This window comes from Zalophus californianus, chromosome 4 (genome assembly GCF_009762305.2).
Source record: "Zalophus californianus isolate mZalCal1 chromosome 4, mZalCal1.pri.v2, whole genome shotgun sequence".
Taxonomy (NCBI): domain Eukaryota; kingdom Metazoa; phylum Chordata; class Mammalia; order Carnivora; family Otariidae; genus Zalophus; species Zalophus californianus.
In genome coordinates this window covers 14,626,568-14,697,107 of record NC_045598.1, presented here as the reverse complement: position 1 = coordinate 14,697,107, position 70,540 = coordinate 14,626,568, and the positions used below count along the sequence as shown (strand labels likewise).

Sequence of the window (70,540 nt, the reverse complement as noted above, 5' to 3'; positions counted from 1 at the left end):
TCGCTGTGAGATTTAAGCAGGGTGGTTGATGTAAGGCCAGTGCCCTGGCGTATAATAAATCCTTCGTCAGGAGTAGCTATTGCCCTGGAGAGTTTGAACTTGGCCAGGTCGCTTGACTTATCTAAGGTTGTACACCTAACAAGTGATAGAACTGAGCTATGTATCCAAATCTTTATAATCTGTTTCCTTTTCTCCCTCTCCTCCTTTATTAAAAGGCTGCTGTGTCCATGCCCAGGCACCGCGAAAAAGCAACTGGGGCTCCTGGATACGTTGGCAGTGAGCTGTGCAATTAAATACCAAGGCTAATAATAAAAAAAAATTACAATACGATAGCTGGCATCTATGGAGTACCCACCATACGGGGGGGGGGGGGGCGTGTGCTAGGCAATTGGCAGCATCCTCTAATCTCTTCAACAGTGTTCTCCAAAATTTAGTCATTTGTGTTCTGTCTTCATGATTTTTACCATGTTCTGTATACCACCTATACCACGGTCTTACTTAACTGTCCTTAAAATCGATTCACATTATCACTTAAATCAGTGATTTTTTTTTTTAAATTGTTGCCACCGTCGTAAATAGAAAGCCAACATCATTTACCATAAATAGAAGGTGACCAGGACCATAAATACAATGAAAACAAAGCATTATTGTCAAGGTCTGTCCAGCCAGATGATGCTCTGGACCTGAGGCCCGTTCTCTGTTCAAAAGGGAGATAGCAGGGGTTAGAGAAGCAGTAAAGACATACTGGAGCCAAACAGGTGGTTCTTCTGGCCTCAAACAGAACAGCCGGGAGAGAACAACATCCTCACGTGTGATGCCATGTTCTTCGACGCCCTGCCAGGATGCCACCTGCTATTTCAGGGTCTCCGTCCCCTGCTGAGGGACACACTGGCTCGCAGGGAGCTGTTGTTGCCTCATGCTATACCTGGTGGCCGAAGCTCAGAGAGGTCACGTCATTTACTCAAGATCACACATCTGATAGATGGTCTAGGATAGAGTTAGAACCAAAGTCTTTTCTCAACAAAAGATGAGAGAAATGTGTCAGACTTCAACAAGCTTGATGATGGGGTCCGCCCAGGGGCGCCAGAAGTGCTTGCTTGAGTTTTCCATTACAAGTTCATGGTCATGGAGCTCTTTGAGTTGCCAAGGACCTTAGCAGGCAGGGAAACCCTGACACCTTTGGGGAATCAGGTAGGTGGTCCAGGTGCCTGGAATTGGGCAGGAGGGGGATCCGTGCAGTTGGCAGTCAAGTGCCACTGGATGCTGAGCTGTGGCAGTGGACGCCACCGCCTCCCTGCTGGGAGCAGGACTGGCTGGGTCTGCAGTGGGATGTGGGGGAGGTAAGAAGGTGGCGGGACCCAAGGCTGTCCTAGGCATGTCAAGGTCAGTGACTGGAGGCACCGGAGTGGTGGAAAGAGGAGAAGCCCCAGTTCAAATCCCAATCATTCCAGTAAATCACTTACCATGGTAAACTTGGGAAAATGCTTGCCTTTTGCCCCTCAGTTTCCTAATCTGAGAAACAGGGATGATGCCAATACCCGCTCCCAGGGTTCTCTTGAAGATGAAATGAGCGAAAGCTTGAGTATCTAGCAACATACTGACCGCTCATCAAATAATTTTCTCTTGTCCCTCCTCCTTCCCAGACTGGCCCTATCTGCTTCCCTAAATCCTCCTTCCCCTCTCAGCCCCACCTTCCTAAAAATGGATCTAATCTTGAGGACATGGGTTGAACCCTTTGCGTCTCCGGCTAGGTGATGGGAATATAATGTCTCTCACAGATCAGGAGTGCCTTTACCAACTGGGGTTGCTTATAGTCTCCAACAAATCGTGGATCACAGCCCGGTGAAGGGTTTTTGTTTTTTTCGTTAAGAAACCTTTGGGCTTTCTGCCTGTTGCCATTCCCACCAGAGAAAACATCATGGCGTCTGACATTTGCTGAGGTCACTATTCTCCCCTGGGTGGCCTCTTCCGTCTCTCTCTAGCCGTGTTGGTCAGACCAGCTTTCCTGTGCTTGGGAATGTAGAAGTGGGTTGACCCTAGGAACTGCCAGGCCCCACCCCCCACTCTGGATTCTGCCTGACAATGCAGGAAGGGACGGACAGCCGAGAGAAAGCAGTTGTCTTCGGTAACACAAACCTCCAAAGGATAAGGTTGTGTGGTCAAGACCTGGTGTTTCCCTAAGGGCCTCTGGCAAGTTTGTCCTATGTGAATTCACGGCAGCCCCGGCAGCTTCACCTTGTTTGTTCCTTCTCAATGGAGTATTGGGTTTCTACAAACTGGAGAGGAAACCTTTATTTAGTAGCCTTCAGTCTTCCCCCCGCTCCCCAGGTGTGGTCTGGAGCGTCCTCTCCAGTAAACGTTCTTGTACAAATCTCTGTCTCTGGATCTGCTTCCCAGGGAATCCAGCTGTCAGCGGAGATATATTCCGTGGAAATGTCCACACTCTGGTGCCCCAGCATCGGGAGCATAAGCCTGCACCCAGCTAATGGGAGACAGAGAATGGCTAGCGAGCTGTGTGGTCTGGACTAGAATCTGAGCTTCCGCCACCCACTGTGGTGGGCTCTTGCAGATTGATCAGCCTTCCCACAAGCCCGTCTTCATTATCTGTAATAGGAACATAATAAGATTCTCGATCTCATCAGCTGCGGCAAGCGAGGTAGCGGATGCATTAGAATAGAGCCCAACACATGGCAGAAAATGCTGGGCCTCACTAGTGGCAGATGCTGTCGAAAGCTCCTTCATTTTCCCCAATTCCTTGGTCTCCTTGAAATCATACTCTTCCGGTTCACCTGCTTTTCCCGCCATTTGCCCTCCGTTTGCTTTGCTGGTTCCTATTCTTCTTCCTGCCCTCTAAATTCAGGTGTTCTGGTCCTGGCCCTTTTCCTGCTCCCTTATTCCTCCTTTCCCCTTATTCTCTCTCTCCGGTCTCTCCCGCTGTGCTGGAAGTGGCCTGTAAGCCCTCCGGTACTGTGAACAGCCCTCCAAGTCGGCTGCGTGTATTTTTTTTAAACGCTATGGTTTTTAGGGAGGATGGGCAGACCTGTCATTTGCATGAATAAACCAGAGCATCTCCCATTTTGGCTCCAAAAGTCAGTCTCTCAAAGCTTGTGAATTGTATTAGTAATTTTGTTTTCAGCTTATGCCCTTGAGTAAGGGCACCCACCCATCTTGTAATAGGTGCTATTGTCAAGGCCGATAATGCACTGAAGGCAAGAGGACGCAGACAGAAAGGTAACTACCATTTGACGTTCTATGACAAGAGACCGGATAAAGAGATTCTGTGAAAGTCCTAGAATAATGAGGACAATGAGCCATTATTCTCAGGGGTTCATTTTTAGACTGTCGTGGTACGCACCCTAAATCTCAATTGTTTACATATGAATTATGAGACTTCCAGGAAAGCCTAAAGCCCATGAAAATTGTTCACAAGAAATTGTACTGATGGCCTTGCGTTTCGGGTTCAATTGATCTCAGTTAAATCGATGAAAATATATTTTCTGACTTCAGAGGTTAAAGAATGTGTTTATTTCTAGGAGGAGAAGAGGAAGAGAGGATCTGAGCAGAAAAGGGGGCGGAGCAGAAGAGACAGGAACTCACATCTGCATGCTCAGCGTTTGACAAATGTCTTCTCAGCTATCAGCCAGAAAACCTTTGTAAGGAGAGAGTCCGTTACTCCCATTTTACAGGTAAGGAAACAGGGACTCAGAACAGAGAAAGACCCTCCGTAAGGCCACAAACAAGGTGGTCTGCACACCCTGCCCGCCGGCAGGGCTGACCTGACCGCCTCAGGAGCAAGGCACTGTGACGGCATCGTAACTTCAAGATGACCTTTAGTCAACTTCAGTTCTGTCATCACCCTTGTGACATGGAGGGACAGTGCTGCAAGGGCATGACCAAACAAGACGTTCTCACGTAGCAACCTTGATTTATTGACAACACAAACCAAGGCCAGTTTTGTGACAGATGCATACCTCTCTCCCCCTGCCCCCACCCTCCCCTGAATTCACACATGTCTTTCGGAAGGCTTCAGTTCTGTACCTTCTCACATTATCTACGGTACCATCCAGTGTAGCCAAATGGATTGAACCTGCTTTCGATCTACTTTCGGAGCCTAGAAAATTCCAGATGCGGGGTAGGGTTATAACATCTGCACTCCCCGTGCCAGCCGGCCAGTGAGATCCTTCCGTCACATTGCTCAGGCTACAACTGCATTAGGTGACTGATGGTGGCCCCCTATGACCGTCTCAAGTGACCTCAAGGAGAAACCCAAAACAAGAAGGATGGGGAAAACAGTGGAGGCATGCCAGCAATGTTTTTGAACGACCCTACGTGATCGAAACATGATGTACGGAGATCACTAAGTGCATTTTACGTGTCTATGTGGAGATCAGCAAGCCTTAATTTTTGCAGCCAAACACATTATACCTTGAGACGTGCAATCGCAGGACTGCTCCCAAGCATGTATGCCCCTCCCCCTTCTTGCATATAATATCCTGCCAACTGACAAGTTTTGGAGCAGTTCCTTCAGAGCAATCTGAAATACCATCTCCCCAGTAAGACAACGAATTAAACATTTACTAACCTAATTTCAGGTTGGCTTTTTTTTTTTCCAGCTGACACGTGTGTGGAAAATTCTTGCTTATATGAGGAACCTTACCAAATCATTTCTTTGATGCCCTTTTACGACTGCCGCCGGGAAGAGAAAGCAAAATTATTTTGAAGGAGCGGGTTTAGGAAATAAATAAAGATGTTTTCTTTCCTCTGTGCTTGATTTTTTTTTTTTTTTAATCTTAGCGGTTGAAATTTGGTGCTTGTGGTTTTGAAGACTACAATTCCCAAACCTTTATGTTGGACTTCCATGGGGCACTGAGCTGGCTGCTATCCACAGTCTGTTCAGCTGAACATGACCAGAACACTTCATATTGGTGGCTTGAAAGGAACATATTAGCTGGTGAGCACCTGCCCCCAGCTCACAGCAAACAGCTCAAAGTAAAATACTTCTAAAGTAGACTATGTGCTCAGGTCTGTGCTTGCCTCATGGCGGTGTTGCAAAGCATGGCCCTGGGTTTCCATGAATCTCAGGTTTGAGAGGTCTTTCCAAGGTCCTTCTTGATCCTTCTCAAGTCCAAGGGTTTCATAAGGTCAGAGAAAGTCATCCAAGAGAACTTGCGTGGACAGACTGAGCCACAAGCATCAATTTTGTTTTCTGCCTTCATTCCTGCCTGTGGAATATTTTCCAATTAGGTTTCCATGTTATTCTTTTTTTTTTTTTTTTTAAGATTTTATTTTCTTTGACAGAGAGAGAGACACAGCGAGAGAGGGAACACAAGCGGGGGGCGGGTGGGAGAGGGAGAAGCAGGCTTTCTGCCGAGCAGGGAGCCCGATGCGGGGCTCGATCCCAGGACCCTGGGATCATGACCTGAACCGAAGGCAGACGCTTAATCACTGAGCCACCCAGGCGCCCCTCCATGTTATTCTTAACCAAACAGTTCTTTGTGCTTTATTGCCCCAACTTTCTAAGCACGGGGTTGAACCATTCGCACCCTCTCTCTGGAAATCCACTGGTAGGAACCGAGTGTGTGCCACAGCCTCAGGTTAAGAAAGCCTTTTACATTTCTTACAAGTGTCCCGTCCGACCTGCCCCCACCTTTGCTTTTCAGTTCGCACCCCTCTCAGGTTCTGATTTAAAAGCACTTAATTAGGATGCTAATTAGAACCTAATCAGGTTGCTAATGAAGTAGTTGACAGCCCAGATCAATTAAAAAAGGGAAAAAGCGTCCCTGGCCTTTTGTTTGCAGCCTCTACAGGAGATGACATTCTCTTTTTAATTGCTTTGAGGCAGGCTGCGCGGAACCAATCAGCCCCTGTCGCTGCTAGTCCCCTGGTCACGTTGCCCATGCTGGCCAGAGCCAGCACTGCCAAGGGGCCGTGTAGTCAGACTTTGGAAAGCAAGCTTTCTCCTTTCTGTGTGCTTGGAGCTCTGTAAATCCCACACTTTCAAGAGGGCTGCTCTGCCTACCTGTCCCTGCTCCTGACCACCGACATAGTCTATACATGCGTAGCTACCCGAAAAAGTGGCAGTGAGCACTGAAACCAAATAAATGTTTTAAATAATGTTCCTCCTCCTCCTTCTTTTTTTTCCTGCTAACCTGGAGGCTGGAGTCCACACGGACTTTTGGTGATGATTTTTGTAGAAATAACAAATAACAAATAAATCTAACATGGCAGGCATTACTCAGTAGAAAATAAGATTGCTTTCTAGACTGCAGTCATCTCGAGAACGTGTGAGGGCTGGAGTGAAGCCAGGCCCATGAACCCAAAGGCGATCCTGATGACCGGAAGCAGACCAGTCCCCAGGAGATGGGGACTAAGGAGAGGTGGCCAAGGAGACGAGCATCCGAGGTGAGGAAGAGAGCTATGCAAGTGGTTTAACAAAATATATTTTTTTAATACATATTGAGCATCTATTGTGTGCCGGGTGCTCTGCTGAGCTCAGGTTATAGAGCAGTGAACAAAACAAGACAGACAATTAAACAAATGATTGTAGATAAATTAAATGTGTGCAGTGCTGCCAAAGACCAATCCTGAGCACTACCTGCAGGTCCTGTACTTCCCTGAGGAATAAAGCTACAGTTGAGAAGTGAAGGTCAAGGACGAAATGGCTGGGCAGTGGGGCCAGAACAGTCCCCCTTGCAGGAATAGCACCTGTGACGGGGGGTGAGCAATTTTTGTTCTAGGAGCTGAGAAAAGTCCCCAGAGCTAGAGCAGAAAGAAGGGAAGGATTTCATGATTTGAGGCTGGGGTTTTGCCCAGTCATTCATAGCCTTTTAAGCCACAGGAAGGATTGGGGACTGTAGGGGGTTTGAGGAAGGCATTAACAGCTTTTAAGCAGGGGATTCTTCAGATCAGACTGAGTGCTTAAAATACCCCAGCAGCTGTGTGGGGGACTGATCAGGAGGAGTCCAGATGGGAAGTGGGGGGATCGGTGGTCTAAGTAGACGTTGATGGTGGCCCGGATGCAGGCAGTGGGGACGGGTAGAGGTGGGTAGGCTTGAAGAAGGAAGGGGCAAGTGTTGCTGGTTAATTGCATGTTGGGGGTGAGGCAGAAGGAATAGCCAAGGATGGTTCCTAAAATTATGGCTGGAGCAGTGGTTTACTGTAGGACCGTTTACTGAGAGTAGGCATCTGGGGAGGGAGAGAGTGGATCCGGGGCGGGGTGGGGTGGGGTGACAATCATAAATCCAGTCTTGGCCATGTTTGGTTTGAGGCATCAAATAACCATGTCAAGGAGGGCGGTGGGATTGGAGGGTCTGGATCCTGGACGAGCTGGAGATGGGTGAGTCGTTGGCTGGCCAACAGCGGGCTGTGGTCTGTGGAGCTCCACAAAATTCTCTTGCAGGGGGAGGAAATCCCCTCCTTTGAGAGGAAGCTCAAATCCAGAGGAATTCCAACATTAAATGGTCTCTGAGCAGAGCAGGCATATGGAATCAGCCAAGGCAACTAAGAAGGAGCTGCCAGAGACGAGAAGAGGAACTGGGGAGGACCTTTTTAGGGATGGTTTTTGTATTCAGGGCTTTCTGGGAGGAAATCATTGTGGACTGATAACCACTCCAGGCCTGAGATCAGTGGTTTTCAATTAAGCAACAAAAGTCCCCTGAGGGCGAAACCTTCTGTATATGTCACCTGGGAAGGTGGAGGCTGGGCTTGAGGTCCTGCTCACTCTGCCTTCCTCTTGTCAACCCCACCTCCCACCTCTGAATCCCAGGCTCCGAGGAAGGGGGCCAGAACAGCTTTGCCCTAGAGGATGCCCACTTGAACCAACCAAAGGCCTGGCTCCTTTGCACGGAGGGAGCTTATAGAATCTGACCCCTCTGCATTGCTCCGGGTTGAAAGCATCGGGGAGCCCCTTACCAGACACCACACCTTCTATCCCCATCAATAAATGCCTCATAATCCTTAGAAGCTCAGCTTAGACCTCACTGGCTTCATGAACCATCCTCGGGCCCCCAATTCAGAACTGATCATGCCTCCCGCGTTGGACTCCTTCCTGCACTCCTCACGGGGACTACTTTGTTATTTATTTACATGCCCTTCTCCTCCATCAAACTTTGTTTCCCCAGGGCAGGGACCCAGTCTTTGCATTTCAAAGCCAGGATAATGCCTGGCACCGTGTGGGTGTTGAATCAATGTTTGCCCAATTGCCCAGCTGGATTAAACTACATTGAATTTAAACTTGGAAGGGCACTCCGATGGGCTACAGTCCTTCCTTCTTTTACATAAAGGTGAGAATAAGCTCCAGCTCTTTGCTGGCAGAAGTGACTCTGGAATCCCGAGTCCTGGTTTCCAGTCCAATTTTCTTAGGATCCTTACTTCAGTTCTCCAGAGTTAGCAGCACTGGATAAATATGGAAATGTTGGAGAAAGAGCCCCCTGGTCTTCGAGCTGTAGGTGGCTCTCACTGGTTTAAATGGCATTATCTCTGTATCATCCACAGGCCCACGGCATCCAGTGACTTTCTTTGGACTCATTTTTCATGAGCAGAAGTGTGACAGTCTCTCCTACTTGTCCTAACCACCTGTCATGGCTCCAGCTCCTTCACAGATTCCCCATCACTTTTAATTCTTACCTTCAAGAAAGAGCCCACTTCTCACTTTTGCTCGTGGACATGCTTTATTTGTTTTCTTTTCATCTCCTTCCCCAGGATTTGGCCCAAGGATGATTCCAATGTAAAGGCTCTGTGGCACTTCCTCTGGGTGGACAGAGGTAGGGAATTCCTCGCGGGGGAAGCAGAATTGGCCTCCCTTCCCGGGAGCCTGAGTAACGGTTCTTTACCAGGGAAAAAGGGATTCTCGAGAGCCATCTTTGAGGAGAGAAGCTGTAAACACTTCTCGTCCACCGTCTGTGCCTGCAGTGCTCTGACCCTCAATTTAGAAGGAACGGGCCAACGGCGCCGGGAAGCTGGCTGCTTGCTTCTCTCTCCCACTTATCGTGGACCTGGGTCAGTCACATTTCCCTTCGGATCTCCCCTTCTTCAACCACTCTGCCTCCCCGGCATTCAGCCAAGAATTGCTGTCAGGCTACCAATCCCACTGAGGAAGCGGAAGGAGGCAGAGGGAAGGAAGAGCAAGAGCTCTGGACCCGATCCCGCATTTAAACTCCAGCCTGTGGGATCTGTCCCTTAACCTCTGGGAGACTCTGTTTCCTCCTCCGCAGATAGGGACTGAGAGTCCCTCCCTGCAGCAGGCTAGTGGTGGGGATGGGCAAAAATTACAGAAAGCCTCCGGCAGTGTGTTTGGCCCATGCGGTCACCTAAGAAATGTTTATTGTTCATAAACCAGATATTTTTTTCAGGGGAAATCATTCGTTTCACTTGCTCTCATCCCAGTGGCACATTCCAAATGGTTAGGATTGATCCATCGACCCACCGAGTGCATGGAAGAGAGTGCCTGGTGCAATCGCGGTTTGCCGTTCTGAATTATTGTTGTTCATGCCACTATTGGGATGCTTATCGATGGGACAGATCTCTTTTAAAGATAGATTCTTGCATGATAAGTAGTTGCTTGTGGCTGAATGCATACAAAGAATGAAACCCAGATCGCTTTATGAATTTGGTCTGTTTTGTGTTTAAAAAATATGAATTAATCTGTCAAAATAAAAAGAAAAAGTGTTTAACCAATGCGGACACTTGGACTAATTGAGTGTTGATTCTGGAGCTACTCGGGGTATCCTTGGCAACTGCTTAGGGGAGCACGGAGCTTCCCAGAGCTCTGCTTTCAGATGGAGGACACACAAAGGTTATCCTTTCAAAGCTCTCTACGTCTGTCAGTTAGTGTCTGCAGCCATATGTACTTTTGAGAGAGCCTGATAGATTTACAAGGGAGATGTGGGTGGCCAGATTCTTTCCCTTGCATAGAAATATTACACTTTTTTAAACAAACGTCTGATGTCTGATCTTGATTTAATGACTCTCTGGTTAAGAGGTGCCATATCTTAACCCTAGTTTAAAAGCAGCCTGAAAGGTTACTCTTTCTTTGCATCTCTATGCTGGAGGCCAGTACTTTTCTATTCACAGGCCCTCCCTGAAGGTGCTCTGCTACTTGAGTGAGCCATTTGTGACATCAAATATAATGACGGGACTCTGTTTACTTTTTTTTTTTTCAGTATTGAGTATTTGTTGGAAACTGTTTTAGTACAACCTACTTGCACATGAGCGTATACCCAAAGAAAATAATTAGGAACACCAAAGAAGCTTAAGAGATTCATCTCAGCCACCTAAAATGTCCAGCAACGGAGTCCTGGTTAAGGGGTTTAGAACATACCAGAAGATGGAGTCTCACAGAGCCACTAAAAGTCGTACTCATGGGAAGATCGTCATGGGAGACGTGGGGAGATGTTTATGATGTGATGTGAAAGAAAAACATAAAATCGGTTGTTGGTTCTGATCTTGACTTCACTAAAAAAGATATAAAGACGAAGCGTGAAGGTATGTGTGCCAAGCTGATAATTGTCCCCAAGTTGTGCATGTGAGTGGGAATGTGATCTTTATTTTATTCTTTATACCTTCCCATATTTTTAAACTTTGTATAGTACACATTAAAAACATTAAATTAAGTAAGGGTGTTATTTAACAAAAGTTAAGGACACAATCTCATAGGTTCATGGAGGTGATAGCGGTAGAATTTTTAAATTAGAAATTGGTAGCAAGGGATAGCCATTGGATATTAATGTTTAGCACTTACATAACATTTCATGGGAGGCTTTCCGGGTGTCTTATAGTACCTGAACTCGCATCTTCACACCATCCCCTTGTGGTAGGCAGCAGGAGTTGTAATGATTTTGTGCATTAAAAAAAAGAAAAAGAGCAGGTGCAAAATGAAGACTGCATTTTACTTGCTTCTACAGATGTTTTTTAGCCGTGAGATTGGACCCTATATGAGGACGTACTGCCACTGCTCCTCATAGATGAACAGGTGGTCAGGATTGGCAAGAGCCCTAGAAATAGCATGTAGTCCACTACCCCGGAAAGAGGAAATGGATGCAGGACAGTGAGCTTGCCTAGTGTTTGAAAAGCTAATTCCCATGCCTTCTTGCTCGACATGGAGAATGTTCCAGAGCTTTTGTTTTTACATATAATGCTATTCCTGCTGAAGCCCTTTAAAAGAGAAAGGGCTGGGGCGCCTGGGTGGCTCAGTCAGTTAAGCATCCGACTCTCAATTTCAGCTCAGGTCATGATCTCGGGGCTGTGAGATCGAGTCCCTCATTGGGCGCTGCGTTGGGCATGCAGCCTGCTTGGGATTCTCTCGCTCTCCCTCTCGCTCTGCCCCACCCCCCGCAACTTACTGTCTGAATAAAAAACAGAGAGGGCGGGAGAGAGAGAAAGGAGGGATCCTGAATGATTAAGGATTGGATTGGAGGTGGGGTAGAAGGAAGGCTCTTGGCAGCCAGAGAAAGTGGCCCCAACTCCTGCTGGCTGAATTCGAACCAGGTCTGTGTGTCTGGAGCTCTGCTGGTCCTCCCGTGGCGGTCAGATGACCCAGGCTCCTCCTCTGTGCACCCCTGCCACTGCCCCAGTCTCCCGAATTCCCATGTCACTGGTGTCTCGAGCACTCCGGCCCGTCTATGATAACTTTCAACTTCAGGAACCAGGGTATAAAAGAATTTGAAGCTTCTCTCCCTCCCAGTTCCCGGTTAGAGTTTTTAAGGGTGATTTGGTTCAAATTCAGAGGAGGTAAATACACATATTCCCCCACAGTTACCATCTCTGATGTTTCAATCAGTGCTTACCTGAGGATGGACTTTTTCCATAGCACCCACAAGTTTGCAGGGATTCCAGAGAGGGCAAACATTAGTGTGATAATGCTGCTTTGGGAGTTCAATAGATACCTGGTTTTGAATGGAGGTTCTCCCTGTGGCTAGTTGACCCTCAGTTTCTTCAGAGTGCAAAAAGAAGGTAATGAGAACAGCAATAACTATGTTAGTCAGGAGAGGGTGTGTTACGCTGCAGTAACAAGGAAATCTGGAAATATCCGTGGCTTAATAAGGCAAACATTGATTTTTTTTTTTTTTTATGCTCTTGCAAAATCTGATGTGTATCGTCTGGGCACTTCTCCATCTGGTGACTCTAGGAGACAGGTACCCTCTGTCTACCATCTCAATATGTGGCTTCCGGGATCCCGGGGTCAGAGAAGAGAGAGCTAAAAGGTCATGGACTGGCTCTTTAAGTGTTGTGTCCAGAAATGACACATATCCCTTGCATTCATATTTTATTGACTCAGACTGGCTGCGTGGCTTTGCTTAACTGCCGGGGGATTGGCCGTTTAGGACACACGGGCTTCTGAATGAATGCTAGGTATCTCTGCTGCCTGCCTGACCTCAACGGAGCCTCTCCTATGGAGCCGGCACTGTTGTAAATGTTTCACCTGTTCATCCCATTTGATCATCAATCTTATGAAGTAATCGCTAATACCTCCATTATACAGATGAGAAACTGAGCCACAGAGAGGTTACACAACTAGAGTGTCCCAGCTAGTAAGGGACGGAGCCAGGATTTAAAGCCGAATAGTCTGACTCCAGGACCTTGGCATTGATTATCTCCCTAATAATATTTCTCCTGGGGGGGGGGTGGATTTCTGTATGATTCTAGGCAATGCCAATAAAACACAGTATCTGACATGTAATAGTTAATCACAGATGGCAGCGACATCTGTCATGATTGTTGTGGGCTACCTCCAATCTTTTCTGAGTCAAGGCAGGGTGTAAATAGATGACTATGTGATAGAGCTTTATTAAAAGGTATCTCTTTCATCCTGGCATCTGGGATTGCATGGAATGCTTTAATAGAACCTTGCAGAGAGGTATCAAGTAATTACCATTGTACGGAAGTATTTTAGCAAGCTGTGCCCATTCTTACCCTGCAAGGGCATGAAGCAAAGTTTACATTTTAATTACTGGCCTGCCATGTCTCATTACTGGAATCTGCAAGGCTGCTCTGAGGAAAATTTAAGGACACAACAGTAGTTTATTTCATATTTGTTTTAATTAAACATCAGTGCTGGCCTTGACTTGTCTGGTAGGTAGTTACTGCAAAAATACTGTGTTGTAAAGTGATGTCTGAGTCCCTTTGTGGAGCCCGAAATATATTTGGTGTTGAAGTGACTCCCTGTCTCGTTCCTGCCATGAGTTAATCGATAGCACCCCTGTCCTTTATCAGGAAGCCCCAGCAGCTGGAGACAGCCTGGTATGCGGGTGAGCAGGCAGCACCACCCCAAGAAAAGGGACTGTTTGGAATTCTCTAGATTTGCATAGACCAGTAAAGGATATCACTGAGATTATAGAAGAACCGGGGCAGTGAATGGTGTGTATAAACCCCTGTGTCTACAGCGGTTAGTACCATTCCTCCCTGCCAGGTGGGAGACGGAAGGCAGACTCTTGGTACTTGAGAAATATTTCTAATTCTTCCCTAACTCTGGGCATTGGGAGATGGCTCCTTCTTATTTCTTACCTTCTTTCAGAAGCCCAGTTTCTGCCACAGATTGAAGCCCAGTGTCTCTGACACAGGAAGGTGCCCTCCTGGGAATCGCTCACTCTGAGTTTAATCCCTGTGCTCGGCAATGGGCCAGGAGAGAAAGGTAAGGAGACACCAACCCAACGGCAACCACACACAGATGGGTAAACAATAAGTTAAGTGAGACCAAACTTCAAATGTGCTCCATACAGACATGGGGGGAAGTGGGGGGAAATGCAGACGAGGGGCCAAGTAATTCTGAGGATTGGGCGAAGGATCGCTGAGTCACGTCTGTGGGTGCCTCATTGTCCTTTGACACTAATCAGAACCCGGAGATATTACTATTTCTAAGAACTAAATAGGTTGCGTTCGGTAATGTAATTCCCCAGTAGCATTTTAGCTTCAGCTGAGTATCATTCTGCAGGATCTTTGTATCAGGTATTGACAATTTTGGCATTGGAAACTATGTTAGCCAGATATTGGAAAAATATTGGCAGGTTTCTAAAAAGAAGGATTCTGCAAAAGAGCATGTATTCCATGACTACAACTATACTGAACTAGCTGTGTTTGTGGCCAACATCCAGGTGGGAATATACATGGGGAAGGTACTTATTTTGTAGTGGTAAGATTATGAATTAATTTTTTATGAAATAGCTTTCCTATATAATATTGCCTTCAATTTAAAGAGAGAAAAACAAATAATTATTGTTATATCCCAAATACTGCATTTTTACAAAATCAATGGGAAAAAGGATCAATGGCGAGGTTCAGAAAGGGAATCTTTAAAAATAACTCAAGAACAGTCACTCTTGATGGAAATTCTGACCTTTGGGCAGAGAGCTTGAAAAGGGGTTTTATAAAACCGAAACACATTTTTAGGGAAATGCAGGGAGCTTTTTAGGAGTCAGTAGATCCTGATCATCAGGGATTTGCTATTGATATTTTTTACACAACAGAACAAAACTAAGAAGGTCCTGACTTAAAAAAAAAAAAACTCCCCCATAACGACACAAATGTTGTACACAAAACTATGTTTCTATTTGTTCTTTATCTTATAATATTCGCCCACATACATGCACAAAATTTAATATAATTTTAGGCACTGTACAGGTTTTGTTCTCCCCACACAAAAGACTATAAGTATTTTTATCCAATACTGTATTTTATCCAATAGTACAGTATTTTATCCAATACTGTTTCAGATTTTCTAAAAAGGACTTAGTGGCTACATTTTAAAAATGTGGTTCTCCTGGAATATTTGAATTAAGCTAGTTGAACTTCTCTTTGAAAAAAAAAATCGAGATTACAGTTGAAAGGAAAGAATGTCAGTCTTATCTTTGACTCAGACATGAGGGGAGGTGCTGGTCACAGGTGACCTGGACACTCAGCTCGAGGACTCCGTGGCAGGGACTATGCAGCAGACGGGACTTGCTCTAAGGTTCTTTTAAACCAGAGTCTTTGAGCTGTGAGGTTGACATTCTAGAAAGCAGAGCCTCAAAGGGAGGTCCAGCCCAGAGCCTGCACCAGAATCTTCTGGGACGCTGTCCTGGCGAAAACAAGGTATACATGCGGCAACACAGGAGATGCTGTGAGGATCAGAGGCTAGGACCCGCCTAGCCTGCCCAACCTTAACCAGAGTTTTATCCCTTTAAAACCAAGTTGCTTTTTGCAATAGAAGCTCCTGACCAGGTCCTGTTCTGCCCTGATTCAACCTGCAAAGTCCGATTGCACCATCGGTGCCTGGTCCTGACAGAGCAGTACCACCCTTGCCTTCGCGGCGTTCGCCAAGTGAACTGCTGAGCAAATGTGTTAACACCCACCGGAGTGGGCCAGGTCCTGCCGCCGCAGTTGGAGGCACAGTGCCATCTAGTGGAAAAAGGAAGAAAAGCGCCCTCTGGTGCCTTTTTTTTTTTTTTTTTTTTTTTAATTAGGGGAGCGTCATTGAAATAGACCAAAGACTCAGCTGTCCTCCTTTGATATCAAAGAAGCTTGAGAACCAGAGAAGGAAATGGACTTCCCGGATGTCACACAGCCAGCCAGAGGCAGCTTCGACGTTACAGAACCTCATCAGTTGAGCCTTGGTCCTGCCCTCTCGGAGCTATGTATAATACCACAATAATGAAACCAGAAGATAAGAGCTTCTAGTGTCTGTTGAGTGGCATTTCAGACCTCTGCTGAGCTGGAGGCGAACATAGGTGGGGACCTCCATTGTTTACTGTCCTATGGAATGACTTGGCCAGATTCTCTCGGGGATGGGTGCAAGGTTAGAACAGTCAGTTGTCCATCTTGCCGCCCCCCCGCCCCCGACCAAATTTGCCCTGAAACTCTGCCCGGGATAAGGCCACATCCATGACACCATGTGACGGAGTAGGCAGGAGATGCCACAGGTTACCAATGCCCTGAGGGGAGAAGAGAAAGAGGTGTGGGTTGCCAGCCTCAGCCCTTCCCAAGCTCTTGCCCTGTGCACTCTTTCGAGAGCCCAGGAAAAAGCTTGTGCCTCTGATCTCAAGCCTACTTCCCTTTCCCACCTTTTGGAAATTCCCTGCAAGTCTATGTTCCCCGGTGCCCAGATGCACAGGTTACCCAGATCCCAGCAGAGGGATGGGGAGGAGGAGGGGCTCAGGACCCCAGTTTCCCGTGCTCTAGGGACTGCCTGACCTTGGTTAAAGCAGATTGCTGGGAGGAACCGCACACCATGTGGGCTTCTTAGCCAGTCTCCAGCTAAAAGGCACATACACGGAGTAGCCTGTTACCCACGATTGTGGAAACTGCACGCTGCATTATTCAGTGTCAGTGTGAGGGATGGAGAGAAAGGTGAACGCCAATGCCTAACTTCTTTCCCTCAAAATAAAATCCTAAATGTTGACTCGAAACATATGGCTATGCCTTGGGATAAATCTTAGTCTAGTTTCTCATGGATATCCTAAAACAGCAAAAGGATTTCTTGACGGCACTCTCTTCCTTCGGAGTCTGGGCCTTCCCTTGACTCCTGGACCATCCTCATTCCAGCCAGAAGGTCGAGCCCATCCTGCCCCGAACCGAAGATTGCTGGCAGAGTCCTAAGCAGTGAACGTGAGTATGAAGGGTGGGGCTGTTAACCTCTAAATGTGCTCCTTTCATTTAATTTCTTCAGAGCTGATTAGAGTAGGGGAACTTTTCATACTGCTTTGCTTTTCTAACTAGGGAATCGGACTCAGGGACTTTTGTGGACTGGAATGCCCCAAAGTGGCAAGGATTTGACAAAACCTTCCGCACCCAGGGCACAGGCTGAGTCCCAGTGCAGCATCCCATGGCCTGATTTACCCCAGGACAAGAGTTCTGAGGTCTCTGGATGATGGAACAGCCTCCGGACACCGAGGGCCAAAGGTCTGCTGCCTGGCAGCCCCTGAACAGAAAGCCCTCCGCCCCTCCTCCCAGTGAGGTCTGACTTCCACCTGCTTCTATAGCCTCTCTACCATCACGGTCCTGCCCTCCGAAATTAATTCCCCTCCAAAGCGCTTGGTTAAAGCTGGGCTTTGTTGCAGTGTCCAGGACTCTGTTGAGACGCAGAAGCATAGACAGCCCTGCTTTCCAGCCCAACACATCCCTGGAAAAGAGGCGATAAAGAGGATTTTCATGATGCAGATTGTATTTTCCCACAGGAACACTTATAATTGGGGTGCACTGCTCACCAGAGGCCTCGCATCGAACGAATCACAGTGACATCCGGCAGCATGTCCTAAAAGCCAATACGTCCCCCAACCTCTGTAATCATCTATCAGAAGAAAATCTCTGACTCGCCTTTTTCTCTTGATTCTGGCAGGGCCTCGGCTCATTACTCAGTGTTCCTAAACTGAGCTATCCCTCCCCAGCCGCACATGCCAGAGCCCCTTTCTTTCCTCTCCTGGCCTTGATCGTGAGGCCATGAGCCCCCTAGTTGTTCCACATGGGCCCGTCTTTCTTCACTGAATCCCTTTAACTAAAAGGCCTTTGAACAATTCACAATTTCCTCTGCCCTCCTTTGCCTCCAGTCCCGCATCGACATGGAGCACATGGGGGTGGGCAGCCCTCCAGCCGGTCACAACAATGTCCCTCCTCAAGGTGCTGAATCTGGACTGTGATTGACATGTAAAAAAAAAGTTCCCACATAATGCCCTTATAGGTCAGAGCCCTAAAGCAGCCAGATATTTCCCAAATCCATGATGCCTGAAGGTCAATAGGGCATTCTTTTATTCCAAAGATAGGATTGATTTCTTTCTGTATACCAGGCATTTCCCAAGGCACTCGGGACATAGCTGTGAATAAAACAGATAAAAACCCACACGGGGCTCTAGAGGGGAAGGCACAAGTGGCATTTGTCCAGTGAGTCAAAAGACCGTTGGCTCCGTCATCAGGAAGCCTGAGGAGCTAGTCCAGATGCTTCTTCCACTAATCAGCCAAGTCACTTCCCCCTCCCTGATCTAGTCTCCTCCTCTGGAGAATGGAAAGGGGGGACTCCGTCCCGGGTAAGGACCTGCACCTGAGACTTATCTAAAAGCACTTTGCTTTGTGACCCTCCTTACACTGTAGAGTTTTTGGCTTCCCAGCCGAGAGGGTAGAGCTTCCCTGCCTCTCCTTAAGTGAGGCATTCATGCCAACTTCCCTCTCTGCCCCTCACAGTTCTTTCCTGCTTTGATTAATCTTTGGTCTTTAGAAAGCAGAGAACCTCTCCATCAATTCCACCTGCCTGCCTCCTGTCTTACTCCGCTCCCCCCCCCACCACGCCCCGGCCCCGTGTTCTCCCTTCTCCATGACCATAGGGTCGCAAGCATTTTTCAAGAACAGACAAACGACCCCATCTTCAAAGATAGTTTTTGTGAGAGGAATGCCTCTTTGGGGCCACTATGATGCCTTTGGGGGCGTCTGTTTCCCTGATCATGCTCAAGGAAGCCAGTGAACAGATCACAGGGAGGGATTCAGTACAGTTGGTGCAACAGAACCACTGGAAACCAATTAGCCTGGAAACCAGAGGAAGGATGGTGGCCAAAGGACAGGCCCCCCCGTGGTAAACAATTACCAATGTGGGCAGGGACAGCAATGTAGGTCAGCTCTCAGCCAGGAAATCGTTTTACCAGTGCAAACTGTGAATCCCTTCTGGAAGCAGAATCTAGGTAAAGGTTTTCTTTCTATATTTGGGCAGATGACCCCCTGGTTGCCTTGCAACTCCCCTTGGTTTCTGAGACAGCTGGTCTTGGCTTCCACCTTCCCTCCACAAGAAAATGGCTCAGGGGCCTTCTCAACCTTGACCTTCTGGTTGATGATTGCAAAATAGAGGGCTAGATTTTGCTTTAGAAACCAGGTCTGGGCAGGAGACCCATATTGCCCTCCCATATTCCGACAACACTGGATGTTTTCTGGCACAGACGTGGTGGATCTTTTTTTATTTGTTTTCCAGAGCACACCTTTCAGCATCTATGGTGCTGTAAAGATTTACCGATTTTAGATGAATATCTCGGGAACCCTAAAATTAACATCAACACCCAGGCTTGAAGGACTGTTCTCGCAGGGATTTGGTCAAGCAGAAACAGGAGACGCTGGGGTTCAGATCCAGTCCCACAGGCAGTTCGGGGCCCCATGCAGAGGCTCGGGTGGGTAGGGTCACTGAGACATTCAGCTCCTAACTGGGCGTGGGCACAGTGTACAAAGTGCTTCTGCATTTACTCTCTCTTTGGTTCCTTAGACCCATTCTGGAAAGTGTTGAGCAGAGCGAGTGTTGACATTATCCCCACTTTGTAGAGGAGGCTGAGATTCACAAAGGCTCCCAGGCATGTGTTTGCTGAGCTGGTATATGACGGTCAGGACTGGAGGTGGTGGGGCGGGGGGGGTCTCCCAGTGCTGAGACCAGGGGTCCTTCTACCACTCCACAGTGTGTTGGGGTGTCTTCTGAGAGTCCTGGGTCAGGCATTTCTGCTCTCTTAACCTCATTCTAGGCAATACTTCAGGTTTACCAGTAAGCCATGGAGGCTGACCTTGATAGACTGCTTGGGAAAGGTGTGTGGCCCACCTTTCCCTCGGAGGCCAGGACCACAGAATTCTGATGGGCATTTTTCTCAGCAGTTCCTGACTCTGCTTCAAGACCAGAGAGGAAACTGCATCTCCTATATACCCATGGCTTCCCAGGGAAGCCACAGTTGCCATATGCCAAGGGCCTCAGAGACTCTCCTCCCTGGTCCCCACTCTGGCATAGCTTTGCCCTGAGGCCATTTTCCTCGCTGACACCCTTTGGCCTCTAGATCATGTGCAAGGGTTGACCAAACCCCAAGATCCTCTCTTTCTCAGACACTGCATGGGACAGCTCTCTGGCATATGGCCCCAGGGATGGTTGGACTTTCTGTTGGCCTTTTTGTAGAGGAACAAAGAAGTGTTCTCCTTCTCCAGCTCGGCAACACAAATCTCCACCCTTGAAGACACCTGCTAACAGCGAGTCATGCAACATTTCTTGAAATGGTACACGAGAAAGTTTGCAAAAGCAGTTGTTTAGAATCCTTCTGCTCTTAGTTAACTTTGCCAGCTGAGCCGTCTTCCTAAGTAAATAACAGTAGAATCCTGCATGGAATTACCTCCAATCCACTGGACTTGCTGTAGCCCACACCTGCCTTCCCCCCCGCCCCAGATATGATTCTGTGAGGTAAACGCTTGGCATGAACCAGTTTGCCTCCAAGTCACTCTCTAGGGCCTCATTACAGAGAGGTGAATGTTAGGTGAGGAATTCAGTGTGCACCTGTAGAGTTCAATGTCTTTTTAAAACCACGAATTGAGGAGCGTAACTAATGAGCACACCATGAAGGCCACAGACCACTTCATTCAACATTAGAGTCACTTCCCAGGTTGGGTAGAAATGAAAGTCCCCAAGGAAAGGCCACCCCATCAAATAATGAAGAGCTTTTATTTTCTGTGTGATAAATATTCAGCGGACATTTTGATAGACAAAGAGCATGTACTAGAGGCCTTCAAAAAAACCCACTCTGATTTCTGGTGGGATGCGGAGGGACGAGAGAGGAGGGGAGGAAGAGATTTCTCTACATGATGTACTCTGTTATCAAAACAGAGCAGCTGGTTGGGGATTTCAGAGTTCAGATGATTTTGAACTGATTCTCCCTTCTCTGCAGGGACCCTTCTGTCATTCTGGCTTTTGCTTGCCCTTCTAGAGCCTGCCCCTAGGATGGTCATGAAGTTAAAACAGAGAACCCACAGAAAGCTTGTATTTCAATGCCTGGCACACGGCAACTGTTTAGGGTAGTCATTGCCTGAGTTATTCATAATATTGGCATCAGGGGAGATGTGTCCCTTTCTGTGAATGGGGCAACAGAGGCAGAGGTCAGGGAGGATTGCTGTCCATGGCCACTGAAGGTCTCAGCTGCACTCAGGCTCACCTTCACAGGCAGGTCGGACTGTTGTGACCGTGGTGGATTGGCCCGGGCTGCAGGGTGGGCGGCTGGCCGGGGTCTGGTTCCACTGCCGCCCCGGCCCCACTCCGTGCAAGCTGGCCCTCCGGGTTGTACTAAGACAGCGATGCTGACCCACCAGCATGACTGTAAATACAAAAGCTCCATACCACCCTTTATGATAAAGAAACTTAGTAACTTCCCAGTGGCTTGGAGCAAGGACACGCTTGATGCTGCCATGGCCTTAGCTCAGGCCTTCCAAACCCACATCCTGCTTCCAGTCTGTCTAACCCTCAGCTACCCTTCCTATGGCCGCCAAGAGGCCCTTCTAGAACCAGCTTCTGATCTGGGACATGATATACTCCTGTTTTAAAGGACCGGCTCTCCTTTGTCTGGAGGGAGCAGCACCCCCCCCCCCGCCGCCTCAGTGGGGCCTGCAAGGCCCTTTTCCATCCCCTCACCTCCCACTGTATCGGGAGGACCCTCCAGTCACTCTGTGCTCTTCATTCCTGGCAGGGCAGGCCCTTCCCTGACTCCAAACTTCTGCACATGCTCTTCCTACTGCCTGGAGGCTGTTCCCTACCTGCGTCTCTGCCTGGCAAACACCTGTTTCGTCCTTCAAGACTCAGCGGCAGGGCAGGCCCCTCTATGTGGCCTTTCTTGACTTCCTCAGGCAGAGGTCCCACACTCCCCTGGGAGCAGGAACCTCCTGCCTGGTGAAGGCAACTATGTTTTCTTCGATTCACTCCAGAGCTGGCCCCTGGTCCCCACCACCGGCATGTCTGCATGGTGTGGCCTGGCTGTGGAAAACATTCTTCCAGACCCGGCACATGCTCTCTGTGTCAGCTTCCTTAGGAGACATCGTGTACCAGAAATTGTCCTACACGTGGAAACTGTGGACTTGATTAGGAGATATTAAATGCCATTAATCGTCTCATCATTGCTATGATGACAACCTGGAGAAACCCCTGGAAGGGAATGGAAATGTTCTCTGAACTCTGGTGGGGGTTCCCAGCTGGGGGTGGGGGGAAGGTGTTTCTTCCTACACGGACTGGAGACTGGCGCCGCTCCCGCCCCCAAGCCCGCCCACCCTCTGCCACCTCCGTCCCAGTCATCACTGAGCATCGGAGACACCTGTGCGTTGGCCAAGGTCACATTCTGAATTCCCACCTGCCTCATCCGGACACGGGCCGGGATGACGTCTGCCTCAGAAGAACATCCTGAAGATCAAAGGAGGGTCTACCTGTGAAGTTCCTAGTAGACACAAACACGGCTCAGTTGCAGGCTCCATCCCTCCCCCACCAGCTGGCACTGCCCCGTGCTCAGCAGCAGCTGCTGGAGGAAGTTCTCAGCCGTGGCACAGAGAGGGGTCAGGCTAGAGGCGGAGGCGCTCGGGCGAAATGCAGACCTTCTCCTCTCCCTCCTGCTGCTCAGGGAAAAGCTCTGCCCTCACACACTTCATAGCCAGGGACTCCAGAGATCTGAACTCACATCGGTGTTGGAGGACGATTTGCAGAGGCAGGGTCTTGGCCATGCGTTTCTGGTCAGAGTCCAAGTGTCCACCTGATTTACTCACCGGGGGTGGCCTGGCCTGTGACCAGCTGCCGCCTCTTCCAGGCAGCACGGCAGGTGGCTGTGGAGTGGCTGAGGGCCCGTGGGGAGGGACCCAGAGGGGGCGTGTTGGAGGGGGGAGAAGCAGATCACTGGGGATGGACCCAGCACCCTGCTCAGGAGCATCCTCTGGCTCTAAGATGACATTTGAGCTCAGGCCAGAGAATCTCCACCGTGTTCTTTGCTATTGACAAGAGAGGTCACTGTATGCCAGATCCGCTTCTAGGTGCCTCGTGTGTCAGCCTGTTCAATTCTCACAACCCTGGGAGCTCAGTACACCAACTAAAATGCTGGGAAACTGAGGCACAGAGGGGCGCCATACCTTGCCCCAGGTGACCTGGCTGGCAGGTGGGAGGCCTCAGATTGAGCCCAGGGGATCTGGCCCAAGGATGCATGTGCTTCAACACACACCGCCCTACCCTACACACAGAGCTCATTTTGCCCCAGCAGCTTACATAAGTCTCTGGCTCAGGCTACCTCTGGTTGTTTAGGTGAAGTCAGCAGCTCCAGTGTGCAGAAGAGACTCGGGGAAGCTGGGGATCCCACTTCCTTTGGTACCTTCTGCTTGCCATCTTCAAGAGGCCCAAACCCAGGGGACCGGGGGTGTGCCCTTGGGTGTGGGACATCCATTCATTTATTTAATACACGTTTAGCAGCCAGGCAGGGGGTAGCAGGGGTCCAGACAGGCAAGGTCTCAGACCTTGTATTGGGGTTGGGAAAACAGCTAATAAATAAATAAGAAAAATTCAAGTAATCCTAAAAAATGAAGGAGAGAAAATGCAGGTGAATGAGGTAGAGTTTGAACAGTACTGGGGGTGGGGGGAGGGGGCTGAACAACCTGGGGCAGCAGGCAGATCATTCTTTATGGGTCATTCTGTATAGATTTTAAACTAAATATTTTCTAATTCTGTGATCTCCTTCAGGCTGAGAAAATGTCATCTCCCTTGTACAGTAAGCTCTACACACACACACCCATCCAGCTCCCTGTCCTGTTGTAGGACTGGTCTGGGCACGGGCTAGGCATTAAATAAGGGACCGCTTGTACCCGGGAGGGTCTGGAGCTTGGTCAGGCTATCTGTGCGCCTCGCTTGCTCACCTGGCCCCAGGTGCAGATGGTGCGGGAACACAGTCCTATTCAGGCTGGGTAGCCGGCCACGTCAGAGCGCTCAAGGACAATTACTGAACTCAAACCTCAAATCTGAGCGTTTTTGCAGAAAGGAGCCTGTTCATGCTTTCAGCTTGGCAGTGGTGCTTGCTTTGAGCAAAATCTCCAGTTACAAGTAATCAAGACCCTACCCCTGGTACGCTGTGGATTCAGAGAATTGGAAGGGTCTTGAGAGATTGCCCAGCCTCTGTCTTCAGACAGGGATTGTGTAAACCACCCTGGTCCCAAGCCCCATTTCTCTTCTTGGATATATCCAAGGACGGAGGTCACAGCGTTATCAGGGTTATGCTCTGCCTCAGTTCAATTTTCTGAGCCCAGGTCACGGTATTTTCATTAAGAAACAGAGTCCCTGAAAGAGGCCCAAGCAAGGGACACTAGAGTATTTGATTACTTATACGGAGCCTGTCTCAGCTACCGACCCGGCTTCTGTTCTCATGAAAATGAAATATTTAGAGAACAGGAACCCACCTGTCTCCACGGCGGCCCTCCCTACTAAGAATATATTATCTCCATTAAGGCAAGGAGAGACATGTGCTGCTCTGTGTGGCTGAGGACAAGCAGACGGACTGAACCCACCTGCGTTGACCAGCTCTACACAGAGCACTTGTGAGGACACTGAAAATTCTGCCAAGTTCACTGGGGATGGCAAGGTGATGGGACACATCGCCGTGAACTGGCTGAAGGGCGCTTATGACCCAAGTGACCCAAGTTAGGGTTACACCTTTGAGGCTAAGCAATTGTTTTGTTTTGAAAGCAGGATCTTTCACAGTTTCATTTGGGGGAGGTTGGTGCCCACCATGGGCAGGACCCATTGCTGGGCACCCAGCGCAGCATGAGGATGAATGAGTCGCAGGCTGCTGTCGAAAGGGCCTCGCGGCCTGGAGAAAGAGGCCGGCTGTGCTCCCGTTCTAGGAGGTTGCTCCTCCCTTGGCTGGTTCTCTCCTACACATCCCTCTGAGCCTCAGCTCCCACAGTACTTTCCAGAACATTCCCCCATCCCCAATCTGTGATGCCCTAGCATCCTTTAACGTATTTGTTAATTCCACAAGCACTTACTAAATGCATGCTGTGTGCCGGGCACTGTTGAGACCATTGCATTAATCCCATGATGTTCTAGTTTTCTGTGTGCGACCTGCCTGGAGGTCCTGGAGGCCAGTGAACATGTCTTCACCCTCACATCCCCCAGGACCTGGCCTAAAGCAGCTGCCGAGTAAACATCTGTGGACACATGAAGAGAGCAATAGCAATGATTTAAGATGGGTAGTTCCTAGAATAAAGACGAACATTTGTACATGTTTTTACAGACGTCAAACTTTCTCGGTAAACATTATGTCATCTGATTCTTCACAACAACCCCTTGGGAAACAGTTGTTTGCATTCGTGGGTGGGAAGACTGAGGCAGAGTATGACCCACTCCGTGGAACACCGGACTTGTGTTGCCAAGGGCTGTGCTCTCTGGACTCCACATGGGACTGTTTCTTCTGTGAGAACCTGAGGCGGATAATGAGCTGGAGCAGCTCAGGGCAAGGAGAAGCTTTCCTTCCTGCAGAAGCTGGGGCTGGCACCGGGACGGGGCAGCTCCTGACAAGTAGAGGTGGGATCGGCCCCGTGAGGAGGAAGCCCCAGGGGACATTTGAGAGCAGGCCTGCCCTGGGGTGCAGGTCCAGAGGACAGTCACTGCTCTGGCCTGTTGAGACTGGGATGAAGAGACTCAGAGACCACAGCTGTTAGTAGGGACCCGGACACGACCTAGGCCTGCCTAGCAGTTCCGAGCTTGGCTGACCCTTAACATTGGGGGAGTTGCTAAACCATGGTTCCCAGCCTCCAACCCCAGAGACTTCAATTCAGAAGATCTGGAGCAGATCTTTTTAAAAAGCTCTAGAGCCTGGGGCGCCTGGGTGGCTCGGTTGTTTAAGTGTCCACCTTTGGCTTAGGTCATGGTCCCAGGTCATGAGCTGGGAGTCTGCTTCTCCCTCTCCCTCTGTCCCTCCCCCTGCTTGTGCGCACACACTCTCTCTCTCTCTCTCTCTCTCAATAAATAAATAAAATCTTAAAAAAAAAAAGCTCTAGGGCCTTTTAGATGCTGAGCCCCCGCCCCCCTGCCACGCCACCCCAACCTTTAAAATCTATTATTCAGTTTTGCCAGCTGGACGCTGTCTTGGAGTTCAGAAGCCATTTGGAGGCATTTCCTGCCATGCTGAGTCAGAGGTTTGTTGGTGATGGTCTGCATTTCCCCAGTGCTTGTGTGACAGCTACACTCTCTCCCGCTCTATCTGACACACTCCTCTGCCTGAAAATGAAGGGATGGTCTCCGGGGTCGACTGTGGGTGTGTGCACTGTGGATTTGTTCTCTCATGAGCAGGTGCCTGTGGCTCACACCTTGACTTCCTAGAGGATGGGACTGAGGAATCTAGACTGGCTGGTACCAGATGCCTTGGCTGACCCCGCCCGGTGGGGAATGATTTGAACAGCATCGTGCATCCTGAAGAGCCAGGACCCAGTCCAAGAGCCTTCCAGTAAGCCCCAGAGGCGTCCCTTCCATGGCCCCTCTCCAGTGTGAATGCACTCCCAGCCTGGCCTTTGCCTCAGTCGGCCTCTCTCACTTCTTCCCGCCCTCTTTTAAAACCCAAATTAAAAGGCATTAGGAGACAGGGGCTGGGTAGCCCAGGTCCTCAGACTGAAAGCTCATGGCTTTGACCAGTGAAGTTGAGCATTCAGATACTCTTCCAAGACCATTTGTTGTAAATCAGAAAGGCTATTTTCTGCCACTATTGTATTTAGTTGGTTTCAAACTATTGCCCAATGAGGTAAAAGACTAGTATAGTACTTACGACATATGGTATATATATTTTTTATCTACATGATTCTTCCCACTAGATTGAAAATTCCTTGAGAGCAAAGACCTGTCTGATTCATCCTTATGCCCCACGTCCAATGTGTGCACATGGTTATTTTGTTGGCTCAATGAAAAGATATGTATTTAACTAAGATTTGATTCAGAAAATCCAACATGCATAGAATTCAGTTCATGACTGTATGTATTTTGAAAAGTATAATACTTGTATCAGATAGCATGCATAGATCAATTAATAGGAATATTGAGAACGAAGAAATTTCTCTCTCGGCCAACCAACAGCTCCAGCTTGCCTTGGCTTTAATTGCCCCAGATTACGACAACGAATTAACCGCACCTTCGGGTTTTTTACTTTAACGTTAAAAATAGGTGGAAAGACACGTTAAGATTTTTAATGTTCAGTAGCAATCAAAGACGTGCAAAATTAGAAAAAAAACTTTGTTTTCATTTTCAACCAACAAAAGTAAGGGACATTATATCCAAAGCAGTAGCCTCGAAGCTGGTGGTACCATAATGAAGCTTGGGGGGCTTGCTATATAATCCTTTGAAAAGCAAAGTAAAATCCACAGGGTTTTTTTTTTTTTTTTTTTTAGATAATTTGACCTACCAATCCTATTTCTGAAAATTGTCCTAAAGAAATCATTCAAAAGATGCAAAAACTACATAGATGAAGCTTCAAGCATCGACTTCTATAGCAAATCTGGAAACATAGAAATGTTCCACAGAAGAAAATGGTTTAATAAGTTATAGTATAGCAACATGTTGAAATATTACTCAGCTTTAAAATAATTATGAAGACTGGAGAAATTTGGAAAGAAGAACCTAAAGCCCTGTGTTTGTTAGGTTTACAAATGTTAAATGTATGTGTGCCTACTGGCAAGAGAGTATTGTGCAAAATGAATTTAATCTTTAAGAAAGAAATAACATATGCCAAAATATTAATAACAATGATCTCTGACTGAAAGGATTATGGGTGACTTTTATTTTCCTCTTCAATCTTCTCTATAGTTTCTAGATTTTCCATTTTAAAAAAAGGCATGTGTTTTGTTTGGGGGACAGAGGGCAATGGATTCTGTAAGAGTGAGCCTCTCCTGCCTGGAAAAATGATCGATGATGATGCATATTATGGGTTAGCATTTACTTTAATACTGTTTTTACAATAAAAGCAAGTACTACTTCTTCTTAAGATCTGTTTATTTATTTGAGAGAGAGCAAGCGCAAACGGAGGGGCACATGGAGAGAGAGAATCTCAAGCAGGCTCCACGCGGAGTGCGGAGCCGGAAGCAGGGCTCGATCCCATGACCATGAGATCACGACCTGAGCCGAACCAAGCGCTGGATGCTTAACCGACTGCACCACCCAGGCCCCGAAAAGTAAGCACTACCTTTCTTTAAAAAAGTGAAAGGATGATATACCCAGCAGCTGACTGCTTCTCATGACTTTTGTGGCTACCACTCTGGTCTTCAAAGCCATAGCTTCTACTTGGGCTTCCATCTGCCCCCTTTGCCTCTTCTCAGCACAGGAACCAGATCGCTGATTTGAAGACCCGTGTCAGGTGCCGACTCCTCTGCGCAGCACCCTGCAGTTGGCTCCCCATTTTACCCAGGGATGGGGCCTGATTTGTTGCCCCACCCCCATGTCTGATGGCTCCACCCTCCCTCATTCCAGCCACCCTGCCTGGCACCCTTCCTCTAAGAGGCTGGACTCTTAGGGCCTCACTCCTCAGGGCCTCTGTATCTCCTCTGCCAGGAACAGGCTCCCCCCGCCTATCCCCCTTCCTCCGGCCCCCCACCTCCTTCAAGTTCTCTGCCCAGATGCTACTTTGTCGATTAGGTCGGCCTTGACCACCATGTAACGCTTCATCCTCCACCGCACCCCCCATGCTCTCCAGATCCGCCTTACCCTGCTAGGTTTTCCTGTTTTCCATCACATGTATCCCTTTCCACCCCATTGTATTATTTATTGTTTATTGTTCTTTTTCTGTATCCCCCACATTCAAGTGTAACCTCCGTATGGGCAGGGACTTTTGCTCTGCTCTGTTCATTGATAGACCTAACAGGTACCTGGCCTATAGGTTCTTAGTATATACTTGTTGAATGAAATTGTTACAGATGATTTGAATAAGATGAAGGTGGGTTGGGAGCTCCATTAAGAAGGCAAAGGGCGGGGCACCTGGGTGGCTCAGTCCGTTAAGCGTCTGCCTTCCGCTCAGGTCGTGATCCTGGGGCCCTGGGATCGAGTCCCACGTTGGGCTCCCTGCTCAGCGGGGCGCCTGCTTCTCCTTCTGCCCCTCTTCTCCCCCGCAAAGGCCCCCCGCTCATGTGTGCTCTCTCTCTCTAATAAATAAATCTTAAAAAAAAAAAAAAGGTGACAAAGAGCAAGCTGAGGCCCAGGCCCAGGTTGGTTTGGGGAAACTAACAAACCCTCCAGAGTTTAGATCCAGAGGCTTTGGGACTTGGTACATTTAATCTGGTCTAGGTGGACACTGCAGCGTCCCAAAGCTAGATGCAGGGCTGGAGGGGGGATGGCGGGTGATTCCCAGATTGTACTTCCCGGTTGGGAGGAGGAGAGCTGCTACCATTCTCCCACGGTTTGTCTGCGAGTGGCTGGCCACTCTGGGCGCCAGGGGGCTGGGGCTGGAGCCGACCCAGCGTGTTTGTCCGTGGCACTCACCAACCAGAGCAGACCTACCTCTCCCTCACGGGGCAGATGCCAGAAGATGCCATCCTCAGCTGCTCACAAAAAGGACCGGGGCCTTACTGCATAGATCTCCTCGTTGTAAAAAACAGGTGGGCATGAAAATCTTGAAATCTGGAAGCTTTGTTAATTTGGTCAAAGGACAGTGGTTTTCTTTGCCCTCCCAAGAAGAAATGCATCCCAAATCAGCTGCTGGGTTTGAATGAACAGAACGGAAGCAGGCAGGAAAGGGAGGAGAGGATATAAACAATGTGTTATTTTATTGGAGCCAGGTTTATTAAGGAACCTTGGTCAGGAATCATACCCTAAGATGTAGATGGTGATTAATTGATGTTCAGTGAAAGAGCGACAATTTCAGTTTCATCTCTTCTCAATTAAAGCCATCAATGGCTTTGGGATCCTCTGTACACTTTATCCGAAAGCACTCATGCACTTCTTTCCTACGAATATTTTTGCCGGTCGGTGCTTCTCCCTGCCCAGCACAGGTTCGTGGCTGACGTGTTTGTTTGCTCGTTTTTGCAGGAAGAGTGCCCCGTGGTGATATGGTCAAGTGACATCCACTTGGGTAGATCCCAAAAGCTATCTTGCCTTTTCTTGCCCCCCTTAACCGACAATGTGTCCAGGATCTGACACCTCTCACGACATCTATGGTTGCTGTTCTGGCCCAGGTCATCTCTTGCCTTGTCACTGGCAATGGCCAGAGCTGGCCTTCCATCTCCCACCCAGACCCCCGCCGTCAACTCTCAACACAGCACCCAGAGTGCCCCCCCCCCGCCCCCGCCAGCATAGCAGACCTTCGGAGCGAGGCTTGCTTAACCATACCCATCAGCAGTTGTCCTATCAGTGGTTCAGCCTCCTGGGATAGGATTCAAGTGTGTCCAAAAATACCTCCGGAGATCTGATCTTCCGTATAAATCGTTCAGGAGCAATGCCGCTTCCTCCACGGTGTGAAGATAGAGGAACACAGAGGGGTGTCAGAGAGGGCCGCCAGACGCTGCCCTACTCAGGAAGGGAAAATGTCACATCACCCGTGCAGACGCAAAACCAAACACCCAATTTTATTTTTACAACGTCAGTTACTGTCTTGTGCGTGAGTGAGTCACCAAAAGGAGGCTCCACTTGGGTTTTGCCAACTCCCCTGCAGTGGCCTCTGACCTTGGCTGGGTTTGGGCTGGTTCTGGCTCCGGGCGAGGGTGAACGGGCTCCAGACCTTGCACTTGATGGTGGTGTGTTTCGCCGTGCACTATGGAAACAGATGTTCCTGCTTGGTTCGCAGACTGACTCCCAACTAAGGCTGAAGTTGAATCATCTAGTTTTCTTTGCAACCCCGTTTAAAAGGTAGGAAAGTAGATCCTCTTACCATATAAAAGTCTCGTCAAAGATACACCTCAAACTACAGGAAACTGTGCACCCTTTTATCTCAACTTACTAAAAAACTGTGTAAAGAGAAATTTTTGCCCCTTGGGGCAGCATGGCTTTATTTGACACTAGAAACCCACTGGACATGGTGGTAAAGCACAGGGACAAAAGCGAAACTTGGTTCCTGGAGTGCCTCCTTTTGTAATGCATGCCTGGGACAGTTATTGGTCACTAGACTTTAAGGTTTTTCATGGTAATGGAAACCTCAAGGCTTGTCTACGTTTCTTTGCTTGTGGAATATTTTCTGCGGGATCTCTGGAGCGACTGCTGGCCCACAGTCAAGTTCACCTGCATCTCTTCATCAGGACTGCCCTGGCTTACCGGCTGGTGGCTGGATCCCCAGGTACTTTCAGGGCAAGGACTGTTGTGTTAAAACCACCTGCCATCTGTTGGTGAAAATTTTGGGGCTTCTAGATGATGAGTCACTTGTTTCTCCTGCTGTTCCTTCTGCTGCCAGGACTAATTTACCTCTTAGACCATATCAGGGGAGATGCTGGGAAAACCGGTCTTGAAGCTTTGTCCTATGCAAAGTTCACGTCCCGAATGACCACTATTCCTGGTGCTGTCGCTAGAAAGGTGGGGGAGGACTCGCCTTTGCATTCCCACAGGGCCGGCGAGGAGACAGCAAGAGCCTATCTGCTCTTCACTCCAGGGCCCTTCTCAGGTAAATCTACAGCCATCCAACTCGGTCGGGTTGGAGTTGAGAGTCCCGAGGTGGCTCACATTTCCTTGCCAGTGGTCCCTTGGTGGGACGCCAGTGCCAGTAACCCATGTGTGATACAGGGTAGGTCCTCAGTGACCACTGGTTCAATGAATGAGTGAGGTCTGTGACTACAAAGTGGTCACCCAAGGCCACCCATGAGACCAGGGTGCCCACATGACCGTGCCACCTACAGAGTCATCCCTCTGACAGTCTGATGGAGGCTACTCTTGCCAAACTCCGAAGGAGAGTACTCGGAATGATTTTTAGGGGAAATTCAGGAGACTCTTGCCACACAGAGCTTGGTGCTATCCTGTAACCTAAAAGCAAGAGCTATGGGAAGGGTGAGTAGCCAGGGTGCCTGGGGACGAGGACTTGGATTTCACAGCAGAGTCCAGTGCTTTCCCAAGAAGGTGAGGTTGGGTGAGCCCCTCTGTCCGCCAGAGCACCGTGGCCAGAGTCCTGCACTAAAATAGAAGCCGTGCTTCTCCACTGACTCGGTTTCACACAAATCAATTTTTATTGTGTCATCATCCCTGTGTCCCAAAGAAGTTTATTAGGGTGGCTCAAATCTAGCTTTATTCACATGTCCTAAGATACCCTACAATATTTCTGTGTTTCATGCCTTCCACTTTTTTTTTGCCACCCCAAATTCCAAGCTAAATTGCAGCAGCAAAGCCCTAAGTGCAGAAGATTCTAGCTCCCTTGAGCATGCTCCGTTTCACTGAAGTTTTCTACAGATTTCCTGCCTGGAGAAATTACCGAGTCCCAGGTGGGTGGGATTTTATTCTTACCATAGAGTAGGTGTGATTTTTGGGGAGGATCTTCCCCCAGCCTCCTAGATCAGAGGCAGATATGCACCTGAGTCCTGGGTGGGAGGTAAACGTCTGTACTGAGAGTACCGGGCTCGACCCCCCAGTCCCCTCTGCCATGGTCGCTGGTTGGGAGAGGTGGCCAGCTGCATGTGCCTGCCCGAGGCCCTGCAAGCCCCAACTGACCTTTGCAACCAAGCTGGTATTAGGAAATTGGACCACACATTCTGAAAGAACCCACTCTCGAGTGATCTGGGTGGTGTGGGATGCAGGAAGGACAAGGCGAGCCTTCTTTAGAGGAAATGATGTTGGCATTAATCTCCATGGCTGAGTATCAAGTTGCTGGAATTAACATTTCCAGCTGCCTTCCTTATCTAGGTACAAGACGCACTTGCTGCTGAGGCTGCCACGCTGATAGGCGTCTAGAACCCCTGCCTTCTCTGTGTACCCAGGGGCAGGGAGAGCACATCCGTACTCAGCACTTCGTGATGGCTGAGCTCTTGAGGGACCAGCTTCCCTACTCTGAATGGTGATTTGACTACAAAGAGGATCCTGAGGGAGAGCTGGAAGGCTTGCTGAACTCCCAATACAAGAGAACTTTGGCAAATTGTCCACATCACCACTTCAGAGTTGGAAAGCCGAGAGCCCATGGTCTTCAACACAGCTACGGGCTAAGGCATTCAATCAGACAGACACGAGGGCACATGGTCTCTCAGCACAGGTGCAGCCAAGTGACGCCCGATGGAGGCACCCTTGTCCTCCCGGAGGTTCCGAAATCACAGAACAGGGGCACTGTGGTCCCCGCTCCAGGGAGTCTCTGTTGGAAGGAGGCGAGACACTGAAACCACGTCTCCATACCCAGATAAGCCAAGGGGGCCTTCGGGGCAAACTTGTACAGACTTGTAGGTTTGTACAGTTTAAAAACAAAAAGATTCCATTAGTGACAAAAGCAAAGGAAATCAGATTACAGCGGTGTTTCTCAGTTTGGGAAGAGTACTGCATACAGAGAGTAGCCACCGATATTTGCCAACCTACTTTTTCTCTATTTAAAAGTGGCTACTTGGCTAACCCATGGTGGTGCAAGCAGTTTACTTTCTAGCTCTCAGACTATTTCAGAAACGTTGATGTGTTGGGGGATTTGTATTAGCAAAAGACTTCTCTCCTCTGAAGCCACATCACACAAACAGTAATCCCCAAGAAACGCTAGCCACCCAAGCCCAGCAAAGGGGCTGCTTCCAAGATAGTGTCAACTGCCTGTTTCTTAAAGATGTTTGCAAGAAATACAAATGCCAGTTTGACATTTCCTGAGCCCTGGTTATTTACCAGACTAGAATCCTCTCTGGGAAGTATTTAATCCTGCATCAAATACAGAAAGGCAAACCATTGGCTTCAAGAGAGTGAGAGTTCATTGTAAAGGCAAGCGGGTGCTCCAGAAAGGACCCAGAACTCGGGGAAGGGGAAGACCTGGTCACCGTGGTTACAGGAACAGCCCTGGTAACTTGCCAGTCCACTCCAGGGGTGGAGGCAATTTAACGACTGGAGGAGAACCTTCTCAGTGTGCTTGGCGCATGTGCAAACTTCACTCCTTCAGAGGAGGGGCTGTGAAGATGAGTCCCAAGGATCACAGCCGCACCAGGTTCACATGGCACTTGGTACCGAGCTGCCGGGAAGGCCACAGCACCCAAGCGTGCTCCTTACTCAGAGACCCAGGATCCCAGCTGGGGGACTGTGGACTCAGGGCTCCCCCTCCCCTTCTTCCTGAGAAATGCCCAGCACCGACTTGTGCAGGATTTTGCACTCCTGCAGAGATCTGGTGAGGTCAAAGAAACGTCTCCTGGGCACCCCCATCACTGTGATACTGCAGGGCTGGTAGCTGGCCTGGTTCTGGTGTTCGGCCACGGCCACAACGGTCTGTAAGGCGTCGGTGGGCCGGAAATGGTGAACGAACCTTTGGCCCGACGGCGATCTGATGGCCAGCAGAAGCCTCGGCTCTCGATCTGATGTCTCCTCCACGTCCCCAGCCCTGGGGGAGGTCTGTCTCCTGGTCTCGACGATGACTTTCCTCTCTGGGGAACAAGCAGGAGCTCTGGAATCTTCTTCACTTGTCTTCACAGTGCCAGTCTCCTCTTGGTCAAGAGCCTGGATGCTGCCCAGCTGCAGGGAGCCGGCCTTTTTAGCTACTGCTTCCACAGACCCCTCCTCCAGGGTCTTCCTGTTGATGGAAGGGAGGACTGGGTATTTATTGAGAGAAGAGGATGCACCACCTGGCACCTGTTGCAGCAGCTCAGGGATCTCATCAGGAGCTCCCGAGTTTGGAGACTTGGGTGCGCAGGCTCCCGGTCTCCGGCCGCTTGGCGACTCGCAGGGGATGGCTGGAGGGAGGGAGGCTGGCGTGCGGTGAGGGCACAGCTCTGTGCCCTGTGGTCTGTGCAGACTGGGCCGCGTCCGTCCCTTGGCGGACTTGGGCCTGAGGACATGCATGTTGGCCGAGTTTGGCTGCCAGATGAAGCTGTCAGCTGTCGAGCTGCCGACGGTGCTGCGTTCAGGGGGGGCTAGGTTCACAGGGGCTTCTGTGACCATTGCTTCTCCAGACCCCTAAGGAAGCAGGAGAGAAGAGAAGCCGCGGATTACACTTCCCAGGACTCCTGCCTCCGAGCCATTCACCCCCAGGGGCCGGAATTAGTGCCAACTGGCCAGGAGGGCTTCTCTCTGGATTTCGGGCATTGGGGGAGGGGCCCCGGCTGCCATTCATTCCTCTGCTCTATCAGTCATTCCAGTCACTTGGAAAAATCAGTGAACCAAGAGTGAGGGAAGACAGGTGTCGAGCCCACCAGTAAAGAGGTATTTTCAATAAGTAATAATTGACGTGAAGAAAACAAACAAAGTAGGCACCAGAGAGTGACTGTTGGCGGGGGGGGGGGGGGGGGGGGGGGGGAGACAAATTCTTATTCTTACGGGGGTAGGGGATACTTTAAGCTGAGAGACCAGAGGGATGAGAAGCAACAAGCCGTGTCACAATCCAGAGCAGGGACTGGCTAACTTTTTCTGAACATGTTTTCAGGATTTGGGAGCCACGTGATCTCTCTTGCAATGATTCAGCCCTACCCTCGAAGCCACTGACCCGTTTTTCCTCTCTTCCCTGGGCCTATCCTGACTCTCTCTTTCTACCCACAGTTGGACCTTCCTTCCTTTTCCTTCCTCTTTTCATTCAGCTTTGTCACCCTTTTAGTTACGATTAACAGTAACAGTAATCCCCAAGGTGTCTCTGCACAAATCACTTAATGTCAAAAAATCCCTCCACCGCCCTAACTTTGTCACCAGGGGTGTGGGGTAGGGGAGGGGGGCACCATGGCTGATCTCGGCCCATTGGCCAGAACTCACCGGGAGGTACACAGGTTCTAGACCAGGGGCCAGCAAGCCTTTTCTGTAAATATTGGCCAGATAGCCAATATTTTCAGTTTTGCTGGCCACGGGGTCAGTCGTAAGTCCACAGCTCTGCCCTTGGGGTGTGACAGCCGCCGCAGACAGCAGGTAAATGAACGGGTGTGGCTGTGTGCTGATAAAGCTTCGTTTATGGACACTGACATTTCAATTTCATATCATTTTCATGTGGCACAAAAGATTCCTCTTCTTTTTATTTTTTTCCCCAACCATTTAAAAGTATAAAGCCTATTCTTAGCCCACAAGCCACACAAAACTGGCAGTGGGCCATCGTGTACCAAACCATTGGTCTTAGACCAACTCCACCGGGGGCTCTGGGCACACGCTAATCCTACGATGTAGGAGCTAGAGGGTCAGAGCAACTGCCCCCCAGTCACAAAGCCAGCTATTGACAGAGCCTGAACTAGAACCCAGGTCTTGTGACACCCGGCCATGTTCTGGAGGACCAGGCTTCGCCTTCTGTCTTCCCAGCTACCTGGTGAACCCTCTGAGGGCCTCTGTATGTGCATCTCCCACTGCGGGTGTTCATGCGTGCTAGCCAAATCCCATAGAAGCCCCGTGTTCCCAAGCTCGGTAGGAGGCATGGGCATTCTTCTGTGCAGGCCCTAATTGCCAGATCGGGTCTCTTTCTCCCCTCCTCACCATCTAGGTGGCCCCTTCATTAACTCAATTACCACCACCTCCCCCTACCGCGCCCTACTTACATCCTTCCCTGGACACTGTGGGGCGTCTAGGGCTCCCGTCCTCCCTTGGAATCCTGACCACCACTGCACAGGCTGACTGGGTGTCTCCCCACCCTCTAAAGCCCTTCTGGTAATTTCCCAGTGCCTCATGGTCCCCAAGCAGCAGCATGTCTGAGTGCAAAGGAACCAGGACCTGATGTCCTAAGTCCGGGGTTCTATTGCAGGCTCTGCCGAGAGTTAGCTGAGTCACCATGGGACCGCCATTCTACCCTTCTGATACATCTCTTTCCTCATCTATAGAATTAGCCATACGACCTTGAAGACATTATTTAAATACCTCTCAGGTCAGTCCCTTTATCCGCAACAGGAAGACAGTAATACAAAATCATGTAACCACGGCTATAAGCACCGGGCTCGGTGCATGTGTAGTCAAGGCTTAAAAAGAGTTAAGGTTAGGGGCGCCTGGGTGGCTCAGTCGTTAAGCGTCTGCCTTCAGCTCAGGTCATGATCCCAGGGTCCTGGGATCGAGCCCCCCATCGGGCTCCCTGCTCAGCGGGGAGCCTGTTTCTCCCTCTCCCACTCCCCCTGCTTGTGTTCCCTCTCTCGCTGTGTCTCTCTCTGTCAAATAAATAAATAAAATCTTAAAAAAAAAAAAGAAGAAGAAGAAGAGTTAAGGTTAGGGGCGCCTGGGTGGCTCAGTCGTCAAGCGTCTGCCTTCGGCTCAGGTCATGATCCCAGGGTCCTGGGATTGAGCCCCGCATCGGGCTCCCTGCTCAGTGAGAAGCCTGCTTCTCCCTCTCCCTCTCCCCCTGCTTGTGATCCTGCTCTCGCTGTGTCTCTCTCTGTCGGATAAATAAATAAAAATTAAAAAAAAAAAAAAAGAAGAGTTAAGGTTCTTTTGCTTTTGTGTTTGGTTTTCTGTTTGCTTAGTGTTTTCTATTATTTTGGTCCAAAAGCCCTACCTGTTGCTGCAGAGCTTTTTCCCCAGGGGGCCTTCGGTGGTTCTGCTCCTAGTCACCTCTGACCAGCCAGGCAAATCCTGGGACCCGCGCCTGCCCCACCCGCTGCACAATAATGCCGGAAGGTTGATTTCAGCGAGCTACTGCCTATGAACGTGCCTCAAAAATGCAAAATAATGCTTTTTCTAAGAAATGCCTTCTAATGCCCCACTTTAATTGCATCCTAACCTCAAACTGACTGACTCCAAGCTACCTTAGTCATACAATCCTGAGCAATGCAGTTTCCGTAGTGTAGTGGTTATCACGTTCGCCTCACAATCCTGAGCAATGCAATTCCAGCCCCGTGGCTTTGCATTCTAACATTATCGTTCTGTGCCTCTTACCCACGTTGCCAAATTTTAGAAAGTATCCTCTTACTGTCCACTGAAACCATACCCAAACAAAACACAGTCTTCCCCTATGTTCCCAAGGCACTAGCCAGTTCGAAAGCTACCCTCCCTTTCTTAACTTAAAGGCCTCTATGTTTGCTCCATTCCATCCACAGACTGGGTCTTTCCACACTCCCATTTTCCACTTCTCACTGGGTTTTCACACCCAATCTGGCTGCTGGGAGTTCAGGAACCTTCTCCTTGGCATGAAAAAAAGCCGGTCCATCTCCTTGTTAATTTAATCTATTTTCTGATCAACTGTGAAGAATGTGGTTTTTCCCCTGTTGGCTTAGTTCTAAAGTCTTTCACTTGTAATTAAGCAGCTCTGCACTTTAACTCAGGATGACACGAGAAGGTCATAATTGTCCAACTGTTCTGCCACAGATAAGCTCAATTTGGGAACGAGCTCCCCTTCTCGCCGCCCCCCCTCCAGGAATGGCTATTAATTTGCCACAGCTTTTACAGAATTATCACAGACTTGGCTTCTAACTCCCACACATGCCTCGGTAAGGTTTAACTGTCAGTAAGTTTGGTAACTTAGAAACCTCTTCCTTAACAACTTTGATGAGGAAAGTCATGTGTTCTCGCAGGCTCTCTGCTGGATTATTTTTAACAGTAAAACTTGAGTATGTGCATGCACTTTCTATACCTTTTGGTACTATATAATTATCCATGTTCAGGGGGTGTCATATTCAAGACACCCTGGTCATAAGATAACATGACTGCGAGCTATCTCAGAGAAAAAAAACCTCAATTATGACTAATTCCTATAAGCCCACTCATGGTTATTTAGAGATTAACACCTCCTTCAGGTAAAACCGTTCCATCGAACCTGCTTTCATAACCCACTGCCTCCTCCTGAACGCAGGGACCATCTGTTACACGGAGGGAGCACCAACTCTCCCCAGCATCTATTCCATAGAGAAGGGAAGCCGGAGGGGGGGGGACAGGTGTTTGGGGACCTGGGCCAACTGTGCCTTTGTACCCACACCTTGGGTCCCAAACTCTGCCCACACCCCTGGGTCCAGGAAGGCTTGGGCAGTGCCCATCATTAGCCCGGCTCAGCTCATTTCCCCACCTCCGGGCCTGGCAGCTATGCAACCACAAAGTGATTTGACAAGATCTAGGTGTAGGCATCCATCAAGCCGCCAGCTGAATAGGCAAGTGGCCTGTTTACTTAAACAGAATAGCTGCACCCCAGAGGCCTGCTAGGAGTCAGGAAACAAACATTCTTCGTAACTGTTTCCAGGGAACTGCCAAAAGGTGCCCATTGCTTAAGATGAATTGCCAAATCAACTGGAAACGAAGAACATTGGACAGGAAAGGCTGAGGCCATATTCCTGCTTTCCAAAGGAGCCCACCTCTCAGCACAGGGTCAGACCACCCCATTTCACTCACAACCCAAATCTAAACCCACAGCAAATGCAGTAAAATACACCCACCCACATACCATCTGCTGATACATACCGAGGATGCATACATTTGAATTGGTCTTTTAAAAATGTTTATCAGTTAATACTATCCCCTGCCAACAACCCCACCCCACCCCAATCCGCCCCCTGTGAGGCTCTCAAGATGAAAGCACTCAGCAGAATCAACAGGAGATGGTAGTTGGCCTGAGCAGGAGAAAACTTTGGTAGCATTCCCAGCTCTACCCCCGACTAAATGATTAGAATGCACTGTCCCACGCAGAGTGCCACGTTTAAAAGGGGGAGTGGAGAAATTGGACCACAAGCCACCAAGTGATCAAAGGTTTGGAAAAGGCAGTGGGGATGGTTGCAAGAGCAGCGTGGGGTGGGGGGAGGTGGAGGAGGAGAGCTCAATTATTTCCACGTACGGACAGCTCTAAAAGGAAAGGAGCTGAGCTGGAACAGCCGCAGCAGGCATTTGGGGGAGGGGCAAGAAAGAACGCCTAGAAAGTGAGAGGTGCCTGGGGGAAAGAGCATGGGTCTGGAGGAGGCTCTGATCCGGTTCCGGTCTCTCCGTGTGCAGGACGTCCTTTGGGCCCTGTGGGTCTGTCCGTGTCCCCCGTCCGCACTGCCCAGCCAGGAGGGCATGGCCCGGCGGTTTCCCAGGCCCCTCGGCTTCCGCGGAGCCGGGGAGCTGTCCCATTCCGGCAACGGTGAGCTGGGCCGGGCTGGCTTTGCCCCGGGAGTGGCCGCTTCTCCCCGGGCCCCGTCCTGTCCCCTGGGGGGCGCCACCGGGGCCGAGGCCGGGGAGCCCCCGCCGCGTCCCCAGGCGGCGGGGCGCGCTCACCTCGGCCGCTGCTCCATCCGCCGCCGGCGCCCGCCTCCGTCCGGCTGGTAAACAGCCCGCGTCTCCGGGGCAACGCGGCGGAGGGGGCCACGTGCTTCCGGTCGGTGGGTCGGCCCTGGCCTGGGGGCGCGCGGGTGGGGGGCCTCCTGGCTCCTCTCCCGGGGCCGGGCTGGGGAGCACCGTGGGCTGTGACCTGGGGGCAGGCCCCGGCTCGTTCAGTGACCCCGGTTTGGGGAGAAGCTGCTGGACTGACTGATTTCTGGGCACCCTCCAGGCTCAGTGGTTGCTTTTAGGGCTTGTGTTGAGTTGGGGCCTCTCGTCCTTGTCTGTTAGTGCAAGCCTTCAACACCGAGTCCGTGACCTCCCTTCCACATCAGCCCCCCACTCCCGGCCGCTTCTGGACCCTTGATATCAACTACAACTGCCCTGCTTTGCCCCTCCTAACCATGACCCCTCTACTTCCAGCAACCCCAGTCACCTGTACCCCATTTGTCTTTCGCAGCCCATTGCCCTCTGCGCCTTCTCGCCGCCCACAAGCCTGCTTCTTCCCTGCTCTGTCCAGCCCACGGTCCTTTACCCAGGCCATTCCCTTGCGAGCCCCCTGCTACCTCTCCCTCCTTCCCACCTGATGAAACTCCATCAGTCCACCTACACCCAGGGCCTGAAGACACCTTGACCAGCCACGGACGTCGGCGTAATTTGCAGAAAAGTGTGGTCTCCAACGTCTCCTGGACCCTTAACCCTACGCAGAAATCCTTCCACTCCCCCTCCCCCCCCCTCGCCCGTTTAGTTCTGTCTCCTCTCTCCTCCGTGGTTATTTCAAACCTTTACCTCTCTCCTGAAACCTCTCCCCTCTCCCCTAACCCTCGTCCCACGCAGAAGAATTCTCACCTCCCTCTTCAGAGAGAAAGGAGAAGCCATCCTACGGAAGCCTTGTTAGTGTTCTGCCATCAGACCACACGTTTGCCTGCTTTCCTCCTTGCCTCCTGCTCGAATGGGAGGGGACACGTCCTCTAACTCTGTCCAACTGACTCTGTCCAAGACCTACTGCTCCTCCAGACGGCCCCGAAGCCAGTTCCCTGCCACAGGGCCACACACATACACTCCAGACCTTTGCTCCAGCTGTTCCTGATGCCTGGAAGATTCTTCTGCAACCTCCCCAAACTCTGCCTCCTCCCTTCCTTTGCCTAATGCCCATCCCAACTTGATGGATGAAGACTTTCTTCCAAAATGAAATTAAGATAGCTTCAGAAGGAGCCTTTACTGGACTATTATTGTCTGCCAGGCACGGTTCTAGACTCTTGGAATGTGCAGATGCATAATTTTGTGACTATATTATTGGAAGATAATGTTAGTAGACATCCAAGAACCAAATTATCAGAGGAAAGAATTGGGATTCATTACCTAGCATTGCGGCCAGATATCTGTTATCTTTTGTATCCCGGACACATGGACACAGGATTGCGATAGGGCATAACTCTGGCCGTGGGACAAGATGTTCACAGTTTGGTTGAGGAGGCGTGTCACACGCCCCTAAAGAGTTACAAAGGAGATTGTTTTCAATAAGTTCGAGCCAAGAACAGAAGAGCGGGTGTAGGCTGGACGTGGTTATGTGCCACGTGACTGACACTGATAGGAAGGTCTTCGGGCCCCGGGAGGAGGGGACCATTTCGGCAGCAATGTTTCTTCCTGTGTCAGTGAAGCTGCACCTGACCTGTGGGAGCTGCTGGTGGGCACGCCCCCTGCTAGGGTCACCCCCTGACCCGCCCTGGGCATCCAGGGTGGCATCTGAGGCCCCAAGAGGGTGCAGGAGGTGATGGTTTTAGGAGCTGTTGGCTTTGCAGCTCTGTGCTGGTGGTGGCTTATTTCCTGTAAATGATTCTGTCAGAAATATCTAAGCAATGCTCTTCAGGCCTTCAACGCCCACCCAAAAAAGATTAAAGTAGATTCTTCATCAGCTATTTTAATAGCACCTAAGAATTATGCAATCTTTTGGAAAATCAAATTGGCTTCTCCCCCTGCCCCCCTCGCTGTGTGTGTGTGTGTGTGTGTGTATGTGTGTGTCCCCACATGGGCATGCACTGAAATGGTGCTTATGCCTAGGGTCTGTTTAATATTCAGCAGCAGGTGCCCTTTGCTCCCTGGTGTCATGTAATGTGCAGTGCTGGGGTGGGGGGCGGAGGGCGGCGGGGAGGCTGGAGGGAAGGAGCCAACCAGCCAATTGCTGTGCCTTCCTGCTCTTTAAAGAGAGAGCTGACTTTGCTACGTTTGTCTCCCCTCTTTCTTTAAAGAGCATGTCTTCAAAGGATGAACCCTATAATGCCCCGTCTCTGGCACACGTGCAAAATGGATTCTCAGTAAACATGGCCAGAGGCGCCTGCCTTGCCAGGTTAAATGTGGACTCACCCTCCTTTCCAGCCATGTTTCCCTTACTCCCTGGCTTTCTCCATGGGTTCCAGCCAACTTGGTCCCCAAATGGGCCTTCAGTCTTTTCATCTCCAGGGTCTTTGCTCATGCCCACCCCACCCTGCTTCCTTCCTTGAAGTCAATCCAAATTTACTGAGCCTTCAAGGCCGCTGTTAAAAAGTCACCTCTTTCATGGAGGCCTTTCCTGACCACCTCCTCCCCACCCCCCAAGCCTCATGGGCTTTTGCTGATCCCTTTTGGTCCAGTGGAACATGCCCAAGATGGCACCATGCACCCTCACCAGGTCAGTTCCTCTGATCTTCAGGGCTGTCTTCCCAGAAAGGCATCATTGGCCTCCTTTGCCCCAAAAAACCAGCTGACCCTCAGGGTCCCTCAAGTTCTTGAGGGGCAGAGCAGTTCCAGAACCCCAATCTGGCTGATTCCACCCCGTACTCCAGAGCCCACCCCCACGCCGGCATTCCCACATGGCACCTTTACCTGTACCCGCCTATTGTGCTGGTTGTGAGGTGGTAGGCATGGCCCCTGGAGTCCAAGCTTGAGTTCGAATCCCGGCTCCACTACTTGCTGGCTGCAGACCTTGGGTAGCTAATTGCACTTCCCTGCCCCTTGCTTTCTACCTCTATAGAATGTAGGTGGTTAATAATGGGAGTGTGGGGGGCGCCTGGGTGACTCAGTCGTCAAGCATCTGCCTTCGGCTCAGGTCATGATCCCAGGACCAGCCCCGCACCGGGCTCCCTGCTCGGCGGGAAGCCTGCTTCTCCCTCTCCCACTCCCCCTGCTTGTGTTCCCTCTGTCACTGTGTCTCTCTCTGTCAAATAAATAAATAAAAATCTTTAAAAAAAAATTAAAAATAAAGGTCTTAGCACAGTGCCAGGCACGTGGTAAATGCTTGGTGAGGGTTAGTGTTCATTATCATGTTGGTTTCCTCCTCCCGTGTGCCTTTCCTCCAGCTCCTCCTGAGCTCCTCTAGGCTAGGAACTTGCCTGTGTCTGAGTCCCTTGCTTTGCCCACATAGTGCCTGCTTCATGGTAGGCGCTCAGCAAATGAAAGTTAAATTAATTAAGAGACAATGCTGATTCCACAGCTGGCTTTTCCACCGAGGGACCCGGCTGGCTGCCACTTGGTATCCCCCAAGGATATCTGGTTTGAAGTCTAAATGACCTCCCCCAGGGTTGGGCTGAAGGCAAAATCAGTGTCTCAGCAGCTTGTCCCCACAGAGCAGTTGGCCTCTTTTTGAACTAGCAGCTTCCAGATTTTGGAGTCTATACCCAGTGTACTATTCTGCCCTCGATCCCATTAGATGTGTTGATTGAGACCCTGGATAATCTTCAAGCAGAAGGGGGACCAGGTGTATGCTCTGGTAGAGAGGCCAAGAGGCTGGCACAGTTACTATGCATCCTGTTGCCTCAGCTTCCCAAGAGGCCCTGCAAGAGGGAAGTTTCTAGATAATGAAATCTACCTCTTGAAGTACTGCAGGTTTCTATTGTTTCCCCATATTGTTGGAAAACATCCATAAATGTCGTGCCTCCTTCCCCGTCTTCTTAAGCAGAACATAGAAAACATGGTACCTCACCATGGCTACAGTTGACCAAGGGCTTTTGACCTCAGGAACTTGTTGAATCTTGCTGGCAGTCCGTGGGGGGTCAGGCTCATTGTCTCCACCTCACAGGTGATGAAGCGAGGGCTCAGGAACCTTAAAGACTCTCCCAGGAGGTGGTGGTGCCCTGCTCCATCCCTCTTCTCTGACAGAGAATCTGGAGTTATTTGCCCTGCAGCTTGGCAGTCTCCTACACGATGCAGCCTTTTCTTGATGACTTGAAGTCAACAACCACTCCAGGTGCAACGATGTTGCTGTAGCTAGAACCATCTGCCCCTATACTTAGTGGCCCCAGGTTCGTAGGCTTGGTCCGTTATTGTTTTCATCACTCCTGTCAGCCTCCACTATAACTCCCTTCCTGTTCAACCGCTGCGTCTGAGAAAAGGAGGCTGACCCCTTGCTGGGATCATGTCTCAAATAGGAAGGCTTGTGGCATCTGCTCGGATGCTCGGGCCGTTTAGGTTTTGTTTTCCTAGTGCTGTTTTGGGATAGGTAGAGCCCTTGGCGCAATGCCCCGCAAGCAGGAGAACAGCTCAGGGTTCGGGATGCTGCCTTTGACACCCACACACCTGGGTCGAGTCCTGGCTCCGTCACTTTGCAGGGCAAAATACCCACCCCCCGCCAGTCTCTGTTCTCCCATCTAGAAACTGGGGTTGATCATCTAGGCCACATGGGGAATATTGGAAGAGGATTTAGGGAGATAATCCACAAACCCTGCTTAGCCCATGCTGGCCCTCGGTAGTATATGGTTTTGTTTCTATTTCTGTAACTCGAAACATGATCGGACTCTGATCATTCATTCATTCCTCAAATATGTATTTATTTCCCATCTCTCCATGCCTGGCTTTCTTATCGGCACAATGAAGGTGATAGCAGTGCTTCTCCAGCTGGGGGCCGTGAGGACTTACTGTGAAGTGCTCAGAAGCCTCGCAGGGTGTAGAAGTGTGACACAAAAGTGACTCGTCCTCACCACCAGTACAAGTGTGTGCCAGGCCCTGCATGTGCCGGTAGGCACTGGGAATAAAGAGGTGAACAAAATAGCGTGATCTTTGACTTATGGAGCTCACAGGTTCTTCCCTCCTTATTTTCTCCATGGGGAGAAAAGCCAACCAATGTTTCAGCATTGTCTGCGTCAGATGAATTGATGGGTCTGAGAGCATTGCTCACAGAGACCTGCCGACCCGCCACTGCCACGCTAGAAGCTGACACTAGAGTCCATGCCATGCTCCCTGCCGCCCATGCTCTTGCCCTTCCTCATGTCCCTGGGCCTCCAGCCCTGTGATCTTGCCTTCAGTTCAGCACAATCCAAAGAACCTACAAATGAGCAGTCAGAGGAGAGAAACGTGCCCTGTCATAGCCATGGAGGCCAGTGTCTGTGAAAATGCTCTGTCACCCTCAAAAGGCCACACGGGCAAGAGGTCTAGGCAGGAGCCTGGTGAGGGGGAAAGAGCGCCGAATTTGGAGATTGGGACCAGAGGTTACGTCCCGGTCCTGCTGCTTGGTGGCTGTGTGTCCCTTCTCTCTGAGCCTTGATTTCCTCAACTGTCAAACAAGAAAGTGATAGGCTCTACCTGTCCGGTTGTATGAGGAGCAAATTGGAGTGGAATACAAATTTAAGGTAATTCAAGGGCCCCTCAAACTCCTCCTTTTAAAGGTGAGTTCACTGCTTCTCACTCTACATGGGCTTAGATTGGCCTCCCTGGACACAGACTCTGAGACAAAGAAGTGCATTCTCGGGAGGCTCCCAGGAGAGACACCTGTCAGGAGGTGAACAGAGCAAGATTGGAGAGAGGGAGAAGCTGACACACAGGAGAAGCTGACAGAGAAGGAGAAGCTGACACACAGAGGGAGAAGCTGGCACACAGAAGGAGAAGCTGACAGAGGGAGAAGCTGACAGAAAAGGAGAAACTGGTACATGGAAGGAGAAGCTGACACTCAGAGGGAGAAGCTGACAGAGAAGGAGAAGCTGACACACAGAGGGAGAAGCTGGCACACAGAGGGAGAAGCTGGCACACAGAGGGAGAAGCTGACAGAAAAGGAGAAACTGGTACACGGAAGGAGAAGCTGACACTCAGAGGGAGAAGCTGACAGAGAAGGAGAAGCTGACACACAGAGGGAGAAGCTGGCACACAGAGGGAGAAGCTGACACAGAGGGAGAAGCTGACACACAGAGGGAGAAGCTGATGCACAGTGGGAGAAGCTGGCGCACAGAGGGAGAAGCTGGCGCACAGAGGGAAAAGTTGACGCACAGAGGGAGAAGCTGACACAGGGAGCAGCCGGCGCACAGAGGAGGAGCTGGCACACAGAGGAGAAGCTGATACTCAGAGGGAGAAGCTGGCACACAGAGGGAGAAGCTGACAGAGAAGGAGAAGCTGACATTCAGAGGGAGAAGCTGACACTCAGAGGGAGAAACTGACACGGAGGGAGAAGCTGACACTCAGAGGGAGAACCTGACACGGAGGGAGAAGCTGGCACACAGAGAGAGAAGCTGACACACAGAGGGAGAAGCTGGCACACAGAGGGAGAAGCTGACTCACAGAGGGAGAAGCTGGTGCACAGAGGGAGAAGCTGACAGAGAGGGAGAAGCTGGCACACAGAGGGAGAAGCTGACTCACAGAGGGAGAAGCTGGTGCACAGAGGGAGAAGCTGACACACAGAGGGAGAAGCTGCTGCACAGAGGAGGAGCTGGCTCACGGAGAGACACTGATTTCATTACCGTTAACGCACCCAGGTCCCTTTCTTTGTCTCTCCAAAGCGTCATCACCTGCTCATTTACAAGATGTGTGTGCCTTCTTCTTGTACTACACCATCACAGGGTTATTTTTGCAGACTCAGAAGAGGAAAGGGAGCCAGCTTGTAGAGATGGAACCTAATTTAAAAATCTCCCTGCGGCCCTTGGAAGGGAGGCTGGCTGGGACCAGGCCTGGTCAGGGCGGAGCCTTACAGCCTCCCCCAGAATCCGGCCAGAGAGGGGCAGAAGTAGCCAAGATGCCTGATGAACTGGCCTGGGGCTCTGCACAGGATGCTCAGTTTGAAGTTCTCCTGGGAAACTGTCACAGGGAGTAAATCTAGCCAAAGCTCTGTGCCTGCCAAATTCTCCAGGCTCAACGGAGCTATTGTTCATACTCCAAGTCCTGCTGTTATCAGAATTAGCCTGATTTCTGATGGGCCACCTCAAGACCACTTGCATTTAGAGAGAGCTGTTGCCGGAACGGGGGGGGGGGGCGTTCCTTGGGATGATGGGGGACCCTGAGTCCTCCTCTGTTGTCCTGTGTGGGAAGCGAGCCACATATGAGGACCCTTAGCGTTGCAAATATAACAAGAGCCCTGTGTTTCGCTGTCAAAGCATTTTACAGTATCGAGCAGCTTTACCTGCACTGTTTCCGTTGGTCCCTCCAAGTCTGTGAAGCTGAGGGCTCTGTGGGTTCAAGGAAGCTGTTCTGACTCTTGTTTCCGTCTCTAAAGCAATAGCAGAGCCTCTCAATTTGTGAGGGTTAAATCATGGAATACCCATGAAGACCTTGAAGAAAACAGCACTTGGCATTGAGTAACTTCTTAATAAATGTTCGAAATTACTGATAGGTATTTTAGACTCACTTGATAGGAGGGGAAGCTGAGATTCAGAGCGGCTAAGCTCCTGAATGAGATACCTGCTACCAAGGAAGGAAGACAGGGGCAGGGGCCCCACCGTGCAAGTGGGGCTAGACTTACTGGAGTGGGATTTCCATCACAGACCCCCTGGATGCCTTTAAACTTGGAAACAGAAGAAACACTGACTCCTCAAAAGAAACAAAGAAAGAGAGGAAGGGATGATGTTGCCAGAAAAAGAAAAGAAACACTTGCACTTTTCAGAAACAACTGAGCCCTTCGTATCTTTATATTTAGGTCTAAATACCAGAAGGGGTATCATATTCAGACATAATTAGGTTTGAAAAAGATCCCTTTGCTCTGAGCCCTGCGCTGTGATTGGGGTTTTGCACCCACATGGCCTCGCCTCATTTTGGTCACTTTCAGGAGTTCAGCTGGCAGAGTAAGCAGAGTAAGGTGTGATTGCGGTGCCTCCCACCCCCTGGTGTCCTCAGGAATGAAGGCCTTTGGGGTTCTCGTGGTCTTTGCTTCCTGCTGTAAGTAGTACCGAGCCGGAGCCGGGAGAGCTCCAGGGCGCTGTCCTCCTGTATGGGTGTCTGTGTCTCGGGGCGGCCCCTCCTGACGTGGCATCGGGTGAGGGGAAAACCAGGTGTCGCTCAAAAGAGAATCGGGAGTGGAACAGGCTTCCACCAAAGACCTCCTCCTTCTGTTTCTTCTACAAAATGGGTTGGTCCCAGCACTGGGACCTCACAAAACTTCTAGAAAATCAAAGCTTGCTAACCATTTGCTAAGAAAAAGGGCCTTGACTACTGTTTAACCACCCCCCTCCTTGGGGAGCCTTTTTGTTCCTCCCCTTCGGTTGCCTTTGTTTAATGTCACGTAGATTCCAGAACAAAAATGCAGACATATATCGAGCTAATTTAGGGACAATTAATTCTCATCAGAAAGGCTCTCTTATGGTGACTTATGGAATAATGGATAATTATAAGTCATTGCTACCAGGAGATCAGGTAACACACCTCTGCACGGTGAGAAAGAACTTACTAGCAAACCGTGTTGGGTTTGTTGGAAAATTCTTTGACTCTAATGAGTTTGACTAGTAGAGATTTCTCCAGATCCATTTTTCCTGTTTCAAGCTGTGTAGCTTTCAGGTCTCTAAGTCAAAATGTCAGAAAGGCAGCACCCATTTTCCTGTTAGTCCGTAGTGGAATTTACAGTTTTCAAGATCATGGCGGGGAGGACCACTTCTGTAGCCCCCATGGTGGGCCCTCCACGAGACCAGAGTCTTGAATCTCTTGAGGGACTCCTATGACAGCAGCAACCACCCTCAGCGTCCCCACCCCCTCTGAGGTGCTTTAGAACAACAAAACCACAGTTTCACGTGGGGAGTCTCCTTGTGAACGTGTCCCAAACCCCTCTGTGTCTGTGTTTCTTCCTCAAGTTCATGTTGTTATGTTACTTCATTGCAAAATTAACATATGCAGGTAATTAAAAAGTAAAATAAGTGAACAGAACAAGATAAAGTCACTTTGCATCCTTCCCAAACTCTAGTCCTTTCCCTACACACGGATGTAACCACTCTTAAGAGTTTGATAGACATGCTTCTAGGCTTTTCCACACATACATTTCGACCATTTTAATAGAAAAGTAACCACAGTCATTGTGAAAAATAAAAAAAGTTGAACAGCATAAAAGTATATAAATGGTGTCTATCTTCTCCACCTACTTCCTCAATCCCACTGCCCAGAGAGATTGCTATTAAAAGTAGATGTTTTCAAGACACCATTTAGTTATTCTCCCTCTGTCAGTGGATATGTGGGTGGTGTTCAATTTTTTGATACCACAAGGGACGCGCTGCAGCAAACATCCCTGTGTGTGTGTGTGTGTGTGTGTGTGTGTGTGTGTGTGTGTATTCTTCCCCCACTTTCGTAAACATTCTGTAGAAGTAAAAATTGCCGGGCCCATGTATATTTGCCATTAAAAAAAATAGATTGAGGGCATCTTTTCTGCCTCCTGAGTGTTTTGTTTCTCCTGTGAGATTATAAATGCCTGATGATATTTGTAGGAATTGGCATCTCTGGCTTTGAACCATTCCCGTTAATGTTGCATCAGACCCAAGGGTGTTTCTGCCCGGGATGGTGGTTTTTCACTTGGGGAGGGGAAAGACATGGTGGACAGTAATGTCCCGAACATCGTGGAAGCTGGGTTCTCATCCTGGGCTAGCAAGAAACTGGCTATGGGACACGGTGTTCTAATCCTATTACTTTCCCCCATGAAAGGGGCTGATGATCCCAGCCATGCCCATGTCTGGGGGCATGTTTCAGGGTGGGTGGGAGGGCGTCTCCTGACGTCCCGGATGCAAGCACTCTAGGTACGGGTCTCCGGGCTGACATTGTTCTCACTACGCCGTGTCTTCTTTCTTATGTTCTGGCCTGCGGTGGTGGCTCCTGCCCACAGCAGCTTCTGGCAGTTTCAGAAGATGGTCAAACACATCACAGGGTGGAGCGCCTTCTTCTCGTATTATGGATACAGCTGCTACTGTGGCCTTGGGGGCAAAGGCACCCCCGTGGATGACACTGACAGGTGAGTCCCGAGGCGCCAGGCCTGCTTTCCTTTGATTTGCTCGGAGACCCGGGCCGGAGGTAAGGCAGGGTGTTAGGACTCTCGCATTGCAAGTGACAGGAGCCCATTGGTGGTTTGTTGCTCTGTAGCCACCGTCTCGAAATTCTTGTGTCCGAACAACGTGCCCCGACTTCCAGTGTTGCATCAGGCCTCGAAAATCATCTAGTGAGTCCTGCTCAGAGGCGCAGAACCGTCTTCAATTCTCAAATGCCACAGCAAACGTGATCTTCGCTCAGCAACCCAGTTTTTAGGATTAGACCACAGCAAGGCTGCCCTGCTGTTTCCCGGGCCTAATTCCACATTCCGGGAGAGAGAATCCCAGTGGCCCAGTTTGGAGAAGTTGTCCATCTGGGCGAAGCCACATGGCCTAACGTGGCTGCCAGGCCTACTCTTCAGCATGGGGGTGGGGAGCATGAGTCCCCAGAAGAAGTGGAGTTTGGCGTAACCTGGCAAGGGCACGGGGAGGTAGGAAACAGGATCATTCATTTGAAGAAATAAGAAACGAGGTGTTTCTCGCCACTTTTAACCTCGAGTGCAAAAATATGTTCCTGCAGCGGGGCCTGAAATGTCACTCCTGGAGCCTGAGTCCTCGGGGCTGGGCTCCTGAGAGCATGGAACATTCCAGCCGGAGGGATCCCGGAGCCCCACCTGGGCACTGACACTGATGGAGCCCCATCATGTGCCGAGCACTGGGATCGGTGATTGGCACACGGAGCCCAGCTTAATCCTTATGTCCGGTGGCCAAGGCAGTGGTTCCATCCCCAGGTGACAGGAGGCAGCTGTGAGGACCCCCTAAACCACTGTAGCAAAGCCTAAAGACACACCAGCCCCTGAGTGAACAAGAATTTGCCTGTCTCCAAATCCGGGTCCTTTGCCCCTCTGTCCCTCCCCTTCCAAGCCCGAAGGCTGATGACAATTTTAACACCATGAGACAAAGATGACAAACAGCAAAGAGCCAGCTCATAGGCAGGGATGGCGAGAGGAAGGACTGAAGCACCTGGCCCAGAGCATTTGCTTTTCTGCGTCTTAAAATCCCGTCCCCGGTCCGTCTTCTTGGTGTTCTCCCTTCCGGCCCCGGGTTACTCTGAGCACCGTGAGAACAAGGACCGAAGGACTATGGGTGTTTTCGCTGACCCGTCTCCTCAGGGACTATCACAGTGCTGGGCACATAGTAGGTGCTCAGGAAAAACTCATTACATGAATGACCGAGTCACATGGACCTTTTGAGGTTTGAGCCCCGTGTGTGTGTGTGTGTGTGTGTGTGTGTGTGTGTGTGTGTGTGTGTGTGTGATTTTCCAGCTGTATAATTTTAGGAAATTTCCCCTCTTGGGATCCCGTCTCCTCCTCTACAAAAATGGGGATTACGATCACACTTCATAGGATTACACAGAGGAGCTAATGAGATAAACAGAAGGTACTAGAAAGGGCTCACAAATGTGAGTGGTTGTGTTTATATTATTATTTGCAGGAACTTACCTCCTTACCTTCAATGCCTTCTCGCTCTGGGGAGGAGGCAGGGGCATCTTTTCCAGGTTCTACCCATGTTTCCCCCACCGAACCCCGCTGATGCCCCAGGGCCTGCCCCCCTCACCTGCTCTGGTCTGGCCCCCAGATGCTGCCTGATGCATGATTGCTGCTACGGGAAGCTAAAGCAGCCCGGCTGCCAGCGCATGCTGAATAGCTACCGATTTCACAGCGCCAATGGGACCGTGGTCTGTGAGTAGCCCTCTCTGTGGGGACGTGGCTTTGAACCTGGGCCTCTCCTTCATGTCTGCCTGCTGGCCGAAGAGTGCTTTGAGACAGAAAGTGTCAATTCTGGGAATCGGAGCTTCTTGGGAGCGCTTGCTTGGTCTCTGGTGTCTCCTGCCCATGGCTGTACCTCCAGCACCCTCAGGGAGCATGGAGCACGGGCCCTGGGGTATAGTGCCTACTCAATAAATATTTGTTGACTTGAGATTATATTGAATCTTGCAGCTTTGCTGGGCAACTGTCGCTGTTGAGAACATTCCTCATGTCTGTCATGTGTTAACAAACAGCTCAGCTGTCTTTCAGTTGAACAAATATTTGTTGAGGGCGAGGACATGCCAAGCACTGGTAGGTGCCGTTGGCAGGGGGCACAAAAGTAAATAGGAGAGGTCGGGGAAGGGAACTCATGTGTCATCGAGGCCATTCAAGCAGGAGGGCAAAGGACAAGGGCAGGTAAGTACTGAGCGTCCAGCAGGTGGGGAGTGGCCCCCAATATCCCGGAGCATGTTCTGGGGCTGTTGGGGTGTGGGTGTGTGTAGGGCAAGTTTGGTCTAAAGAGCAAGCACGTTTGAAGTCCTGGCTACAGCTTTCTCACGAATGCCACTCATTGCAGTGGTTTGAATGCCCCTTAGGGCAACTGGCCTCCCACCTGGCCTTGCGGAGTAGAACCAACCCCTTTCCTCCCCCTGTGTATTTGTGCTCAGCTGTGAGTGTGTCAGAGTTCACCTGCCCCCCGAGGTCAGGGAACCACCACCTCCCTTCCCTTCATCTCCCCCTTAGAGTGAGGGCTCAGCGCCCAAACCCCAGGGCTCCCCAGCGCCACCCCCACCCCAGGGCCCCGGCTCAGGACACATCAGGACTGACCAAGCGTTAGGACTATGTAGTGTCCCTGGTCCAGTGGGGGCGGGGGGGGCTTGTGGCTCAGAACCCCGCAATGGGAGGACTGATGGTCTGCTTCTCAGCCTCCACAGCCCCCAGCCCCCATGCACACCGTCGACGGGGAGAACCCCCATTTCCCACGTAAGCACCAGGAGACATCTGTACTGGAGCTCCCTGGCCACGAGGGTGCTGACCCCCAAAGCGGTGTGTCTTCTGGGAGACCCCGCAGACCATGTGCAGGGGATGGGATGAGATCAGGGCCTAGTGGGGGCAGGTCAGGGGAAGGGGGCTGGAGGAGGTTGCCCCCAGAGTTTGTTCACTTTGGCACAGTGACTCACAGCTCAGAGGCAGGGACTGAGTTTCTGGCTACCTCTTCCCACCCTTTTGGGCCCCGCTAGGCAGGAGTGAGGGGGGCAAGCCTGGCGGTTAGCTGGAGTGGGCGCACTGAGAAAGGTGCCTCTGACTCCTCTCCGCCTGGCTCACGGTCTCGCTCCTATACGGTTTCTTCTCCTCTCTCTTCCTCTTGATCATAACATCTGTCATGTCAAGTGTTACCTTAAAGTGCTTGAAAAGTTATCACTTTTAGAGAAAATATCCTCAAGGAGTTCTGTCCTCTGGTGCCTCCGTAAAGTGCAGGGGCCGAGGAAGAAAGGAAAAGGTGATCTGGGAAGGGAAGCAGAATTCTGCCCGCACTGTGGTCCCAGGCTCGGGGCAAGCCTCTGCCCTCTGCACCTGAGCTGCTGCTGTTCCTTCTTCTTCTTCTTCTTCTTCTTCTTCTCCTTCTTCTTCTTCTTCTTCTTCTTCTTCTTCTTCTTCTTCTTCTTCTTCTTCTTCTTCTTCTTCTTCTTCTTCTTCTTCTTCTTTCTTCTTCTTCTTCTTCTTCTTCTTCTTCTTCTTCTTCTTCTTCTTCTTCTTCTTCTTCTTCTTCTTCCTCCTCCTCCTCCTCCTCCTTCTTCTTCTTCCTCTTCTTCTTTCTTCTTCTTCTTCTTCTTCTTCTTCTTCTTCTTCTTCTTCTTCTTCTTCTTCTCCCTCCTCCTCCTCCTCCTCCTCTTCCTCCTCCTCCTCCTCCTCCTTCTTCTTCTTCTTCTTCTTTCTTCTTCTTCTTTCTTCTTCTTCTTCTTCTTCTTCTTCTTCTTCTTCTTCTTCTTCTTCTTCTTCTTCTTCTTCTTCTTCTTCTTCTTTTCTTCTTCTTCTTCTTCTTCTTCTTCTTCTTCTTCTTCTTCTTCTTCTTCTTCTTCTTCTTCCTCTTCCTCTTCTTCCTCTTCTTCTTCTTTTTCTTCCTCTTCTTCTTTCTTCTTTTTCTTCTTCTTCTTCTTCTTCTTCTTCTTCTTCTTCTTCTTCTTCTTCAAGCAGCTTATTTAGCAGCACTCTTCCCCCTCCCATGTAGGGCCAGAGCCACAGCCTGGGACCCCAGGAGATGAGGGAGAGAGTGATCTGGGGCAGAGGCTGGAGCACCCCCTCCCAAGGTGGCACACGGAAACATTCTCTGCTTGGCACCTGCTGGGTGCTGGTGAGAGGTGCAGGCAGGGGCTGGGAGCTGGGCTGGAAAGTTTGCAGCCTGGGTTGTGCTTTCCACAGATGCTGCCAGGCAGCCAGTTGCCCTCAAAACTTCAGCAGACCTCCTGGAGTCCAGAGCCCTGCTTAGGAAGTTAGCATGGGGAGGGGGCAGGTGCTTCCCCATCACCGGTAGGATGTCAGCATCCTCCTCCTCAGCTGACCCAGCCAGTGAGTACCAGGCCAACTCCCTGTCCTCCCCACCCGACCTTGCCGAGCCCCAGCTCCCAGGAGTAGGGCTAGGAGTGGGGTGATCTGGGTTCTGATCCTGGGTCCGCTGCTGGTACCTGCTGAGCCCACAGACCAGACCCAGGCACATTCATTTACTTGTCCAGTATTGCTTGAGCGCCTACTGGGTGCCCATCCAGGGCCAGCGCTGTGCAGGGGCTGGGGCGCAGAGCAAGGCAGCCTCGGGTCCTGCTCTCCTGGCATTCTCCAGAACTGAAAGCGCCCTTAGGGACCCTTGAGACCAACCCCTCCTTGTAGGGACAGGGAGACTGAGGCCCAGAGAGTTTAAGAGTTTGATCTGAGTAACAGGCAAGATTAAAAACACATGCATCTTCAGCCTTTCCAGTGCTCTGGAACATATGGCTTGGCCTGAGGCCTCTGGGCCTCAGTTTCTTTATCCATAAAATAGGTACATTAGCAACAGCTGCAGTCTGTGAGCATCTGTGATAGATGCTTTACACACAACACCTTAACCCCCGGGATATACCTTTGAGGTGGGCATGGTTATCAAGAAGGACCCTGAGGCTCAGAGAGGTTGGCTGAGATGGCCATGGTCACACAGCCAGGGAAGGAAGATTTATGAGTTGGACTGAGTTTGTCTGGTCCCAGAGCTGATGCTCCTGCCTCACATTGCCCTCCCCAGTGGCATGGAGCTGTCAGGAGGGTGTTGAGTGGGTTAACTTGGTTGGAGGACTCCCACAGACGCAAGTCTTGTTGTCAACAGCATACTCATCAGAATGCTCAGTGCTGGCCCAGGGGACAGAGAAAGGCAGATGGACTCGGCTCCTCTGTAATGCCCCAGATCTTTCTGTTCTAGCTTTATGTCCCCTGCTAAGAGGCCCAGAGAAAGCACATACTTTGGAGTCAGGCAGAGCTGGGTCTGAATCCCAGCTCCACCGCTTTTAGCTGGATAATTGCACAACTACCCTCGCCCTTGGTCTCCTTGTCTGTAAAATGGGGATAATAATCTGCACTTCATAAAGTTGCTAAAGGAACCCCACTAAAGGGTCTGGCCCATGGCAGGTGTCTAGATAATGCCTTTCCTTTTGAAGCTGAGACTTCTTTTTGCACCTAAGCTTTCTTTTCCCTTTACTTTTGCAGAAAAGCACTGGGATTTTCTTCATTACTGTTAGGAGATTTCCCTGAAGCCTCTCCTCTACACCTGTATCTCTTCAAGCTAACGTCATTAACTCCCTAGAGAAGAAAATCTCTTCCCCACCCCCACCCCAGTTACACCGCGGTTCAAAGAGCAGCCCTGCAAGGGTTAACTGCCTCCCCCTCCCCCCCATTCCGCCCCCCCACCCCCAGCCTCCAAGCTCTGAAATCCTGTACCCAGAGCCTGGCCCCGGGTTGCCTAGCAACCAGCAGCTGATCTGGGATGCAATTGGTGAGAAGGAAGGGAAAGGAGAAAAACCACTTGGCCTGTCCATGTCTTTAAATGTCACTGGGAGATGAGGGCAGAGAAAGGCCTATAACCCAAGCCCTGGGGCCAATTTGCCAGGTGGCAAAGGCTGCCCTGGAGCAACCAGGGAGATTGTTATCCCTCCTCTGAGTGGGCTTACATACTTGACATTTGCAAGGGACTTTAAGATTAGCCAGCAGATGCCCCCCCTCCACCCACATAGGCATGTATGCGTTGTGCAGGCGGCATGGGGGGCAGAGACCAGTTTCCAGCCACTGGTCCACTTACACCTCCATGCCTGAGCTTCTGACTTCTCCCTCTGCCAGCTAGGGAAGGTGAACATGGTAACCACTGGAATTTGTGGTTTGCAAAGCTCTTTCTCCTTCATTACTAAATGTATTCCTCACAATACCTCCACTCGCTGACACATCACCCTTTTTTTCCTCCTAGCATTTGTCTCTACCTGAAATTACCTTGTTTATTTATGCATCCGCTCTCCCGCCAACCAGAATGTGAGTTTGGGGGGAGCAAGGAACAAGCCTGTCTTGTGTTGGGGGGGCACTCGTCCCCATTAGAACCCACAGAGAAGGATGCCCTGGGAGCTATGCAACATGGGGTCTGCTTGCTCAGACCTGTAGCTTCAGTGCCTAGCCAAAGGCCAGGCACATGTTAAGGACTCAGTACCTGTTTGATGAGTGAATGAATGAACTCCTGAAATAGTTAATGCAAGTGTCTGTTTCCTGATTTGAAAGCTGAGGAAACCAGCTTGGGGACCAGCAGCTGGCCTGAGATCCTAAAGCACACAGGTGGTGGGTCTGGATGGAGAACCTGGCTTCCCGTTTCCTGGGATGGGGATCGTTTTGCTGTCCCGCAGAGGGTGAACGTCCAGCCTAAACACTGCGTGTTTAGGGCTGAAGATGTGCAATGAGAAGACAAACTCCCTGCCCAGGGGGCTTGCCTCCAGGGAGGGAGTCAGGTCCCCAAATACTGCGAAATAAAGTGCTGCAACAAGGCAACAGGATATGGAATGATGACGGCAGGGAGAGGGAAGGATGGCTACTTCCTGGGGCTGAGGAAGCCCTTGCAAGGAAGTGGCATTTAGCCAGTGTGGCAGGAGAAGAGGCGATGGGCAGCGGGGGCCGTGGAGGCTGGTGTTGCATGGGGAATGGGGATGGGGGGGGCGGCCGCCGGGCTGCGCCAACAGGTGAGGAGCGCGCCTTCTCCTTCCACTGCAGGGGGAAGCGGCCAGGGTGTTTGCAGCAGGATATGGTCTACTCTTGCTTTAGAAAGATCACCCTGGCCACTGTCCAGTGTGGTTGGGGAGCCAGGGAGGAAAGATGGGGAGCCATTAGTGAGCACTGGGGAGAAGCTTCCACAGGGTGGTGGAGTGGAGAAAGAGAGAAGTGTCCGATGCTGGGTGTTTTGGAGGTAAATTGCCAGGAGCTGCTGATGGATGAGATGCCAGGTGAGAAGGAAAGAGAGAGAATCCAAGGTTCCCAGCCCCAGCAGCCATAGGTAAGGTGTTGTCCGAGCTTGCGCAGATGGGGAAGAACAGGTTAGGGAGACACAGCAAGCACTTGGCATGAGCCTTCTTGAGTTCGAGATGCATATCAGACACCCGACAGGTAGTCAAGTAGATAGGAGCATATCGGAGTCTAGAGCTCAGGGGAGACACCTGGCTGGGACGAGAGCCCAAGAGTCATGGGTGTTCAGATGGCATTTATTATTTTTTTATAAATAGATTTTATTTATTTGAGTGGGAGAGAGCATGAGACAGAGAGCGCACCAGCAGCGGGGGAGGGACAGAGGGGAGAGGCAGAGGGAGAAGCAGACTCCCCGCGGAGCGGGGAGCCCGATGCGGGACTCGATCCCAGGCCCCTGGAATCATGACCTGAGCTGAAGGGAGATGCCTAGCTGACTGAGCCACCCAGGGGCTCCTCAGATGGCATATAAAGCCCTGAGACTGAACCAGAGGCCCAGGGAGAGACTTGAGAGAGCAGGGCAGAGACCTGGCAGGAGCCCGAGTTCTCCGTGGCAAACATTCCTGTAGCGCGTCGTGCTTCGTCCCGTTGGTGGAAGTCTACATCACGGACTGAGAAAGATGGCCCTGAAGCCACCAGTTCCTTTCTTCATGTCTCAGTTCTTGTCTCAGTGTCTCCACTCGCAAACTGGAAGATGTGGGAACTGGATTCAGGCTGGTTTTGAAAAGATGGTTTGCAAAGAGGACCTTTCTTGGCCCAGGGGCTGCCTCTCCTTCCAGGTCTCGACAGGCCTGGTCCGGCCATGGCTGTGGGATGCCCCAGAACTGGTGGCCCACAGCCGTTGGCCCCTGCTCAGGTCAGTTCCCGGGGGCCTGGGGCCCGGAGGGGCGTTAGAGGTGCCCTGTGCTGCAGGAGAGAGTCATACTCTGTGTGTCAGAAAGGACCAGACAAAGCCAAAAAGGGACAGGGAAATGAGAGAAAGGACAAAGGACAGGTGAAATGGAAAGGAGGAAGAGAGGAACAGAAGACAGAGGACAAAGAAGAGGAGGGGGCAGAGGCAGAGTGACAGCGCTCCAGGTGAGTGACAGGCCCTTTCCCAAGGAGAGCGAGGTTGAAGGGGGCAGTGCCCTGCATCTAAGTAGCTCCCCGAGGACACCAGCCACGAGTCCACGTGGGCCCCTGCAGACCACGGCGGCCACCCCGGAGGGAAGCAAGGGGTGTGCTGGGTACGAGGGAGGCCAGAGACCCGGAGGGGACAGGGGCTTGGGAGGGGCTCCTGGGGGAGCTGGGGCTTGATGGAGCCTGGAGGATTTTCACAGATGGAAGGAGGGAGTGCAAGGGCAAAGGTGACCCAGGTGTCAGGAATAGTGGGAGTGACAGGAGCCGAGAGCCAGGGGTGGGAACATCCTTGGCACATTTCATGAGGGTGCACGGAGGGCACAGCTGAAGCGTAGGATGGCTGTTGAGAAACCAAGTCTCCGGGGAGATGCGGGAGAACAGCTTGCTGCAGGAATTGGACTCCAGAGGGAGAAAGGCAAACAAACAGAGGCCAGCCAGCACTGGGGCCAACTTCAAAGGGCTCCTCTTCTTCCAAGAGGCCGCACCATCATCATCACCGTGAGCACTTAACAGAGCACTCTGGGCGTGCCCGGCGCACGCACACCACTCCCTCCTGAAACAGCCGCGAAAACCCTCGCAACGAGCCTGCACAGTAGACACCTTTATTTGTTTTTGACACTATTATAGTTTTTATCATCATTTTGAAAATGTGGATACTGACTAGCTTGCCCATGACCAACAAACTGGGGAGTCAGCCTGCCTCCCTTCCTCCCCCTGAACCCTCAGAAGAGAGCAGAACACACCACACACACACACACACACACACACACACACACACACACACACACACACACACTACAGATTTGACAACTAAATAAAAGATCCCCATCTAGTGGTGAGTCGGCCGAAGGGCAGACACTCAATCCCAAAGGCCCAGACAGAGGCTGGGTTCATTTATCAGCGACTGTCCGTAGAGCACCTGCTATGTGTCAGCATCTGTTCTGCAGGCTGGGGATACTGTGAGGGCCGAGACAGGCAAAGCCCCGGCCTCACAGAGCTCACGCTCCGTCGAGGGGAGACAGACACACTCAAGTAAACACATAAGAGATGCCCGGGTTGTGCAAAGCACAGTGAATGAGATAGACGGCATATGCGGGAGACTGGCTGGAGGGAGCTCTAGGTCGGGGGCCCAGGAGGACCTCTCTGAGGAGGGGAAATCTGGCCAAGACTCAAAGGAGGAGATGAATCCAGTTGCTTGAAGGTCCTGTAGACAAGCGTTTTAGACAGAACAGTGCGAGCAAAGGCCCCGGGACAAAAGGGAGCCAAGCATAGAGAGGCCAGTGTGCCCGGAGCAGAGTGAAGGACAGTGGGGACGGAGAGGTTGTTGAGGGCCAGATCACGGCGAGGCTGCCCTTGGCGCCTGGTGAGGATTTGGGTATCTTCCCCCAATACTAGGAAACTGCGCTGGGGCTTAAAGCAGGAGAGTGGACCTGATCGGGGTGATAGTTTAAGAAAGTCCCATTAGGGAGGACGAACTGGTGGTGACAGGGACTGGGGGAGCGGCCAGGAAGGTGGAGAGGAGAGGGCAGAGTGTGAAGTACTCTAAACAGAGACATCGGTGGCGCTTGCTGTGGAGTGGATGTGCAAAGTGGGAGACTTGGAGGAACCCAGGCTGCTGCTCACTTTCTGGCTCGAGGAGGAGGTGGTGCCATTTGCGAGCTGCGAGCGTGGGTAAAGGACAAGTTTGTGGGCAGAGGGAACGCTACATCGAGTGTTCCCTTTTGAACGCCTTAAGTTGGAGATGCCTGAGACATCCCAGCAAGATGTCAAGCAAGCAGCTGGAAGTGTGAGGTGAGTTCTGAGAAAGTGGGTCCCGTGTCCTTGGCCTGCGTGCCCACTCAGGGCACCCCTCCGTGCAGTCCAGCCTCCCCCTCCCCGTTTCCTTCCAGGCTGCTCTTCACTCTAGTCCCTGTGGCATGTCTAGGTGTGACCAGGGACCCAGGAGATGGACTCCCAGTTTCTTCCCTTTCTGTTTTCAACCCTTGACCCCTTGCTGCAAGCCCCTGTTTTCCCCGACCTTAGAACCAAGTGGAGCCCCCAGTGACCCTTTCTCTCTCTGCAGGTCAGTGTGCCCTCGGCCCCGGTGTCAGCTGTCTCTGTGGGCTGTGGGCATGTGAGTGTGACAGGCAGCCTGCATACTGCTTCAGATAGAGCTGCCCACCTACGAGAAAAACTTCAAGCAGTTCTTCTCCAGCCGGCCCCGCCGTGGCAAGCGGAAGCTCCAGTGCTAGGCAGCCCCGGGCCCCCTCGTCGGCCAGCATGGGATCCAGTGTCCCTCGTCCTTCCAGAAGCCTTCTCACGCCATCCCATGCAGGCTCTAGTTCTGCAGCCGCACTTCAGCGCATGGTCTAGGGTACTCCTTTGTCACTCGACCCCGAGGGCAGCCAATCAGCATTAGAAAAAATAAAATCCTGGCATGCTATGGAGGGAGACAGCCCCTCTATATAGACAAAAATAAATAACATTTTCTGATAGTCGCAAGTGCTAAGAAGCACTCCAACAGGTGACAGGATAGAGAGATGTTCCCAAGCCCCACCCAGAAATTTCCAAGAAGGGAAAAGGACCCAGGATCTACCCTAAACTCTCCCTCCACCCCCCTCCCCCAAAATCAGGATGCAGGGCAGACCTGGGAACTGGGTTTGCAACCCACATCCAGCCGGGGGCAGAGTAGGGATCCCAGAAAACACGGTCTTGCCACACAGCCAAGGGTCTGAGAGATGCCCTTGGACTTTGTTTCTTGTCTGTTGGGGTTCTGCTCTCTGAAATCCCTCAGGTAGGAAAAATTAATGCCATTTCCATCTCTCCGGAGACAGGGCATGAGGATATCCACACCCAGCACTGCTATGTGGTGTTATGGCCAGGAAGGTGTCACAGAGAGGGAGAAAGGGCCTGGAAGAGGGCATCAGAGGGCCCCGAAATTTCCATCCAAATTCAGAAGGCCCTGGTGATATTAGACTTAGATTCTAATGAACACCAAAGTGACCTGAGCTGAGCAGATTCTGTTCTATATAATGCCCAACTGGCATGGCAGAATGCAAAATTGGCCCCAGTTGTCCTTACCTTGCTGCGTCCTTGCCTCTCATGAAGGAACGCTCAGCTTTGCCCATGGAGAAGTAGAGTCTGCCCAGTGGTTGAATCTGAACTCCGTGCTGGCCTTTGAATTACTTTGGTCAATAGAATGTAGTGGAATGTATGGATGGTCTGCCAGTTCCCGAGCTTAGGCTTCAGGAGGCCCGGTGCTCTGCTTTCCCAGGATGCCGGGCTCCACCTGGCCCACTGGCCGGTGGCAGCCAGAGTCCGTCAGCCCAGCCGTGTCCACTCAGACCTCAGACACATAAGAGCGCTCGGCAAAGGTCAGCAAAGCCCACTCATTGCTGACCACAACCCACGAGAGCAGCTCGCTGGAACCGAAATGGTTGTCCGGCTGAGCCCAGGCAAAGTTGCCAATGGCAGAACTGTGAGCTGAATAAAGCCTGCATTTTTAAGTCACTAAAGGGTGGTGTGGTTTGTTACACAGTATAGCTCACTGATACAACAGATCTTCATTCATGAAGACTCCTGGGTTCTCAGCGCTGTGCTACACTTGGAGGCCAGCAAGAACATTGTGGATGTGGGCCCTGACCCGTACCTTGAGGTCTGGGAGGAGAAAGGCCATGCTCATATAATAAGGGAGAACACGCAGAGGGCCATGATCACATAGTCATCCAACAAACATTTAGTGAGCCCCCACTGAGCATCGGGCACCTCCCCTCCAGGGCTGGGCAGTAGGGATTCAGAGACCTTAAGAAAACAAACAAAATCAGGTCTCAATATCCTGGGGTGAACTTCAAGAGTCGTAGCAGCCTTTAGAAGTTCAAGTTCAGACATTTAGAATCTGGATTGAGTGATGCTGTCACTGATGTGAAGACAGTAAGGGAAGCGAGGGGCGGTCAGCAGATGATCTGGGAGCCGGGGCTCCGGGCTCTGCCTCACTCAGCGGGCAAAGCCGAGTGGTAAATTTGTCCTTCCTTCCTTCCTTCCTTCCCTACCCGCATGTGCTGTAGTGATTACAACTGCAGAAGAGGACCTTGAGATTGTTGGGCATCCATTGGTGACTGTCTTAAAGGTCTGAGGTCGGCGGTTGCAGAAGGGCAGGTGTGGGACTAGCGTGGCTGGGTCCAAGCCAGGCACCTCCGCTCCTAGGAGGTTTCTGACCACAGCAGAGGCCAGCTCAGGACTCTGGACATATCCGGCCATCTGCCACCGAGGAGGAGGCCGGCCAGGGCTGCACTCAGCAAGAGGGACAGAGGTTCCAGTGAGAGATCCAGGCCACCTTCCTCTCCCTGGGTCTCAACTCCTAATGTGTAAAATAGAGGGAATTGGCCCTTGCTGGCATCCGAGCCCCGCTCGGTTCTGAGAGATGGGACTGCAGAGGGATGTCGTTGACTTTCACTTGGGAAAGCCTACTCTCCTGGAAGGATAGCCATTCACCCATCAACAAGTGCACTCTCAGGGCCTACTCCAAGCCAGGCCCTGTGCTAAGAGCAGACAAACCAAGATGCATCAGACTCCAAGTGGCTCTCAGATCAAGGGACACAAGTCAACAGGCAATCACAAAGCAGGCTGCAGAATATGCTGGACCGGGGACAGCGTGGGGAGCAATGACTGCCATCCAGGAAGGCCAGGCCAGGCTTCCCAGAGGAATGCTGGGGGTCTGACATCTCACCTGTGAGCCAAAACATGAAGCGGGCTCTTGGGGTGGCCAAGTGGGGTGTGCAGAGCCTCCCGGTAGAGGGATGGAAGGTAATTCGATATGCGTGCCGGTGAGGGCCTCTGCCACCTGCCTCTCCCCATCTCAGCTGAGGGGCCCTCCTCCATCCTTGCCCCCCCGCCACACCCAGGGCAAAAATCTGCATGTCAAATTCTTCCTCTCCTATCTCACATCCCACATCCAATCTGTTGGCACTCCTTTCAAAATAAAACTAGATTCTGTATGTATTTATAAAATACTTAGTAAAATGCACACATTAAAAAAATAAAACGAGAGCGGAAACATCTAGAATCTGAGCACTTCTCACCCACCTTGGGGGCTGCCATGATGGCTGGTGGGAGCCGCCATCACCCTGGTGGGCGTCGGCAGCTGCTCTTCCTCATTCTCTCCACCCCCCACCCTGGGCCCCTGTAATCTCTTCTGCACTCAGCCACCAGGCAGCCAGCACAGTGCCTGGCATCTGACCAGGTCCCAGCTCTACTCACGCCCTCCAATGGCTCCCCATTTCCCTCTAAGAGCCAACGTCCTCCCGGGGCCCAGGAGGTCCCCACACCGCCCCATCCTGCTTCTTGACTCAGCTCCTGCACCTCTCAGCTGCTCCGGCCTCCATGCTGTTCCCTGAGCACAGCAGGTATGGCCCCTCTGGAGGACTCCACCCCGGCTGGCTGTTCTTCTTGCCTGGAAGGGGCTTCCCACATGGCTCACTCTCTATCGCCTCCCACTGCGCTGGGGTCTCCCCGCCTTCGTAAAGCTGATGCCGACCACCCTATTGGATACTGTCCGCGGGCCCCTGGCATTTCCCTTCTCCCTGCTCCTGCCCCTTCCAGTTCTGTTCTCTGCCCCTCAATGCACTCCGTCGGTCTACCCCGCCAGGGTGTGAGCTCACGAGGGCAAGGATCTTTGTCCTCTTTTTATTTTTTTTAAACCCCTGATGTAAATGTTGAATGGCACCGTGGTCAAGAGAGAATGTGGAGACGGCCAGTAGCTCAGAGTGGGGAGCAGGGAATGCAGGGAGTGGTTTTCCAGAGCCAATGCACTTGAGGAGGTGGGAAGGGCTGGTTGAGGGAGAGCCCTGCCGTGCCCCTGAGAAGCCTGGGCTTGATCCTGGGAGCAGTGGGAATCCCCCTCCACCCCATTCTCTGCAACACAACCACTCTCCGAATGTGTGAACTTGGGCAGCTCAAGCGTCTGGAGCCCCAGTGTCCTGCGGGGGGCAACCTAGACGGCTGAGAGCATGGCCTGCGGTAACAGGGGGCACCCCCAGGGAGGTGGCAGGTGTTCCATAAGGTTCATTCGCGTCACCACCGGGCACTGTCAGAGTGAGCGCCCCACCTCCAAGGGGACAGCCTTCAAACGTGGATGTATTTTTACAACAGCTCTCCATAGATTTCCCCCCGCTGTGTCTCACTACCTGGTGAAGCTACCAGTCAGCGAGGGAGGTGGAGCCATGGTCATTCCCTCCACAAGGGTGCTGGGCTCAGTGCCCTCCTGGGGAGACGCTGTCGCTGCTCTGGGCTGACTGTGGGGAGGGGGGGTGCTGAGTCTGTGACGCCACTGTCCCGCATTCCCACTCCCGGGGTGTCTGTGAAGCTGTGAAAGGCGCGGGGACGAGCAGATGTGGGGACCGTGGCATACGGCAGCGTGGGCGTGGCTGTGGGCCTGAGAGGCAGGCGGCGCTGCGGCGTGGCGGGGAGTGAGGTGACTGGGTTTCTGGGTCAGGGAGCGCCTGGGCTGGTGGCTCCTGGGATGGGTCAGACATTGCTGAGCTTGCTGGAAGTGGGCTCACATCCAGATGGGAGAACAAAGTGGGGGCATGGTCCGGGCCCCCAAGACCTTGAGTGGGGAGAGGGGTGTCCACATGGGCCCCCCCCAGGCAGCCCCTGGGTCCTGAGCACTCACCTTGTCCAGACACAGTGCTATCTTCAAACACGGTGCTGTTAAAAGCTCTGATTTACCGCTAGACCACACAGCTAACACGTCCAGAGCAGGGGACTTGAGCCCAGTGTTGTCCAACTCTGCCCCCTCTACCCTACGGTTCCCCTCAGCAGGTTTGTCCCAGAAGGAATCCAGAACTGGAGAGACTGGTGGGGCGGGGGCAGTGACCAAGGATGTTACTCCAAGGGTTTAAACACTTGCCCTAGAGGGACGTCTAGTTTCTGGCTAAGCCACTAACTCATTGTGTGGTTTCATCCATCCATCCAGGCAGGGCACCGTGGGTTCAGCGGGAGTAGCAGGGGGTCCCCCCTCAACCTGAGACTCGCAACCCAGGTGGGAACACACAGATGCCAACAGGACAGTGAGGAGAGGGGAGCCCGGATGCAGGCACACCTCGGGGCACCCCATCCGGACCTGCTGCTCCAGGAAGCCTTCGGACCTACCTGAAGGATAAGTGGGTGGTAGCAGGCAAGGCAGAGAGGAGGGGAGCGTGCTCCAGGTGGCGGTCAGGACGGGGGGCTGGTGCAGGGAGGACAGGAGCAGAGGTGAGTGCAGAGCACGGAGCTGACCCACTGGAGAGAAAACCCAGGTCTTGGTGAAGGAAGCTGGAGGAAGGATAACCGCACACAAGCCCCTCTTCTTTCTGGGCCTGATTTCCTCATGGTCCTAAAAACCCAGCATCTGTGTACATCTGACCGTTCCTGATGCTCTTTCTCATCCATTGTCTTACTGATCACCAGAGGGATCCCAGGAATGATTCATCCCCATTTCACAGATAAAAACAGAAGGCCCAAGAGGGCAGGTCAGCTGGAGTTGGAACCCATGTCTCCTGAGTCAAATCTGGTTTCCCACCCTCTTTCTCAACAGGCAGGGGCTGGACTGAATGCTCTCTGGGGCTAAGGCTCTGGAGTCAGGGTTCAAACCCTGCTTCTGCTGCCTGACCTTGAACTTCTCTGGGCCTCCGTTTGCTCCTTTTAGAAATAAAGCTATCACTAGCCCCCACTGCGCAGGGTCGCTAGGAGGATTGAATGAGACGGCACACACAGCTCTGAGCACCCGCGTACCGGGCACCCCTGCCTCTGGAACTGTGCTTGTTGTCACAGTTGGGGGTGTCAGCTGCTTGTTAGAAAGCCACAACTGGGTAGCCGACAGCCAGCGTCATCGTGCCAACCTCTGGGGAGGAGAGGGCCGCCTCTCTGCATTCACAGTCCTGTCCTGAGCATGAGGGAGCGGTGGTTCCCAGGCCCAGCTGAGTGAGCCCAGGGCTGGACAGATGCCGGGTGCCTGGCTGTGGGTTTGGGGCCACACGTGCTCTGCAGAACTTTCTTACTACCTCTCTCCCCTCCTCCCTCTCTGCCGCTCTCCCTCTCCCCCTCACACCCATATGCAGGGAGCCAGATCTTCTTGCTAAACCACAGCTTCGCACTTGCCAGGTTTCCATTTTGGGGAGAATGTCCACATGAATGTTCCATTAGCTCCTTCTTCCTTCTACCTACTGCTTTTTGCCAATCCGGCCCTGAGGACCTTTGGTCTGAAATGCCAGCCAAGGGCACCAGTCACCAGTGCAGACAGTTTCCACTCTCCGTGCCAGGCCCTGTGCTAGCGCATTCCCATCCATGGCCTCATTTCATCCTCCAATCCCACAATGTGCTCTTTATTGGGATCCACATTGTGCAGGGTGGAGAAATGGAGGAGGCGTGGGCATGGCGGGGGAGATGTGCTCAAGGCCATGTGGTCCCGTCTGCTCTTGGCGGGAGACAGTGTTGACGGCAATAACGGATGACAGAGGTGATGCTGATCGTGTCCGTGTGCTCTCCTGAGCACTGCGAAGTCTGCAACAGGGTCCAGAAGCAGAGGGGCAGGGAGTGTGGAGCACAGCATGGGCGGTGACCCAGAATGACCACTAGGTGTCACTCGAGTCCTGGAAAAGAGTTGGCAGCCCCTGGGGGGGGGTGCTGAAGAATGGGGTGGGGAAGCACTGCTTCCTGAGCATGCAGAATTCTGACCTAGATCTGGGCAGAGATGCTGATGTGGAAAACCAGAGCTGGACAGAAGTTTGAGTAAAAACAGATTTTATTCAAGAACTATGGCAATGAGGGGAAAAAAGACCTCAGTATAATAACTGCGCTCAACTGAAGCAGAAAAGTGGGGATTTACAGCCAAGAAGCAGGACAGGGGGAGGCCTCTGTGGGTGGAGAATCCCTAAGACAGGTGGGGAGGGGGATCTTGCTAAACTGATGTAACAGCATTCTTGCTGAAGGCAGGCCTGGTGACCAGACCTCACATTGCAGGGGGAAGGGGGTGAGTGTGACGAATTTGACCAGATCTTGAGGGTGGGTGGGCGCTCTTGCCAAACTGACATGGCAGATTTCTTGCCACATGCTGGAGATGCAAAGATTGGCATGGAAGCCCAAAGGTCAGGCGTGGTTGAAGAGAGGTCTCCGGGGAGGCTGATTGAGATTTTGGCCAAGGCGAGAGTCTTCATCAGTCCCCATTCTTGTTCAAGGAAAGAAAAGGCATTCTCCTTTCTGAACAACACGAGTCCATTTCTCACCGGTCACTTTGTTCAGAAGTGACCCGCGGAACCATCTGTGAGTCCTGATAGTAGAGGATGTTTGCTGGATCCTGCAAGTACCGGGCATTTAAAACGAGGGAGATTTCCATGCAAATAAATGAAAACCAAAGATGAATGGCTGGAGCCGGACAAAACCCAGTTTCCGAGCCCAGAAGGCAGCCAGCTGAGATTTCTAGAAGTTGAGCCTGGAGCATCCTCAGATGGTGAAGTGAGAACAACAGAGGAAATCCAAAGGACCTCCTGGTTTGTGGCTTGAATGTCCTTGGTTGATGGCCCAGACATCAGGGTCCTGGTCATGTCTATTTCTCCGAGAAGAGCAAGGAAGTGTCCAACCTCAGCTCCCAGGGCCTCTTTAGATGCTCCCTGTAAGGATCTGGACAGTGGGGTTTAGTTCTCAGTGACTCCAGGTCAGCAGGAAAATTGGAAACGTCAGTTTGGAGAGTTGTAGCTGGACCTCCAAGGAAACCAGAAGATCCGATACCATGTGCAGGTAGCAGGATCCAGTCCAGCTTACAGATGGGCAACAAAGTAGACAGGACAACGGAGTTTCACCCAGGGGCCAAAAATAGCTCAAAGACAATGAATAAGACAATCATGTAAAAACCCAGGAGTGTGCACTGTACCTTCCCATTGAAACACTGAAAATCTATCTCTACAAACAGCTCTCTTGTTGACTCCTGTTTATACAATATGTCTGGTTTCATTAGATTTGGCATGATTTTTCACACAAGGGCAGCGAAAATGGTAATTGACCACTAGGCCTTTTAAACTTTGCTTTGCTGGAATTTTTCATAAGGAATCTCAGGGTAGACTTTGAAGAACCTCTCAAGGCTAGGAAGCAAAGCCAAGAATTCACAGCCTGATTTTTCTGGCACTACCTATAGATTTGGGTGTGGGTGACTTCCTCTCCTCTCAAAGTCCCCAATATATCCTAAGGTTCCTGGGTCTGCCAGGAAGAGACCTTCCTTCCTGCAAGGCTGGGAGCCCTGTATAGCCAGGTACCAGGCTGGTTTTTCCAGAAGGGCTTTGTAAGCATTGGCTCCGTGAATCAACCTTAGCTCCTTTCATTGTGTTCTATGCACATCATTCTCAAATATGACATTCCAGCCAAGGCCTTGGGAACATAACCAGTTTCCAATGATGTTCTGTCATAAGAAAACAGATTCTTCTTGAACTTATGCAAATAATTATATTGCCATTAAAATAAGAATACTCAGTATGAGTTTCCAAATTCTGGAGGGATCAAGCAGGGAGAAAAGATACCTGTTATGTTTCTGCTTGCAAAATTACCGTCTACTAAATTGTCATGAGTTATAGACAGCTTGAGATAAAAGGGAAAGGAGTTCTTTAAACCCTGAAAATAGAACATTAAAAAAACAGCAACGTTCAAAGCAAAAACGAGAATAATCCTTCACTGGTTAATTCAGTCCTATGTAATTAATTCTCGTTCTGCTTGATCTTGGGTTAGCAATTTGATGAACCCATCAGCTTCTCTACTAGCACTGGAAATCCTTACTCAGGTCAGCGATGTGATCTAAAGCTTATTCAATGTCATCAGAAGCCTGTTTCCCTGAATACCTGCCCTAGTCCTTACCAGGGGTCTCTGAAATTGTCCTTGCTAATGAAGATGGAGCATTTTGGCTGCCAGCTGATTGGCATGACCTGTCAGGAGAGCATCAGAGGAAACCTTACTATCTGTAAATGACAAAAGGCTTAAAATGGTCTTGGTTAAAGATCTGATGAGAGCTCATTATAAAACAATTAACTGACAAAGGAATGTAATTGCCTCTGCGACATACAACACATTAAAATAATAACTAGAATTATGACTGGTAACATTATGCCAGGACATTACATAAGCAGCAAAGCACTGACAAATTTCTACGAACCTCATACACTTTCTAAAATATTTATATTAATTTAAAATATTTACCCATACAAACATAAGAGGAAAAGTTAAAGCCTTTCTGATTTGACAGTGCCTGCCACGCAATCCAGCATGTCAAATAAACCAGATTATTTTTAACATCTCTTTTCACAAGGTGAAAGAACAAATCCTTGGAGATTTTCCAGGGACCCAGTTCAAGGTCAGTGTAAGATCAGGATTTCACTTAGGAGTTGATTTTTGGGAAGGCAAAATCGTCAAAGATGTAAAAACAAAACAAAATGAAAAAACCCTAGCTCTTTTAAAAAGTGAAAAGTCCGGGGGGGCACCTGGGTGGTTCAGTCAGTTATGCATCTGACTTGGGCTCAGGTCAGGATCTCAGGGTCCTGGGATGGAGCCCTGCTTCTAGACCCCCAGCTCAGCAGGGAATCTGCAACTCCCTCTCCCTCTGCCCCTCGTGGTCATGCACACACCTTCTCTCCCTCTTTCTCAAATAAATACTTTTTTTTTTTAGGTGAGAAGTCTGTGTTCTCTTAAATAATCAATGACATGATAAGGTTAATGTAAACACAGGAAATTATTCGGATAAAACAAAATCTTTGTCTCCTAGGCAGTTTTACTTGAAAGGTAAAGAAAAGCTTTCTACAATCTCATAGAAAGAGCAGACCAATAATCCAAGAAAAGTTTGTTGTTTCCACAGAAAGAAAACCAAATGCTAGTTTTGCATCTGTACACTATCGGGCTCATTTTTAAAACCTTATAAATAAATCAATTCAATCTAAGGCAGCTTGACCACACATGAAATTCTTTTTCCACAAACC

General features: G+C 50.8%; 2 protein-coding genes across 6 annotated transcripts; one reads left to right on the top strand and one right to left on the bottom strand.

Moving 5' to 3' along the window:
• Positions 1–29,478: 29,478 nt before the first annotated feature.
• UBXN10 (UBX domain protein 10) lies at positions 29,479–43,092 on the bottom strand. Of its 5 annotated transcripts, none has more exons than XM_027571021.2 (2): positions 42,836–43,092; positions 29,479–34,759 (listed from the first exon to the last, which is right to left on the bottom strand). In XM_027571021.2, the coding sequence occupies exon 2, from the start codon at positions 34,742–34,744 to the stop codon at positions 33,899–33,901; it is 846 nt and encodes a 281-aa protein (XP_027426822.2). In that variant the 5' UTR covers positions 34,745–34,759; positions 42,836–43,092; the 3' UTR covers positions 29,479–33,898. The 5 variants fall into 5 exon arrangements, with proteins under 5 accessions (XP_027426822.2, XP_027426815.2, XP_027426804.2 ...); XM_027571014.2 differs by lacking the exon at positions 42,836–43,092 and adding an exon at positions 41,336–42,077; XM_027571003.2 differs by lacking the exon at positions 42,836–43,092 and adding an exon at positions 39,932–40,410.
• PLA2G2C (phospholipase A2 group IIC) lies at positions 39,148–62,016 on the top strand. Its single transcript, XM_027602511.1, is given in 6 exon segments — positions 39,148–39,165; positions 39,592–39,797; positions 50,001–50,126; positions 51,778–51,881; positions 60,637–60,720; positions 60,723–62,016. Coding segments are annotated over 6 exon segments (621 nt in total). The 3' UTR covers positions 60,806–62,016.
• The last annotated feature ends 8,524 nt before the right edge of the window (positions 62,017–70,540 follow it).